Here is a 70,983-nt window from a genome sequence, read left to right as displayed (position 1 = left end):
TATGTTGAAAAGACATACATACATACAAAGATTATAAACGGGTTGATTTTTGGCTCTGAGCGAAAGATGAAACAATGTCGTTTCTGGATGTGGAAAATACACATTTACTGTACCTAATTATTACTCTGCTATGCTCTACTGTACTGTGCTGTCCAAACTTGTGAAACAAAGACATCTATTATTGTCAGAACCAAATCATAAATGTCTATGATCGGTACAAATCGAGGCCGGTCTGGGCCGGACGTCTGTGGACATTGAAATCAAAGCCAGGGTGGACGGAACACATTTTTACAACTTTTCAATGTCCATGTACATCAGGTGTCGGACGTGCTCACTGGGAGGCCCTACGCTAGTTAAGGCTAAAGTGTAAAATGCCCAAAGGATGTAACTTGTTGGTCCTTCATTTGATGTTGATAAGCAGATAGCCTATCATTGCAATAGAATTGCATTTTCATGGTAGGTTAATTTTAGGCACCGATTTTTTTGGGGGGGGGTATTGATATTCCCATGGATAACCCATGGGTTGCAGCGTCGTTTGCAGTTGAACCGGTCGACCACCTTAAAATGATAATATACTGTTTTATGGTCCGTAGGCTTAATTATGTTGTTTATCAGGGCTAAACGCGTGTCTAGCCTAATCTGTTCAATATTCCTGAAAAGGATCACACACCCTTGAAAAATACAAAATGCGGGGTGTATTCATTAGTCAAATTCCGTTGCAAAAACATTTAGCAAAGGAAATTGTTTACTCCAAACGGAAAACGTTTTGCAACGGAAGCTATATTTTCTATTGGACAAAATCTGTTATGTCCCTCCCCGTTTTTTTTGCTCTGTTTGCTTCCTAGAGTAACTGGTAAATTGTTTCCGTTGCATAACGTTTTGTAACAGACGAAACGTTTTGCAGCGGACTCCAACTAATTCATACACGCCAGCATACGTTTACCACCATTGAAACAACGCAATCTCACAATATAGCTAGGCCCTAACATTTTCGCATATAGGCTTAAATGAGTAGTCTGTCAGTAGAGAAACGGACCAATACTTTATTTTATCATTCCAGGTCCCTGTAATCTAGTGCCTAACTGTCAATCCAGTGTCGTTGACAGATTCAACGGTAGGGCAATTATAGGCCGAAAAATAAATGTTGAACGTTTTTGCTTTACGCATTTGGATATTCCACTCCAAAGCTAGTTAAGGCTATGAGGGAGATAAAAACAAGCTATTTTCGACACTACTACGCAGGCTGCAATTAGCAGAAATATGGAGTGGTTGGAACAAGATGAGAAATGTAGCCTAGTAATCGCATTAAAACCTATGGTGTTTAGCGTATAGTGCCTTAAAAACATTGTGGAATTTTGTAATTTAGTAACATTTCTTTCTGCCTCCAAATGCAATCCTGATTCACCGTGGGTCTGAATTCCGTTATTTTCACTCCTCCTGCCTTCAGTTCACCCTCATCCTCCGCTGCTACAGGGACGGGAACTAGCTTATGGAGGTTCGTGCTTTGCCCGATACACGAAGAACGCTGATGACCTGTTCTCCCCTTTTCTTACCTCAGATGCCAGCGTCAAGGTCGCAACCCATAACAGCAGAAATGCCGTTCGCTCGCCCATGCCGTTGACCCTAAATCAGTTTTGTCCAATATCTGGAAAATATTCCGATAAATCCGATGCTCTATCCTGTTCCCGTGCACTCCCGGTTGGCGATGGCGTGTTAAATGATGGAAAGCGAGAACGAGGCTGGCCAGCTTCCCCAAAGCCTGTCACCTGACCCGGCCAATAGTGTGTGATTGCGGCCCGAGAGAATAGGCTAGCCTATGGGAAGAAACTTGAGGGAGTGAGGACTGCAGCCAGCTCCGATTGTGGGATATTGGCGGAAATGAGCAGATGTTTAACACACGTAGTCATACACTTTATATACACTTTTATAGAGAAAGATCTCTTTAGCCCCCTCTGTCCCCTACAAACATGAAGGTTTCCTCTGCTGCTTTAATCTGCTCTCATTCATCTTTGTTTATGAAATGTCCCTATAGGCTAGTTCTGATGACACACACAAACACAAAGACATACATACCACTAAAACCAAATTTCACAATCCTAAAAGAATTAGGCAATCCCAAAATGCAGCAGTTTTAACGCAATAGCAAATCATTATATAGATTTTTTTATTGTTTAATTTAACCTTTATTTAACTAGGCAAGTCATTTAAGAACCAATTATTATTTACAATGACAGCCTATTTAATATTAAGTACCTTACTGTTATTTTTTTTTCAATTACAATGGTCAAAAAAATAACTGATACTTTTGTGTATATAGTGTATGTGGGCACCACTTTAAATTAGTTTATTTGGCCATTTCAGCCATACCCTTTGCTGACAGGTGTATAAAATCGAGCGCACAACCATGCCGTTTCCATAGACAAACATTGGCAGGAGAATGGCCTTACTGAAGAGCTCAGGGACTTTCAACGTGGCACCGTCAGAGGATGACACCTTTCCAACAAGTCAGTTAGTCAAATGTCTGACCTGCTAGAGCTGCCCTGGTCGACTGAAAGTGCTGTTATTGTTAAGTGGAGTCTAGCAGCAACAACGGCTCAGCCACAAAGTGGTAGGCCACACAAGCTCACAGAACGGAACCACTGAGTGCTGAAGCGCGTAGCGCATAAAAAACATCTGTCCTCGGTTGCAACATTCACTACCGAGTTCCAAACTGCCTCTGGAAGCAACGTCAGAACAAGAACTGTTCGTTGTGAGCTTCATGAAAAGGGTTTCCATGGCCGAGCAGGCGCACATGTAAACGGTATAAATTTAGACCGTCCCCTCGCCCATACCCGGGCATGAACCAGGAACCTTCTGCACACATCAACAGTCACCCTCAAAGCATCGTTACCCATTGCGCCACAAAAGCCACCCACGCTAACTAAGCTAGCCGTTTCACATCCGTTACACACACAAGCCTAAGATCACCATGCGCGTGCAATGCCAAGTGTCAGCTGGAGTGGTGTAAAGCACAACACCATTGGACTCTGGAGCAGTGGAAACACATTATCTGGAGTAATTCATCACGCTTCATCATCTGGCAGTCCGAAAGACAAATCTGGGTTTGGCAGATGCAGGAGAACTCTACCTGCCCCAATGCTTATTGCCAACTGTAAAGTTTGGTGGAGGAGGAATAATGGTCTGGGGGTATTTTTCATGGTTCGGGCTAGGCCCCTTATTTACAGTGAAGGGAAATATTAACCCTATAGCATACAATGACATTCTACGATTCTGTGCTTCCAAACTTTGTGGTAACAGTTTGGGGAAGGCCCTTTCCTGTTTCAGCATGACAATGCCCCCGTGCACAAAGCAAGGTCATACAGAAATGGTTTGTCAAAATCAGGATGGAATAACTTGACTGGCCTGCACAGTGCCCTGACCTCAACCCCATCAAACACTTTTGGGATGAATTGGAACGCCGACTGCGAGCCAGGCCTAATCGCCCAACACCAGCATCCGACCTCACTAATGCTCGTGGCTGAATGGAAGCAAGTCCCCTCAGCAATGTTCCAACACTTAGTGGAAAGCCCCCCCTTTTCTGCCATCTGGGAAGGACCAACTCCATATTAATGCCCATGATTTTGGAATGAGATGTTCAACGAGCAGGTGACCAAATACTTTTAGTCATGTAGTGTAGCTTCTGAGCAAAGAGCAATTTCGCAAGCAGGAACTTTGCTAGGACTGTCTATAAGTGGTCTGAGTAAAGGGCCTAATTGGATGAGCTTAATGGGAGAGATATATAACATGAAAACTAGCTGTTATTGGCAGAGAGGTTTGAAACTATTTTTGTTATTGGTCTATTAATTTATATCACCAGGTGATGTCGCCAGGCAGGCCAAAACTCCATCCCACCAAAACAGGCTGAAATTTTACAGTCTATTCAAACAGTTCTTGCACGAAAACAGCATTATCGTCATTTTCACAATTATACAGTATTATTCCAACCTCAGTCTGAAAATATAAAACACAGGAAAATCACGTTTTTGACGTAATGTACTTTATTATTCCATAGAAACGTGTCAATCTGAAAATAACTGATCTGAAACTGTTTGTTTACCTTACTTTTTAGCCTCACAGTGGCCAGATGGACAGAGGAGAGGTTCCTTCTGCCAAAGAAATCAAATAAAATGTTATTAGTCACATGCGCCAAATACCGCGAAATGCTTACTTACAGTAGCTTGCGAAAGTATTCACTCCCCTTTGAATTTTCCTATTTTGTTGCCTTACAACCTGGAACTAAAATAGATTTTTGGGGTTTTGTATCATTTAATTTATACAACATGCCCACCTCTTTGAAGATGCAAAATATTTTTGGGAGTGAAACAAACAATAAATAACACAAAAAACAGAACTTGAGCGTGCATAACTATTCACCCCCCAAAGTCAATACTTTGTAGAGCCACCTTTTGCAGAAATTACAGCTGCAAGTCTCTTGGGGTATGTCTCTATAAGCTTGGCACATCTAGCCATTGGGATTTTTGCCCATTCTTCAAGGCAAAACTGCTCCAGCTCCTTCAAGTTGGATGGATTCCGCTGGTGTACAGCAATCTTTTAAGTCATACCACAGATTCTCAATTGGATTGAGTTCTGGGCTTTGACTAGGCCATTCAAATACATTTAAATGTTTCCCCTTAAACCACTCAAGTGTTGCTTTATCAGTGTGGTTAGGGTCATTGTCCTGCTGGAAGGTGAATCTCTGTCCCAGTCTCAAATCTCTGGAAGACTGAAACAGGTGTCCCTCAAGAATTTCCCTGTATTTAGCGCCATCCATCATTCCTTCAATTCTGACCAGTTTCCCAGTCCCTGCCAATGAAAAACATCAGAGATGTTATTCTCGGGTGATGAGAGGTGTTGGGTTTGCGCCAGACATAGCGTTTTCCTTGATGGCCAAAAAGCTACATTTTAGTCTCATCTGACCAGAGTACCTCCTTCCATATGTTTGGGTAGTCTCCCACATGCCTTTTGGCTTATTTCTTTGTTTAAACAAGGGCTTTTTTCTGGCCACTCTTCCGTAAACTCCAGCTCTGTGGAGTGTACGGCTTAAAGTGGTCCTATGGACAGATACTCCAATCTCTGTTGTGGAGCTTTGCAGCTCCTTCAGGGTTATCTTTGGTCTCTTTGTTGCCGGTCTGATTAATGCCCTCCTTGCCTGGTCAGTGTGTTTTGGTGGGCATCCCTCTCTTGGCAGGTTTGTTGTGGTGCCATATTCTTTCAATTTTTTCATAATGGATTTAATGGTGCTCCATGGGATGTTCAAAGTTTCTGATATTTTTTATAACCCAACCCTGATATGTACTTCTCCACAACTTTGTCCCAGACCTGTTTGGAGAGCTCCTTGGTCTTCATGGTGCCCCTTGGTCTTCATGGTGCCCCTTGCTTAGTGGTGTTGCAGACTCTGGGGCCTTTCAGAACGGGTGTATATATACTGAGATCATGTGACACTTAGATTGCACACAGGTGGAATTTATTTAACTAATTATGTGACTTCTGAAGGCAATTGGTAGCACCAGATCTTATTTAGGGGCTTCATAGCAAAGGGGATGAATACATATGCATGCACCACTTTTCCATTTTAAATACTTTTGCAAGGCACTGTACAAGTCCTTAACCAGCAATGTAGTGAAGAAGAAAAAGAGTTAAGAAAATATTGACTAAATAAACTAAAGTTTAAAAAAAAGTTACAATTAAATACAAATAACAAGGCAATATACAGGGGGTACCGGTACCGAGTCAATGTGTGGGCGTACAGGTTAGTCGAGGTAATTGAGGTAATATGTACATGTAGGTAGGGGTAAAGTGACTATGCATAGATAATAAACAGCAAGTAGCAGCAGTGTACAAAAAAGGGGGGGGGGGGGGGGGGGGGGGGGGGTCAAGGCAAATAGTCTGGGTGGCCATTTGATTAATTGTTCAGCAGTCTTATAGCTTGGGGGTAGAAGCTGTTAAGGAGCCTTTTGGACCTAGACTTGGCACTCCGGTACCGCTTGCCTTGTAGTAGCAGAGAGACATACTATGACTAGGGTGGCAAGGGTCTTTGACAATTTTTTGGGCCTTCCTCTAACACCGCCTGGTATTGAGGTCCTAGATGGCAGTGAAGTGATGTACTTTGTACTTTGATCCACTTGACAGGAGGAATATAATGGTCAATATCAACTTAATTAGGTATGATACAACTTTATTTGTCATTTAATTTAAATGTGTTGTTCGTATTTCAAGGAAAATATAGTGTTTTGTTTTTACTGTCCCAAGCAATGGTTCTATAATCCTGAGATTTGGTTCTGGGTTGAGGCAATGTTGACCTCTCTGATGTAGATGTACTGCCCTCTGGTGGCATGTGCTTTAATGCTCATTTCTGCCCGTGCAAGTATTACTGTACCCAATTTATTAGGCTCATGAGAAAAAGACAAAGATGTCTGGGTGGCCGATGAAGTTGATGTAGGCTATTCCATCAGATTCCAGTTATACTGCCAGATACATTTGATTGAAAACGAAGAGATTAACACCCGCAGCATCTCTAGCTATAGCCAACGAAAACGATATGAGGGGAAAACGTCGGTCACTCACTCACTCCTCCATTGACATTACATCCTCCCAGCAGCTAGCTAGCTAGCTAATGGTTATACTATGTGTCTTTAGCTTGCTAAATAAATAGCTAGTTACATAAATTGATAGGCTAGCCCAGGGTGTCAAACTCGGGCCAGAAATACCTATTTGTTTTGGCAATAAACCGTCCAACTACGACCCAAACTGGACATATTTTTTCAAATAAAACAATGTCCCTTTATAATGTTCACTTACACTGAACAAACATATAAACGCAACATGTAGTGTTGGTCCATTTTTTTCATGAGCTGAAATAAAAGATCCCAGAAATATTTAATATGGACTAAAAGTTTATTTCTCTCAAATGTTGTGCACAAATTTGTTCATATTCCTGTTAGTGAGCATGTCTCCTTTGCCAAGAAATTAAATCCACCTGACAGGTGTGGCATATCAAGAAGCTGATTAAACACCATGATCATTACACAGACTCAAATCACTGGCCACTTTAAAAATGTATTTAATAATGGTATCTATCACTAGTCACTTTAAATAATGCCACTTCAATAATGTTTACATATCCTACATTACTCATCTCATATGTACATACTGTTTTCTATACCATCTACTGCATCTTGCCTATGCCGCACGGCCATCGCTCATCCATATATTTATATGTACATATTCTTATTCCATCCACTTACATTGTGTGTATGAGGTAGTCGTTGTGAATTTGTTAGATTACTTGTTAGATATTACTGCACGGTCGCAACTAGAAGCACAAGCATTTCGCTACACTCACATTAACATCTGCTAACCATGTGTATGTGACCAATAAAATTTGATTTGATTTGACAGATGCACCTTGTGCTGGGGACAACAAAATTGTGCCGTTTTGTCATACAACACAATGCCACAGATGTCTCAAGTTTTGAGGGAGTGTGTAATTGGCATGCTGACTGTAGGAATGTCCAGCAGAGCTGTTGCCAGAAAATGTAATGTTAATTTCTCTACCATAAAAACGTAGTTTTAGAGAATTTGGCAGTACTTCCAACAGCCTCACAACCGCAGACCACGTGTAACTACGACAGCCAAGGACCTCCACATCCGGCTTTTTCACCTGCAGGATCATCTGAGACCAGCCAACTACACAGCTGATGAAACTGTGGTTTTGCCCAACTTAATCAATTCTGTACAAAATGTCAGAAGCCGTTTTAGGGAAGCTCATCTGCGTGCTCGTCGTCCTCACCAGGGTCTTGACCTGACTTCAGGTGTCAAAAGATCACTTTTGCCAGTTTCAACTGTACCTGGCAGACAGCGTGTATGGCAACGTCAATGTCAATGTTGTGAACAGAACCGAGGTAAAGACAGTTTCAGGTTGGATATTCAAAGGATATTCGCACTTTCAAACATCAATAGCTTTCGAACTACTTGAGCCACAGACTCCAAATAAGTGTCATGATGTTGGAAAATTGTGCACAACATTGCACAGGTCTTAATTTCACGATTTGGACATTAATTCATTTTGTAAAACTAATAAACGTGGAAATGTGAGCAGCATTGTGTATTCCTAGTTGAATAAGTTAGGGAGCGTAAACAAAGTACAAACTTTTTTTACATTTGAATTTCAATAGCCAAGGGGTCATGTGACCTACTGACTTCAAACAAGGTTTAGAATGTACACTCCTACACATTGCACACCCTTTAGTTTGTCCATTAAAAAAAAAAGTTAACAAGAATATGTGATCCACTTGACAGGAGGAATATAATGGTCAATATCAACTTAATTAGATATAATACAACTTTATTTGTCATTTCATTTAAATTTGTTGTTCAGTTTTCAAGGAAAATATAGTGTTTTGTTTTATAATTCATCTCACAATTTACATTAATTTGTTTTTCAATGTCTCTAATTTCAATAGCTTCTTGGTCATGTGACCTACTGGACTCAAACAAGGTTCAGAATGTCCACTGACTACCCTTCTGTATTGCACACCCTTTAGTTTGTCCCTTTTCATCTCACACGATTTTACATTAATGTTTTATTTTTTTACATTTCAATAGCTCCTTGGTCATGTGACCTACTGACTTCAAACAAGGTTCAGAATGTACACTCAAGGGGCCTACACTTTGCACACCCTTTAGTTTGTCCATTTATCTCACACAATTTTACATACATTTTCAATGTTTTTCAATGTTTCTAATTTTAATAGCTCCTTGGTCATGTGACCTACTGGACTCAAGGTTCAGATTGTCCACTGACTACTATTCTATATTGCACAACCTTTTGATGTGTCACTATGTTGATGGTCCCTAACTGCTGTTGGTGGGCGTAAGGAAAACTACAGGCGAATATCCGTGGAATATCCAACTTGCATCTGTTTTGACCTCAGTGTGAACAGAGTGGTGGCAGTGGGGTTTTGGTATGGGCAGGTATATGCTACGGACAACAACACAATTGCATTTTATCGATGGCAATTTGAATGCTCAGAGATACCGTGACGAGATCCTGAGGCCCGTTGGGGCGGCAGGTTAGCCTAGTGGTCTAGTAACTGAAAGGTTGCAAGTTTGAATCCCCCAGCTGACAAGGTACAAATCTGTTGTTCTGTTCCTAGGCCATCGTTGAAAATAAGTATTTGTTCTTAACTGACTTGCCTAGTTAAATAAATCAAATTGTCTTGCCATTCGTTCACCTCACGTTTCAGCATGATAATGCACAGCCCCATCGCTGTACACAATTCCTGGAAGCTGAAAATGTCCCAGTTCTTCCATGGCCTACCAGACATATCACCCATTGAGCATGTTTGGGATGCTCTTGATCGACGTGTACGACAGCGTGTTCCAGTTCCCGCTAGCATCTTCGCACAGCTTCAACTCTATGAGAAGGAGTTGTGTCACGCTGCATTGAGCAAATGGTGGGCCCTCCAGATACTGACATTTGTTTTTAAGGTAACTGTGACTATATCTGAATTCCTAGTCATGTGATACTCAAATTGTGGCCTAATTACTTTCTTTTAATTGACTGATTTCCTGAACTAACTCAGTAAAATATGTTAAATTGTTCCGTTTATATTGTTCAGTGTATGTACGTGGGATGCTGTATATAGCATTTTCATATATTAAAACAAAAGCGACAAATAATATTTGTCCATCCTTTGCTATGTATTGTAGTTGAGTAGCCAAGGCTACTTGTAACGATGTGCGCTGAGAGTCAGGAAGCAAGTTCGGGGAGTGAGTGTTTTAATAAATGAAACGTAATACAAAATAAGAAACACGAACAACGCAGACAGGAAACTGAAACAATGACGCCTGGGGAAAGAACCAAAGGGAGTGACATATAGGGCAGGTCATCAAGGAGGTGATGGAGTCCAAGTGAGTGTCATTATGCGCATCACGATGGTGACAGGTGTGCGCCATAACGAGCAGCCTGGTGACCTAGAGGCCAGAGAGGGAGCCGCCACGACGTGTAGCTTCTGCTGCAGGACACCAACCAAAACGATGATCCTGGTGATTAGGAGCGAACCGGTCACCTCTGCTAAGGTGCAGGAACTTGTTGATCCGGCTGAGGCGCGGGAGCATAACGAACGAGAGCGCCGGAGAGAGAGCATACGTGACAGTACACAGGGACGAGCCAGGGGATCAGGAACGGACGGCTGAGGCGTGAGAGCCTGATGAGCTGGCTAAGACCTCCCCGGTTGCCTCGGTTGAGGCATGGGAGCCTGTCGAGGCCGCTGGGGCAGAGCATGACTGACTTGTGATCTTTGCCCTTGCTTGTTTGTTTGTATTGACATTCCCCAGCCTTAGTTACCATCTCAGCTTTTGTTCAAAATATTGAGTCATTACTGAAACAGTGCATCCCGAATGGGTGGGGGGGGCAGCAAATGTAACAGTATAGCTTCCGTCCCTCTCCTCGCCTCGAACCAGGGACCCTCTGCACACATCGACAACATCCACTCTCGAAGCATCGTTTCCCATCACGCCACAAAAGCCATGGGCTTTGCAGAGCAAGGGGAACAAATATTTCAAGGTCGCAGAGCTAGTAACGTCATAGATTGAAACGTTAGCCATTTCACATTGGTTACATAAACAATGTACCAGGCAGCGGTGATTTACAACCTGATAGCAATATTTTTTGGGAATACCAAGAAATGTATTAGTGAATTATATGAATCGTGGATTGAACTGCATCCATCTATTCTGCCAACAATGCCTTACTGTATGTAATGGAAATATGTGTAAAATATAACCTATTTTTAAAACATCGTGTAAAGGTGTGTTCTTAAGAGCAATCGCTCTGGGCGTTCCTTAATTCAGAGCGTTGTCAGATTGTCCGGTCATAAATTCTGAGCGTTTCGCTCTTCGATCATTCAGTGAGCGCACACTGGACACTAGCCGAGGAGTAGGGTTGATCGGAGCGTTCTGATCTCACAACGGCAGTCAAATACACAAGTTTATTGCCCAATTTCTGGAACCGTGACGTCAAAATAAAAAAAATCGACAGTTGACACTGCTGACTTTCACTCTTTCCAAGTTTGCCGTCCAACCCGGATTCACGACAAAACGTTGATCTCCTGCTTACATTGATTATAATTTCTGCAGAAAATGGAAACCTATAGGTAAGGTCATGATAATATGTTCATGCAATATACTTCGACTAGAACGGTTGCCAGAAATGGAAGTGAATTTAATGTATTGTGTGTGTGCGGAGGGAATTAAGCTATGATTCATATTTCACCAAACATTATTCACTTCTTTTTAAGGGGTCTTTATTACAGTGTGAATACACGTCTTGTAGTTAATTGTCATTACCACTTGTGACTAACTGGTGGTAATTGCAGTGTGTAATTACAGGGGCTTTAATAACAAATGATTGTTACCGTGCTAGTCACAAATTCACCGATTTAGTGTTTAGTTTCATAACTGCATCCGATTAATTAATAACTGTCACAAGCTTTTAATATCATGTGGACAGATACACTGGGTGTCCAATATTGCAAGGGTTGGAGGCTCAATAGGCTCTAATTACCTACCAGTGAATGCGCACTCTTCAAAATCTCTTCAAAGTCGTTGCTAGCACATGCCCCCAAAAAGTGTACCATGTGGGTTAACTTGGTTATGTTACAGCCTTATTATAAATGGGATAAAATTGCTCCCCCCCCCCTCCTCATCAATCAACACACAATACCCCATAATGACAAAACAAAAACAGGTTTTTAGACATTTATGAAGAAAAAAAGCAAAACTATGAAATATCACATTTACATAAGTATTCAGACCATTTACTCAGTACTTTGAAGCACCTTTGACAGTGATTACAGCCTTGAGTCTTCTTGGGTGTGCAGCTTTTTTCAAGTCTCTCCAGAGATGTTCAATCGGGTTCATGTCCGGGCTCTGACTGGGCCACTCAAGGAGAGACTTGTCTCGAAGCCACTCATGAGTTGTCCTAGATGTGTGCTTAGGGGTGTTGTCCTGCTGGAAGGTGAACCTTCGCACCAGTCTGTGGTCCTCAAAGCAGGTTTTCATCAAGGATCTCTCAGTACTTTGCTCTGTTCATCTTTCCTTCAATCCTGACTTGTCTCCCAGTCCCTGCCACCGAAAAACATCTTCACAGCATGATGCCGTGAAACATCTTCACCATAGGGATGGTGCCAGGTTTCCTCCAGATGTGACGCTTGGCATTCAGGCCAAAGAGTTCAATCTTGGTTTCATCAGACCATAGAATCTGGTTTCTCATGGTCTGAGTCCTTTAGGTGCCTTTTAGGAAACCAAGCGGGCTGTCATGTGCCTTTTACTGAGGAGTGGCTTCCGTCTGGCTACTCTACCATAATGGCTTGATTGGTGGAGTGCTGCACAGATGGTTGTCCTTCTGGAAGGTTCTTCCATCTTCACAGAGGAACTCAGGAGCTCTGTCAGAGTGGCCATCTGGTTTTTGGTCACTTCCCTGACCAAGGCCCTTCTCCCCAGATTGCTCAGTTTGGCCGGGCGACCAGCCAGTTCTAGGAAGACTCTTGGTGGTTCCAAACTTCTTCTTTTCAAGAAGTATGGAGATCACTGTGTTCTTGAGGACCTTCAATGCTTCGGACATTTTTTGGTAACCTTCCCCAGATCTGTGCCTCGACACAGTCCTGTCTCATAACTCTATGGACAATTCATTCGACCTCATGGCTTGGTTTTTGCTCTGACATGCACTGTCAACTGTGGGACCTCTATATAGACTAGTGTGTGCGCCTTTCCAAATCATGTCCAATCAATTGAATTTACCCCAGGTGGACTCCAAGCAAGTTGTAGAAACATTTCAAGGATGATCGATGGAACAGGATGCACCTGAGCTCATTTTTGAGTCTCATAGCAAAGTTTCTGAATATTTATGTAAATAATGTATATAATTTTTTTTAAATTTCTAACATTTCTAAAAACCTGTTTTCGCTTTGTCATTATGGGATATTGTGTAGCTTGATGAGGAAAACAATTCATTTAAGAATTTAAAATAAGGCTGTAACGTAACAAAAAGGGGAAGGGGTCTGTAGACATTCCGATTGCAATGTAGATGCCCTCACCCGCTAATGACATGCTGACTTTACTTTGGTCTGACCCCGCTACAGGCTTTCCAGCAAGAACCAGGCAGATGTGTCCATATTCAGAGTTTTATTCTCTAGTTCACCACCACACATCCGCACACACACACATAGAAGTGATTCTTGTGTGGTTCTAAGGAAAGGCAGAATAAACTATCATTAGGATCCATATACAAGAGGCTAATGAAATATACATACAATAGTAAAGAGATGACGTGATATACTGTATATGGCATGCTGTTCTAACAGTGGATCTTATAGTATAACATGCAAACACTTGGATATTCACACAGCAGGAATATAGAAGTACCCAGAGAAAGAAATAGAAGGCCTAGGCACTTAAGATTTATGTCCCTCTCTCAGGCCTGTCTACAGATCTTATCTGATCTTAGAAGGCACTGTTACTAGGCTCCTAGGTTGTTAATCAAAGTGCACATGCAAATGGTATTTGTCCCTTCTGGAACCTCTAGAAACTCTGCCATGTTGCCCTCTGATACAGCAGTATCATCTCTAGGCTATACAGTACATTGCAGCGGTAACATTCAAACAATATAAACCTTGCTGATAAACATACTGAGTATTCGGCAATGATAATGACCACAACACTTATTCTAAATGTAGTAATGATAACCACACTAAACCGAGGTAGCATGCACGGGATACACAAAAACAATGCTATCATTAGCTGGTAGCTATCAAAATAACATTACTTATCTACAAATATCTAGCACAGGGCAGCTATAAACAACATCATCACACCAAATATCCCCATATTTACATGCCAATGGACGCACACAACACTCTAGTAAGGAAACAGCATGATAAAGGTCCGTCAGCATCAAACACTTGATTATTTCTCAAGGCGGCAGGTGACAACGCTCTAACTTGGGCGGAGCCCTGGAGTGCGTCCAATGCCCTGATTGATTGGATGAACAGAGGCATGAAGGGTCTGAAGGCCATTCAGGTTGAGCTTTTTTCTTTTTACAGCTGCCCCTGGATTTCTGGTGGATAAAAGGCCTCAATGCGGGACTTAGTCCTGAAAGGGCCTAGTTCTATTCAGCAGGACGGGTAGGGCAGAGGGGCAGAACAGCGAAAGGACCAGACAAGGCCGGGTCCAGTCCTAGTGTGCATCTGGCCGAACTAGAAGGGCAGCTGATCACTTTAGAGGGCCATGCGGGCCAGTAGGGTACTGGCTCCGGTGTGCATAAGGGTCTTAGGGGCCGCCCCATGAAGAAGGTGCACGGAGACGCAAGGACAGTCCTGTGCCACCCGCTGGCAATGGCATGCCACTGGTATGGCGGAGGATCTTCTGACTCAGCTGGTGCAGGGCAGCAGGGGCCCATCCGTGAGCACTGAGTACAATGCTGGAGGCTGGCTACAGCTGGAGGAGGTAGCTCGCCTACTGCCGTGACGAAATTTGGCATTTCGGCCACAGCTGTCGTTTGCAGCTCACTGGTTGGTGACTCTTTCCCCACTGCTGAAGATGATGGCTTCCATGGTGGAGCAGGTGGTTACACCTGGGCAAGGCTTATGAGGGATCTGGAGGCAGGTAACGTTTGGGCCCCAAAGACGAGGTCAGGTGGTCTCTCGTGTGGCAAGGGCTGAGGGTCGTCCAAGTCAGGGGGCTGTGGGCAAAGCAGGTTAGGGAAATCAGGGCCTGATAGGGCAGGGGACTTGGAACCAACTAATGAGACTGAGGACTGCAACCCAGGGATGGAGGGAAGCTGCGAGCCTAGCTGGGCAGGGAACTTTTAGCCTAGCGCTAGTGTAAGTGAATGGGCACCGGCTGAGGTTGGGGGCTACGAACTGGCTAGGAACAGATTGCATATCTAGAGAAGCAGATAACTCTGAACCCAGCGGATCAGGAAACCCATGGCCTAGAACAAGGGCAGATGGTTTGGCGTGTAGCACTGAGGGAGCTGACTGCTTGCTGAGTGAGGCTGCAGACCAACTGAGGTCAGAGAACCTATTGCCATGGGGAGCAGTGGACTGAAGGCCGACTAGAGCTGGAGACAGCAAAACTAGAACGGCTGAAGGCTGGGAGCCTAGTGCTGATAGCGCTGGGCCTGACAGGGAAACTGACTCTGGACCTGACAGGGTCAACGACTGAGGGCTAGTAGAGCTGGAGAAACTGGTACCTTTGAACCTAGCGGGTCAGGAGCCTGATAACCAACCTGGGCTAGGGACTGAGGTCTGACTAATGCTAGAGATAGCTGACCTAATGCAGCTGGAGACTGAGGACCTAGTGCTAGGGACTGAGGACTGAGAACCCAACACAGGTAACTTGTGGTTCAGCAGGGCATAAGGCTGTAAGCCTCATGGTCTAGGTGTCTGTGGACTGACTGTTTCTGGAGATAGCGAGGCTAGTGCAGTGAACTTGGGGCCTAGTAAGGAAGGAGGCTTTAAACCTGGTAGGATAGGCAACAGCCTGCCCACTAATGCAGGGGGCTGCAATCTGAGCAGGGCAGGAGACTGCAGACCTGAAGATGGGGCAGATAACTTAGGGCCTAGCAGGGGGCTTTAAGCCTGGTGGACTAGGATGCTGCATACCCTATAAGGAGGGGTCTGCAGTCCATGCAGGGTAGGATACTTAGGGCCTGGCAGAGCAACAAACGTAGGGGCTACTAGTGCAGGGAACTGTAAACCTAGAAACGGCAGAGGACTTGGGTCTAGCACTATGGCATGAGCCCGGGAACCTAAGTCAGAACAATGTGAACCTGCAACTAGGGCCAGAAACTGAAGGCCGGGTACTGGCAGAAACTGAGAACTTACCAAGGGGGCAGGATAGACTGGACCTACCGGGAAGGTATGGAGCTCTAGACTTACTTGAGAGGCAGGAAACTTAAACCCTACGAGAGAAGTAGGGAACTCTAAACCTGACTCTCCCAGGAGGGGAACTCTGATACTACCAGGAAGGAAGGGAACTCTGACCCCACCGGGGGAGGCAGGGAACTGGACAAGTAGCTCAGGGGGACATCAGGGGTGACTTCTGATGGGTCACCTGCAGTGATGTCTGGCGCGTCCCCTGAGGCAAGGTCTGGAGGTAGAAGGACCCTTGGTGCTGGAACTAGCATGGTGTTGGCAGGCGGGGCTGGAGAGGCCCCAGCTTCCTGGCTGCACTTGACATCTGCAGTAGCTGCAGGCTGTGGCACTATTCTAGGAGCGGGCGAAGAATCCACTGCGGGCTTGGGCCTGGAGCAGGGAGGGGCTCCTGAGGGAGAGCAGGTGGAATCTTTGTGGCTGAAGGTTCCAGGGTAGCAGACAGTCAAACCTCGAGCACCAGAGTGTCTGTCTCGGTGAGCAGGGGGCCCCCACTGGGAGGAGAGCACAATTCTGCAACTGCAGCAAGAACATGCCCCAATGCAGCGGCTGGCTGTGGCTCCACGACTGGAGCAGGCGTCTACTCAACTGTGGCTAGTCGAGAAGCTGGCTCAGGGGGGGTGCAGACATAGGTGTCGTGGACTGTGCACTCTGTAGTTGCCTTTATCTGATGGGGAGCTGGGCCGCCCTGGACAGCAGAGGCGGACCTGGTGATCTGTTGGGTTGGTCGAAATAACCTTTTTGTGCAGCTCATGAAACATAGGACCAACACTTTATATGTGGTGTTTATATTTTTCTTCGGTATATGGCATGCTGTTCTAACAATAGATGCTATAGTATAACATGCAAACACTTGGATATTCACACAGCAGGAATATATACAGTATGTAGCCAGAGAGAGAAATAGAAGGCCTAGGCACTTAAGATGTATGGCCTTCAAGCCTCCCGAGTGGCGCAGCGGTCAAAGGCACTGTATCACTACACACCCTGGTTCAATCCCAGGCTGTGTTGCAGCCGGCCGCGACCGGGAGACCCATGAGGCGGTGCACAATTGGCCCAGTGTCGTCCGGGTTAGGGGAGGGTTTCGCCGGACGGATTGTCCTTGTCCCATCACGATATAGCGACTCCTGTGGCGGGCCGGGCGCAATGCACGCTGACACCGTCGCCAGGTATACGGTGCTTCCTCCGACACATTGGTGCGGCTGGCTTCCGGGTTAAGCGAGCATCGTGTCAAGAAGCAGTGCGGTTTGGCGGCGTTGTGTTTCGGATTTCAGAGGACGCACGGCTCTGTTTTGGAGGACGCATGGGACAAGAATATAACTACAAATTGGGGGGGAAAAGGGTACAAATAAAATAAATAATATTAATACTAAAATATTTAAAAAATACTCAAATAAAAAATAACAAAAAATTAATATTTATGTCCCTCTCTTAGGCCTGACTACAGATCTTATCCGATCTAAAAAGGCACTGTTACTAGGCTGCTACACCGTAATTTTTATGTGCATTTTACCAGTAACAAGGCAATTTGATGGAAAATGCGCAAGGATATTTGCATATGGTTTTTAATGCAGATTTTAGAATATTTGTGTGAAAATCTGTCGCCAATTGAATGGAAACCTAGCTAGTGTCTCCTTTTTACATTTATGTTCTAAACAATATCCTAAATCTAAAGCAATCCACCAATCATACAATATCAACCCACCACCTATCCTGCAATGCAATTTGTGATTCTATTATGGTTCTTCATGTTGATCAGCAAGCCTCTGACATATGTATCCATTTTCACCTTCAGAACACACATTGTCATGTGGACTGTCCTGTGGTTAGTAGAAGTCTTCCTGTGTGCCTCAGGTAAGTTATTCTCATTGCCTCAATAGAGACATGGTGTAAATGCTAAGTTTAGGAGGGGTGGTAATGGTCAGCAATACATCTCAATTGCTTATAGTGTTATGTTGTCTTAAACTCATGTCTCTTGTTGTAACACATCCTCAACCTCTGTGGATATTCAGTATATCTTCAACTGAGACATGGTTCTGAGGTGAAGGTTGTTGTTTCTGGTTTCCTCAATGAAGACTGTTTATCAAGCAGAATCTTAATAATTGCAGTTGTCTTTCCTCAAACCTTTTTGTCACACCCACACATTCTCCCACACATCCTCAGTTCTCCTTTCTAATCCCCCTCGTGTGTGTGTGTGTGTGTGTGTGTGTGTGTGTGTGTGCACGCGCGTGTGTTTAAAGTAACATCCCATCCATCTACAGTGAGGGGAAAAAAGTATTGATCCCCTACTGATTTTGTACATTTGCCCACTGACAAAGAAATGATCAGTCTATAATTTTAATGGTAGGTTTATTTGAACAGTGAGAGACAGAATAACAAAAAAATCCAGAAAAACTCATGTCAAAAATGTTATAAACTGATTTGCATTTTAATGAGGGAAATAAGTATTTGACCCCTCTGCAAAACATGACTTAGTACTTGGCAATCACAGAGGTCAGACATTTCTTGTAGTTGGCCAGCAGGTTTGCACACATCTTAGGAGGGATTTTGTCCCACTCCTCTTTGCAGATCTTCTCCAAGTCATTAAGGTTTCGAGGCTGACGTTTGGCAACTCGAACCTTCAGCTCCCTCCACAGATTTTCTATGGGATTAAGGTCTGGAGACTGGCTAGGCCACTTGATCATTTGCCAGTGGGCAAACGTACAAAATCAGCAGGGGATCAAATACTTTTTTCCCTCACTGTATGTGTGTCAAATCCAATCTAATTTTATTTGTCACATGCTCCAAATATCCTCCCACATGTCACACATCCTCAGTTCTCCTTTCTACTCCCCCTCCTGTGTGTTTTTACAGTAACATCCCATTCATCCATCTGAGTATGTCAAATCCAATCTAATGTTATTTGTCACATGCGCCGAATACAACAGGTATAGATAGACCTTACCGTGAAATGCTTACTTACCAGCCCTTAACCAACAATTCAGTTTAAAAAAAGAGTTAACAAAATATTTAGTAAATAAACTAAAGTAAAAATAAAATAAAAGTAACACAATAAAATAACAATAATGAGGCTATATACACAAGGGGTACCAGTATCGAGTCAATGTGCGGGGGTACAGGTTAGTCGAGGAGTTTGTGTGCGTTTACAGTAACATCTCAGTCATCCATCTACGAGATTGTGTTTACAGTAACATCCCAGTCATCCATCTACGAGTTTGTGTTTACAGTAAAATCCCAGTCATCCATCTATGAGTTTGTGTTTACAGTAACATCCCAGTCATCCATCTACGAGTTTGTGTTTACAGTAAAATCCCAGTCATCCATCTACGAGTTTGTCCCAGTCATCCATCTACAATACTATTATTATTTTCACATGCACGTATACACTTCTCTTTGTATATCAAGCAGGCTCACACACACACCCTCTGTTGTCCTTTGAGAGAGAAAGATATCACTTTTGCTATTGCTGCTTGGCAGCTTCAGGACAAGAGACTTGATCAGCAAAAAGTTGTTTACTCAGAATGGGAAACATTTAGTAGAAGAAAAAAAAATGTTTATATTGGACAAATTCAGCCTGGGTCTTGCCAGGACACACAGCGAGCCCTGCCACAGGCATCCTGTGTAACACAGCTGAAGTCAAGCCTGGGTGGGGGGGCTTGACTTACTACAAGTTTAGAAAGCTGTCCACTAGACTAATTTACCAATCTAAAAACATTTAGCTGACGGGCTAATTGAGTAACTGTTGATGCACAACCAAATTCCGAAATTGCACCTTGTATATTCTATTATTCTAACTCTCAACAGTAAGTTGAGACCCAGACTTCCTGTGTGTGAAACTGGTCCGTGGGCCTACAGAAGGGGGGCGGCATGTCAGTTGCTCTAGGCCATTGTCATAGTCCTGGAGGGCCGATGCCGCTCGTTTTATAGTCAATAAATCCATGAATTCCCTTAACCAAATGTCCATGCTAATGTAACAGTATAACTTTAGTCCGTCCCCTCGCCCATACCCGGGCTCAAACCAGGGACCCTCTGCACACATCAACAACTGACACCCACGAAGCATCATTACCCATCGCGCCACAAAAGCCGCAGCCCTTGCAGAGCAAGGGGAACCACTACTTCAAGGTCTCAGAGCAAGTGACGCCATCGATTGAAACGTGGCGCACCACCGCTAACTAGCTAGCCATTTCACATCGGTTACACTAAGCACTGAGGTTTACACTCTTTCCAATTCATAAGTATTGTCCATTTGACTGTTATGAAGGCCAATGCAATGATACATTGCGTGGTTCTAGGTTGGATATTGTCCACCCTACTTCCTAACAGGCACACCACAAGACAAAGTGGGATACATACACTCAAAATTCCAGTCAACATACAATCTACATCAGTCAAATCTTTTAACGACTGGACATTTCCAAAACGGATTCATTGGTGTACCAACCTCACCGCAGCCATGCCAACACAAATCTGAAAGTCTTTGATCCATGTTTTTCAACATGTGAAGTGTGATATAATCCCGGTGAAGTCCTTCATTGTAATAATTGTATACCTTTGACAGTTGGATATGGATGTTGTGTTTTTGTGTTTTTCCATATTGCATCCCACTGTGCTGCTGTGAGAGATATACCCAAGTCCTGTTCCTTGTGTATCAGAGTAGGGATGTTGCTGTTAAGGGAGGAGAGGGGGGGGGGGGGCAATGCAAATAGTCCGGGTAGCCATTTGATTAGCTGTTCAGCAGTCTTTTGGCTTGGGGTAGAAGCTGTTAAGAAGCCTTTTGGACCTAGACTTGGCGCTTTGGTACCGCTTGCCGTGCGGTAGCAGAGAGAACAGTCTATGACTAGGGTGGCTGGAGTCTTTGACATTTTTTAGAGCCTTCCTCTGACACCACCTGGTATAGAGTTTTTTTTTTTGAAGATGGGCAGGGACTCTGCTGTCCTAGCTTCAGGGGGAAGCTGGTTCCACCCTTGAGGTGCTTGGACTAAGCTGAGCGGGAGCTGGATGACATGAGAGAACTTGGGAAGGTTGAAAACCAGGCAGGCTGCAGCATTTTGGATAAGTTGCTGGGGGTTTGATGGCATAAGAGGAGAGCCCAGCCAACAGCGAGTTGCAGTAGTCCAGACGGGAGAGGACAACTGCCTGGATAAGAACCTATCGCCACTTCCTGTGTGAGGTAGGGTCGTACTCTACGGATGTTGTAGAGCATGAACCTAGAGGAGCGGGTCACTGCTTTGATGTTTACAGAGAACGACGGGGTGTTGTCCAGGGTCACGCCAAGGTTCTTTGCACTCTGGGAGGGTCGACACTGTGGAGTTGTCAACCGTGATGGAGAGGTCTTTGAGTGGACTGGCCCTCCCCGGGAGGAAGAGCACTTCAAGGTTGCGCTTAAGGTGATGGGCCGACATCCAAGTTAAGATATCTGCCAGGCCTTCAGAGATGTGTTTTGCCACCTGGGTGTCAGAAAGGGGGAAGGGGGAAAATAGTTGCGTGTTATCCGCATAGCAATGATAGGAGAGACCATGTGAGGATATGACGGATCCGTGTGACGTATAGAGAAAAGAGGAGAGGGCCTAGAACTGAGCCCTGGGGGACAACAGTAGTGAGAGAGAGAAAAGGAAACAAAGTAGTGTTCAGAGACCTGGAGGGGGGTTGCAGTGAGATTAGTAGGTGAGCAGCCTCTAGTAAAGATGAGGTCAAGCGTATTGCCTGCCTTGTGAGTGGGAGGAGATTAGGAAAAGGTGAGGTAATGTGTATTGCCTGCCTTGTGAGTTGGAGGGGATTAGGAAAAGGTGAGGTAAAGTGTATTGCCTGCCTTGTGAGTTGGAGGGGATTAGGAAAAGGTGAGGTAAAGTGTATTGCCTGCCTTGTGAGTGGGAGGGGATTAGGAAAAGGTGAGGTAAAGTGTATTGCCTGCCTTGTGAGTGGGAGGGGACTATGAAAAGGTGAGGTAAAGTGTATTGCCGGCCTTGTGAGTTGGAGGGGATTAGGAAAATGTGAGGTCAAGAGGCAAGGAGGGGAAAGAGTTGGAAATAAATTAATCGAAGGCCGACGTCATGATGTTATGTGTTTAAAGTAATAACCTGTCCTAATTTCTAATCTCTCAAAACATGAGATGTCAAATATGATCTCAAACACCACCTGCACCGCCAGCTAACTGACTGAACAAAAATAGAAACGCAACATGTAACAAAATATTTTACTGAGTTACAGTTCATACAAATGGAATAAATTAATTAGGCCCTAATCTATAGATTTTACATGACTGGGAATACAGCTATGCATCTGTTGGTCACAAATACCTTAAGGTAGGGGCGTGGATCAGAAAACCAGTCAGTATCTGGTGTGACCACCATTTGCCTCATGCAGCGTGACACATCTTCTTTGCATAGAGTTGATCAGGCTGTTGAGTGTGGCCTGATGTCCAGCTCCTCTTTAATGGCTGTGCGAAGTTTCTGGATATTGGTGGGAGCTGGATAAGCTGCCGTACAGTGCCTTGCAAAAGTCTTCATTCCCTTGGCTTTTTCCCTATTTTGTTGCATTACAACCTGTAATTTAAATAGATTTTTATTTGGATTTCATGTAATGAACATACACAAAATAGTCCAACTTGGTGAAGTGAAATGGAAAAAATAACTGTTTCAAAAAATAAATAAAAAAATCTAACTGAAAAGTGGTGTGTATTCACCCCCTTTGCTATGAAGCCCCTAAATAAGATCTGGTGCAACCAATAGCCTTCAGAAGTCACATAATTAGTTAAATAAATTCCACCTGTGTGCAATCTGTCACATGATCTCAGTATATTCTGTTCTGAAAGGCCCCAGAGTCTGCAACACCACTAAGCAAGGGGCACCATGAAGACCAAGGAGCTCTCCAAACAGGTCAGGGACAAAGTTGTGGAGAAGTACAGATCAGGGTTGGGTTATAAAAAAATATCAGAAACTTTGATATTAAAAAATGGAAAGACTATGGCACCACAACAAACCTGCCAAGAGAGGGCCACCCACCAAAACTGACAGACCAGGCAAGGAGGGCATTAATCAGACAGGCAACAAAGTGACCAAAGATAACCCTGAAGGAGCTGCAAAGCTCCACTGCAGAGATTGGAGTATCTGTCCATAGGACCACTTTAAGCTATACACTCCACAGAGCTCGGGTTTATGGAAGAGTGTCCAGAAAAAAAGCCATTGCTTAAAAAAAGAAAACACGTTTGGTGTTTGCCAAAAGGCATGTGGGAGACTCCCCAAACATATGGAAGGAGGTACTTTGGTCAGATGAGACAAAAATTGAGCTTACTGGCTACCAAGGAAAACGCTATGTCTGGCACAAACCCAACACCTCTCATCACCCTGAGAATACCATCCAGATGAGCAGATGAGCTTCCCTGAGACGATTTCTGACAGTTTGTTAAAATATTATTTGGTTGTGTTAACCCACAGTTTCATCAGGTGTCTGGGTGGATGGTCTTAGATGATATAGCAGGTGAAGAAGCCGGGTGTGGAGGTCCTGGGCTGGAGTGGTTACACATGGTCTGCGGTTGTGAGACCGATTGGACGTACTGTCAAATTCTCTAAAACGACTTTGGAGGTGGCTTATGGTAGAGAAATTAATGCTCAATTATCTGGTAACAGCTCTGGTGGACATTCCTGCAGTCAGCATGCCAATTGCACACTCCCCCAACTTGAGTTAACTTTGGCATTGTGACAAAACTGCACATTTTAGATTGGCCTTCTATTGTCCCCAGCACAAGGTGCACTTGTGTATTATTTTGTTTAATCAGTTTCAAGATATGCCACACCTGTCAGGTAGATGGATTATCTTGGCAAAGGAGAAGTGCTCACTCACAGGGATGTAAACACATTTTTGCACAAAATTTGAGAGAAATAAGATTTTTGTGCATCTGGAACATTTCTGGGATCTTTCATTTCAGCTCATTTTCGCATTTATATTTTTGTTTCGGTATATGTCCCAAATGAATTGAAAAGATCGGCACCACATGCCCCCATGATGACTTCTAATCATTATTGATCCAAGGAGCCCAATGCTAGCTAAACGCTGCTAAATATCACAAATGGGCACTTACAAACTGTCTGGGTCAATGAAAGACTGCCAAGGCTGGTTGTGTTAATCCACTGATGCAAAATTCCTCACTTTGTTTACCTAGCTAACCTAAGTACTACATAAAGCTGTTGCGGTGACTGTATTTCTGCCACACCAGTACTCTGGAGTCATGACGGCAGTAACATTTCACGTGATCGCTGAGTCATGGTAATCTCTTCTTGTGCACTCTGAACATGCATTGATCGTACCCAACTCACTAACGACCATCAGGTCGCTAATGGCCTGGTACTCAGCACTATTGCCCCTCTAGCCACTCTGACATTAATGAAAATACAATCGAAAATCACATAAATAGTATCATGCTTTTAAAACTCAAATCACTGTGATGATCAATTTGAAGAAAGAAGTTCAACAACAGGTTGAGCCTGAATGGAAAACATGGTCGTTGTGGATGTGTTTCAAAGCCAAACAATGAAATGGACAGCACTTTCTAAGCTGATGATTACAGTTATAGGGCAGTATTTTATATTTTCATAATTAATAGGCTGACATTACCTTTAGCTATACAAAATATTTCACCACCGTGCATTTCCATCTCCTCATCAATCATTCATTCCTTTCTCGAGTGCGAAGAGAGAGGGGATGTCAACAAACATGTTAAGTTGTGAAAACATTTTACTATCGATGTTCCCAACCAGATTTCACTTGGTTTCCCAAATTAAGCAATGGGTATCTCCAGGAACAGTCTTGGAGAGCCCATGGCATACAGAGTACTGGGTATCTCCAGGAACAGTCTTGGAGAGCCCATGGCATACAGAGTACTGGGTATCTCCAGGAACAGTCTTGGAGAGCCCATGGCATACAGAGTACTGGGTATCTCCAGGAACAGTCTTGGAGAGCCCATGGCATACAGAGTACTGGGTATCTCCAGGAACAGTCTTGGAGAGCCCATGGCATACAGAGTACTGGGTATCTCCAGGAACAGTCTTGGAGAGCCCATGGCATACAGAGTACTGGGTATCTCCAGGAACAGTCTTGGAGAGCCCATGGCATACAGAGTACTGGGTATCTCCAGGAACAGTCTTGGAGAGCCCATGGCATACAGAGTACTGGGGATCTCCAGGAACAGTCTTGGAGAGCCCATGGCATACAGAGTACTGGGTATCTCCAGGAACAGTCTTGGAGAGCCCATGGCATACAGAGTACTGGGTATCTCCAGGAACAGTCTTGGAGAGCCCATGGCATACAGAGTTTGGGTGGAATATCACCTGTTACGCAGCAAGAGGCTGCATGCTCCTCAAAGAGTGGTTGATGCATGGAGTGAAATAAATTGTTTTATAAGCCCAGACATTTCTATGTAATCCTGTGTGAAAGCCGAGTTTTGATGGTTGCCACTAAAAAGACGAGTATCCCAGCTGCTACTATATTTTATTATTTATTTCTCAACTGCTCTTGCTCTGAGAAAGAGCAATTCGCTATTTGAGTGCATACGGCTGGCATGTACTGTATATTTGCCCCTGCCCCTGTTCCTGACCATTTTATGGATTATTTTAGCAAAAGAGAAATGCTCATTAACAGGGATGAAAAACAAATTTGTGCACAAAATCCTGAGAGAAGTCATCTTTTTGTGCGTATAGAATTTCTGGGATTTCTGGGCTATTTTATTTAAGCTCATGAAACATGGGACCAACACTCTACATGTTGCGTTTATATTGTTGTTCAGTGTAGTTTTTCACGACTTAACAAGGGAGGTTCTAGTGAGGTGAGAGAGGCTGTGTTTGCTAACATGGGAGTGTTGGTTTCTTTAGGAGAAAGGGGCAGAAATAGTCTCATAAATAGAAATAAAATAAAATGTTATTGGTCATATACACATGGTTAGCAGATGTTAAGGTGAGTGTAGCGAAATGCATGTGCTTCTAGTCCCGACAGTGCAGTAATATCTAACAAGTAATCTAACAAATTCACAACAACTACCTTATACACACAAATGTAAAGGGATGAATAAGAATATGTACATATAAATATATGGATGAGAGATGGCCGTGTGGCATAGGTAAGATGCAGTAGATGGTATAGAATACAGTATGTACATATGAGATGAGTAATGTAGGAAATGTGGACATGATTAAAGTGGTGTTATTTACAGTGACTAGTGATACCTTTATTAAATCTATTTATGACATTTATTAAAGTGGCCAGAGATTTGAGTCTGTATGTTGGCAGCAGCCCCTCAATGTTAGTGATGGCTGTTTAACAGTCTGATGACCTTGAGACAGAAGCTGTTTTGTTATTGGGATGTTACTGGAAACACACACACACTCGCCGTCTTGTTTAACTTACCTTGTGGGGACACACAATGTACACTGCATTCGGAAAGTATTCAGACCCCTTGACCAAACTGAGCAATCGGGGGAGAAGGGCCTTGGTCAGGGAGGTTACCAAGAACCTATCTCTGCAACACTCCACCAGTCAGGTGTTTATGGTAGAGTGGCCAGACGGAAGCCACTCCTCAGTAAAAAGCACATGACAGCTCGCTTGGAGTTTTCCAAAAGGTACCTAAAGACTCCCAGACCATGAGAAACCAGAGTCTCTGGTGGATGAAACCAAGATTGAAATCTTTGGCCTGAATGCCAAGTGTCATGTCTTGCACCATCCTTATGGTGAAGCATGGTGGTGGCAGCATCATGCTTTGGGGGTGTTTTTCAATGGCAGGGACTGGGACACAGTCAGGATCGAGGCAAAGCTGAATGGAGAAAAGTACAGAGAGATCCTGATGAAAACCTGCTCCAAAGCGCTCAGAACCTCAAACTGGGGCGAAGGTTCACCCGTCAACAGGACAACGACCCTAAGCACACAGCCAAGACAACGCAGTAGTGGCTTCGGGACAAGTCTTTGAATGTCCCTGAGTGGCCCAGTCAGAGCCCGGATCAAACATCTCTGGTGAGACCTGAAAATGGCTGTGCAGTAACTCTCCCCATCCAACCTGACAGAGCTTGAGAAGATCTGCAGAGAAGAATGGGAGAAACTCCCCAAATACAGGTGTGCCAAGCTTGTTGGGTCATACCCAAGAAGAATCGAGGATGTAATCGCTGCCAAAGGTGCTTCAACAAAGTACTGAGTAAAGGGTCTGAATATTTATATATATGTAATATTATGTATTTTTTTAAACCTGTTTTTGCTTTGTCATTATGGGGTATTGTGTGTAGATTGATGAGGGGGAAAAACTATTTAATACATTTTAGAATAAAAATACCTAACAAAGTGTGGGAAAAGTAATGTGGTCTGAATACTTTCCGAAGTCACGGTAAACATTCAAAATCCTATTTTCCCTAAACCTGACCGTAACGCTAACCCCAAAATCTAACCTTAACCCTAACTCCTAAACCTAATTACATCCCTAACACTAATTCTACCTTCACCCCCTAGAAATAGCATTTGAGCTTGTAGGGACTAACAAAAATGTGTTTGTGTTAGTTTACTATTCGTGTGTGACATATACCCACAAGTATAGTTAAACACATCCATAGATGGATGACTGGGATTTCACTGTAAACACACACACACACACACGCACAGGAGGAGGAATAGAAAGGAGAACTGAGGAAGTGTGGAAATTTGTGTGGGTGTGATAAAAATGTATAGATACAATTGACTAAGTCAGATTTTAAGATTATGCTTGATAAACAGTCTTCATTGAGATATAAAAAGTGTGTGCTCTTGTGTGTGTGTGTGTGTGTGTGTGTGTGTGTGTGTGTGTGTGTGTGTGTGTGTGTGTGTGTGTGTGTGTGTGTGGTTCCAATAATGTGCGGTATCATGTTTATTGGCAAACAATGTGTTGTGATATTGCACAATAACCGTTTTGAGAGAAACCACATACCTCCTTTTTAAAGTCTGGTTCTTCTTGTTTACTGTACTCCTCTGTACAAATGGGAGATTTTGTTGTTGTTGCCATTTCAATGTTTTTTCTTATCTTGTTAAAGACCAATGCAACTTCCCTAAAACATTATTGAAATTAACCTTGAACCTGCTCAACTGAGCTTTAAAAAAATATTCTAGCCCATTTGGAGCCGCTCCAAGCTATTGTGGGACAAAACGTCCTCCTGCAATGCCCCTGCAAGAAGAGAAACGAGAGAATGGACATGAAATGGCAGTTAGAAGACCATACCACCGTGCTTCACCACAGTGGAAGTCATAACACCACAAACATCGGGGAGGGATATCAAAACAGGGTCAATCTCTTTCAGAATGAAGATAAGGACAACTGTTCCCTGCTCCTCTCAGGCATCACTGTCGCAGACAATGGGATGTACAAATGCTTCTTTCAAACCGAGACTTTGGTCTACATTCACATCACTCTGCATGTGATTGGTAAGACATTGTTTTGCTTGTTTTTTGTTGTTGTTGTTGTTGTTCATTGTCATTCTGCTATTGGTTGATTTATTTGTTTTCTCCTGCCCCCTTTTCTACTTCATAAATGACTCCATTTCAGGCTTGCTGCAGTTGATTTATCTCCTCTCTTCTCTCCAGCCAGCTACAGTGTCTGTATGTACCAGGTACTAGACCAGGCTCCGATGGGTTCCGGATGGGAAGAGAGGTTCGGGGTGTACCAGTGTAAAGCCAACGGGGGATACCCAAAGGGCCAGATTCACTGGAAGATGGGTGGACATCCTCTGGTGAACACCTCCAGGAGGGATGAGACCCACCTGGATAACTCTACAGGACTATACAGTCTGACCAGCATCCTGACCATGGATCGGAGTCAGGGTGAAAAACTGCAGTGTATGGTGGAGAACACAGACCAGGCATCTAAACTCAACTCCACCTGCAAGGAAAAGCCTGGTGAGTACACAAGACTAGTGACACCAGTAGCCATAACACAGCAGCAGTAAATCACGGTACTGTAGTCAGGGTCAGGAGTTTTAGCCCCATAGTGATTTCATTGAAGAATGTTGGTTAGAGTCTCAGCTTGTACCCAAAAATCCCAAAACATCTGCATAGGAATGCATGAGAATGAAAAGCTAGGAGTGGGTGCATGCGTATGTGTGTGAAAGTGCATGAGGGTGGGGGAATCTAGGGGCAAGCACAGGCATAAACACAGAAAAGGAAAAAAACTCTAAGCTAGAGTGAAACTACAGAGAAACAACAGCGTTATCTTTGGGACTAAACTATTGGCATTACCGATGATGTAGTCTTTCCTCTGACTGAACACAAATGTTTGGATAAAAATGAAGAAGCTGGAATACACAGTGATGTGTTGAAGAGTAGTAGACAAAGAAAGTTACACTGCTGTGACAAATCGGGAGGAAGTTAGAGTTTCATTTGGAAAGTCTTCTCACCACTTGGTCAAGTTACACTAAGAGGTCTGCCTTTTCAAATTCCTCAGCTTTTTGGCTTCTCCGTCTCTCATCTAAAACACGTTTTTAGAGCATTTCATAGTTTGTATTAACTATTTCTATGTTTTCTGTTTCCTCTCTGCTTTCCAGTATACATTAGAGAGAGTCCATTGGGGAGTCCTGATAAAGTAGCAGTAGCAGCAGGTGTGTCTGTCAGCGTGGTTGTGATGCTTGTTGCGGGAGTCCTGCTGGTGATCTTCTTACTGACTAGATGTCACCGCCGTGAAACGTCAACGGTGAGCCCTTGTCCTTATTATACCACTGTGATATCAGTCCGAGTGTTAATGCTGCTTGGATCTAGAAAAAATGCCAGCATCTGGGCACAAATCAGAGCGCAAACTGCAAAGGTGTTAGAATTACAAATAAAAAAGACTAATAAGACTAACAAACCTCATACCGAACTTGCACATTCAATCTGATATTGATGCATCTAAATAGCGATTGAATAGAGCAGTTTCAGTCCGTGTGTGTGATTGATTCATGTTTTATTTTCCCTGGAAGAAGCAGAGCGACACAGAGGATAGAAGCGTGACCCAGCAGTTGAACATGTATGAACACTGAGTGTGTGGAGCATCTTCTCCCTCTGATACAACAATCTCTCCTCAAATGACGGACGACAAAATGGAGGGATGGTGACTTGCAACAAGACAAACTTAAACTTAAAATAATGCCTGTGTTCAAAGTAGCATTGTGGAGCAGCATTGAGCAATGTATTGTAATGTCATGTCTGAACCATATTCTGTGGCAGGAAGTGAAAGAAGTGGAGAACAGCATGATGGGAGAAATGACTGGTCAATGGACTGAACATGAGCCGAACTCAGTAAATGAAATCCCAATAAATAAAGTAGACCTAAGGCAGCCTGTATATTATAGAGTTGACTAACTACAGGTGCATTCACATTTCTAAGAAGAGAAGCAGATGATACAGGACTACTATAGTTAACAGCCATCATGGAAACTCTTGTTACATACATCTACCGCATGTTCCTGGTGTTACCCATTTGAATCATGTTGATAATTCAGGTTGATAATTCATGTTGATAATTCGCTTTCATGTACAGCAGTCATTTCACCATTTAAATATGAATTTAATTATCTGAATAATGTGAAGAATTTGACATGATCAATGTTTTCATTGCTGCTTATTATTATTATGTAGCTTGCTGTGAAACAAGCATGTCATGGAATGACTAAATCAAAAGATTAGTAACACTTTGGTCCAGGGTCCGTTTTGTTGTATTATTAACCATATTGGTTAAGCTTACAACACAGGAAGAGCTGATCGGAAATCAGGGAAATAAAATGACTTTTTATAGGTCTTGTCCCGAGGGACTAATACAAGTTTCACATCTGTGTTCATATTTATTTTGTGAGAGAAAAAAACTACAGACATTATACAAATACATTATCCGCCCACCTCTCCCCTTTCCACCCACATGACCTGCTTATTTGAGTACAAATATCAAAGTAGTGATTTTAAACTGTTAATTGTTGGAGTCCATATGTTGATACTTGGTTGCCTGGGTGTTAGGTGCAGTGAAGTTAGTCATCATTAAGCAGTAAGAGATTGGCAAGACAAGGGATTGGTTTAGATAAAATGCTTGATAATGATGAAGACAGATTGCCAAAAGGAGAACAATCTGTTTTAGTACTTTTATACCACTCATATTTTATGCTGTAAGTGACAATACTGGCTGTTTTTCTGTGTGGGAAAGTATTGTTCAGTTGTTTTTATGTGTTTGTACTGTTGGAAAGTAGCTGAAATTCTCTGTCCTCTTCCTTCTTGGTGTTTCTTTTTCAAATAAACTATGTACTGTGAATATGAAATGAGATAAACCCTATATTAAATGCCATAATAAACCCTATATTAAATGCCATAATAAACCCTATATTAAACGCCATAATAAACCCTATATTAAATGCCATAATAAACGCTATATTAAATGCCATAATAAACGCTATATTAAATGCCATAATAAACCCTATATTAAATGCCATAATAAACGCTATATTAAATGCCATAATAAACGCTATATTAAATGCCATAATAAACCCTATATTAAATGCCATAATAAACGCTATATTAAATGCCATAATAAACCCTATAATAAATGCCATAATAAACGCTATATTAAATGCCATAATAAACGCTATATTAAATGCCATAATAAACCCTATATTAAATGCCATAATAAACGCTATATTAAATGCCATAATAAACGCTATATTAAATGCCATAATAAACGCTATATTAAATGGCATAATAAACCCTATATTAAATGCCATAATAAACGCTATATTAAATACCATAATAAACCCTATATTAAATGCCATAATAAACCCTATATTAAATGCCATAATAAACCCTATATTAAAGCACAGCATTGATTGTCACTGCTACGCAGATGATACACAGCCTCACATTTCTGCGTCACCAGAGAATTCTAGCTCCACGGATACATTATTAGACTGTTTTAGTGAGTTAAATAACTTCCTCCAGCTAAATCGAGACAAAAACCTAGGTACTTATTGTTGGAGCCAAAGCACAGCGAGAGAATCTAGCAGCATATTTTAATTCACAGGCAATAAAGATAAAACAAAAGGTAAAAAAAACCTAAGTGTTATTTTTATATTCTGAAGTCAATTTCGAATCACACATTAGGAATGCGACCAAAATTGCTTTTTACCAGGAACATTTTGAGGTGTGGATGTTTCTCTCTCAGGCTGATACAGAGAGACTCGTCCATGCTTTTATTACATTCAGGTTTGACTACTGTATTGCTCTCCTGTCTGGTCTACCCAAGAAAGCCATTGGTCAACTGCAGAACATACAGAATGCTGCAGCATGGGTACTGACCAAGATCAGACGGAGAGCACACATTTCATAGGTTTTAAGGTCTCTGTACTGGCTGCCTGTGAGTTCTGTAATGCACATTGCATTGCAGTCCATGTCTGAAATGTTCTGTATAAAAAAGCTTGATTTGATTAAATGTCAAAATAAACGCAATATTAAATGCTATATTCTAATCGTCCCTCTGTCTGAGATGTCCTCTGCCACATTGACTTTAAGGATTTGCTCTTTGCAAGAGTCAATTCAGTTTCAACGCTATATTTCCGAGACCAATTAAAACCTCATTAAATTGTTGACATAACTATGGCATGCCATCAGGTAAGGTAAGTCAAGTAATTCAACAATTGAATGCGATATCTCAGCTTACTCATCATCATAAATCAGCCTTGGCCTGATTTCAACTAGAGAGGACGGGTATATTGTAGTCTTGTTCATGTAAACGGTAAACATTTCAAGTTAAGCTATACTAGTCCTCAACATCTGCAAAATAAGGAGTTATCTTACTATAACCTTAATCAGAAGTTTTAGTTTTAGATAGTTTTATCTATAGTTTTATAATAGATATTAAACGATGTAGCTATATATAGTTTACACAGGGCACACCCATTCTCATAATAGTTTATACGGTGTTACAGTAATCACAGGAGTATGTTAACCTCCACCTTCACTGGTTTCTCTTCTAATACGACTAACAGATGGTATTACCTACTATCCACCTACTATGTACTTTGAATGTCAATATTCGACTAATAATAAGTTAAAATATATACATCCTTGACAGATGTCTTTGTACGTGTCCTGGAAGTTTCATGATCAAGACAATGTTCTCTCGAGATACAATGATCTTTGTTCAAGATAATATCAAAGAATAAAATCTGAAAGGTCAAGAGCACAGGAGGTTGGTGGCACCTTAATTGGGGAGAGCAGGCTAGTGGTAATGGCTGGAGCAGAAGAGTATCAAATACATCCCACCCATGATGCCATTCCATTTGCTCTGTTCCGGGCATTATTATGAGCCGTTCTCCCCTAGTTCCTGTGGTGAAGAGTGGATATGAGAGTGTTAGCTACTTCCTGGTTTGCCTAGTTTGATCATAGTCTGTTGTAGCAGTGACGTGTCCAGTTTCGTTGAGATAACTGTTGTTAGAACATGAAACTCCCTCTGCCTCTGTCTCGACAAGCCTGTTTGTGAAATGTGAGGACAACTTTGGCTTAACATTTAGCAATCAAGGGTAATCACTGCTTCCCACAGTTGTGTCAAGTTGGCTGGTAAACCATTCTTGATACGCACAGGAAACTGTTGAGCATGAAAAACCCTGTAGCGTTGCACTTCTCTACACAAACCGGTACGCCTGGCACCTACTAACATACCTCGTTCAAAAGCACTTAAATCTTTTGTCTTGCCCATTCACCCTCTGAATAGCACACATTCACAATCCGTGTCTCAATTATCACAAGACTTAAAAATCTTTCTTTAACCTGTCTCCTCCTGTTCATCTACACTGATTGAAGTGGTGTTAACGAGTGACATCAATAAGGGATTATAGCTTTCATCTGGTCAGTCTATGTCATGGAAAGAGCAGGTGTCCTTAAATGTTGTGTACAATCAGTGTATATACAGTATACAGTTGAAGTCGGAAGTTTACATACACTTAGGTTGGAGTCATTAAAACCCGTTTTTCAACCACTCCACAAATTTCTTGTTAACAAACTATAGTTTTGGCAAGTCGGTTAGGACATCTACTTTGTGCATGACACAAGTAACTTTTCCAACAATTGTTTACAGACAAATTGTTTAACTTATAATTCACTGTATCACACAGTTAACATACACTAAGTTGACTGTGCCTTTAAACAGCTTGGAAAATTCCATAGAATTATGGCTTTAGAAGCTTCTGATAGGCTGGTTGACAATATTTGAGTCAATTGGAGGTGTTCCTGTGGATGTATTTCAAGGTCTACCTTCAAACTCAGTGCCTCTTTTCTTGACATCATGGGAAAATCAAAAGAAATCAGCCAAGACCTCAGAAAAATAACTGTAGACCTCCACATGTCTGGTTCATCCTTGGGAGCAATTTCCAAATGGCTGAAGGTACCACCTTCATCTGGTCAGTTAGGATCACCACTTTATTTTAAGAATGTGAAATGTCAGAATAATATTAGAGAGAATGATTTATTTCAGATTTTATTTCTTTCAACACATTCCCAGTTGGTCAGAAGTTTACAAACACTCAATTAGTATTTGGTAGCATTGCCTTTAAATTGTTTAACTTGGGTCAAATGTTTTCGGGTAGCCTTCCACAAACTTCCCACAATAAGTTGGGTAAATTTTGGCCCACTCCTCCTGACAGAGCTGGTGTAACTGAGTCAGGATTGTAGGCCTCCTTGCTCGCACGCGCTTTTTCATTTCTGCCCATAAATGTTCTATAGGATTGAGGTCAGGGCTTTGTGATGGCCACTCCAATACCTTAAGGACTTAATTGTCCTTAACCCATTTTGCCACAATTTAGGAAATATGCTTGGGATCATTGTCCATTTGAAAGACCCATTTGCGACCAAGCTTTAACTTCCTGACTGATGTCTTGAGATGTTGCTTCAACATATCCACTTAATTTTCCTTTCACATGATGCCATCTATTTTGTGAAGTGCACCAGTCCCTCCTGCAGCAAAGCACCCCCACAACATGATGCTATCACCCCCGTGCTTCATGGTTGGGATGGTGTTCTTCGGCTTGCAAGCCTCCCCCTTTTTCCTCCAAACATAACGATGGTCATTATGGCCAAACAGTTCTATTTTTGTTTCATCAGACCAGAGGACATTTCTCCAAAAAAGTACGATCTTTGTCCCCATGTGCAGTTGCAAACCGTAGTCTAGCTTTTTTATGGCGGTTTTTGAGCAGTGGCTTGTTCCTTGATGAGCGGCCTTTCAGGTTATGTTATGTCGATATCGGACTCGTTTTTTTGTTATTTTTAGTCCAAACGTTCAGCTCCACCCAACCCCTCCCATCTATCCCTAAACACCATCCAGTTTTGATTTTATATATATCACTCAACTGTTCTGTGATGTTTCACAAAAGTTCTGAATGTTTTTATTCTGATAGTTTCTACAGATTGTAAATTAAAGACATTTTTTTGTGAAGAGTATTATTATATTATTGATCGATTGACTATGGCTTTTCAAACCACCCAGCGGTGCTCTTTGCAGAGTTAGCTCCAGGTAAATGTTGCAATTCTTCAGCCATTCCTTAACCCTCGACCAAAAACAAGCTACATATGGACAGTCCCAAAACAAGTGATCTAATGATTCTGTATCTTTGCAGCAAAGTCTTCAGGGCTAGGATGGTTGTATCCCCCATACAGTGCATTCGGGAAGTATTCAGACCTCTTGACTTTTTCCACATTTTGCTACGTTAGTCTTATTAAACTTGATAACATAATTTTTTCCCCCTCATCAATCTACACACCATACTTCATAATGACAAAGCAAAAATGTTATTTTTTTCTTTTAAATTTTGCAAATATATTAAAAGTAAAACACTGAAATATGACATTTACATAAGTATTCAGACCCTTTACTCAGTACTTTGCTGAAGCACCTTTGGCAGCGATTACAGCCTCGAGTCTTCTTGGGTATGATGCTACAAGCTTGGCACACCTGTATTTGGGAAGTTTATCTCATTCTTCTCTGCAGATCCTCTTAGGCTCTGTCAGATTGGATGGGGAGCATCGCTGCACAGCTATTTTCAGGTCTCTCCGAAGATGCTTGATTTGGTTGAAGTCCGGGCTCTGGCTGGGCCACTCAAAGACATTCAGAAACTTGTTCTGCTCTGGAGAAGGTTTTCATCAAGGATCTCTCTGTACTTTGCACCGTTCATCTTTCCATCAATCCTGACTAGTGTCCCAGTCCCTGCCGCTGAAAAACATCCCCACAGTATGATGCTGCCACCACCGTGCTTCACCGTAGGGATGGTGCCAGGTTTCCTCCAGATGTGACACTTAGCATTCAGGCCAAAGAGTTCAATCTTGGTTTCATCAGACCAGATCATTTTGTTTATCATGGTCTGAGAGTCCTTTAGGTGCCTTTTGACAAACTCCAAGCAGGCTGTCATGTGCCTTTTACTGAGGAGTGGCTTCCGTCTGGGCACTTCCATAAATGCCTGATCGGTAGAGAGCTGCAGAGATGGTTGTCCTTCTGGAAGGTTCTCCCATCTCCACAGAGTAACTCTGGAGCTCTGTCAGAGTGACCATCGGGTTCTTAGTCACCTCCCTGACCAAGGCACTTCTCTCCTGATTGCTCAGTTTGGCCAGGCGGCCAGCTCTAGGAAGAGTCTTGGTGCTTCCAAACTTCTTCCATTTTAGAATGATGGAGGCCACTGTGTTCTTGGGGTCCTTCAATGCTGCAGAAATGTTTTGGTACCCTTCCCCTGATCTGTTTCTCAACACAATCCTGTCTCAAAGCTCTACAGACAATTCCTTTGACCTCATGGCTCTGTTTTTGCTCTGACATGCCCTGCCCACTATGGGACCTTATATAGACAGGTGTGTGCCTTTCCAATCAGTTGAATTTACCACAGGTGGACTCCAATCAAGTTTTTTTAAAAGATATTTTATTTTACCCCCTTTTTCTCCCCAATTTCGTGGTATGCAATTGTTAGTAGCTACTATCTTGTCTCATCTGTCTTTATTCCAGTGAGATTGCTAAGGCGAATATCGCCATGCTTAGTTTTGCCCAACCTAGGTCGAGGCACAGAAATGGTCTCAATGGGGATAGCTGAGCTGATTACACTGACCGTGCTAGTGGCAGACTCCACTAAGCTGTCAGGCTGGCTACCAGCCCGCTGCCTGGCCTGCACCCTATCTCATTGTAGAACTAGGGGAGTTAGAGCCCTGTCTATGTTTGTAGATAAGATGAGAGCACCCCTCAAGCTAGGATGGAGTCCATCACTCCTCAACAGGCCAGGCTTGGTCCTGTTTATGGGCAAGTCCCAGAAAGAGGGCCAATTATCTACAAATGATATCTTTTGGGAGGGGCAGAAAACATTTTTCAACCAGCGATTGAGTTGTGAGACTCTGCTGAAGAGCTCATCACTCTCCCTAACTGGGAGGGGGCCAGAGACAATTACTCGATGCTGACATCTTTCTAGCTGATTTACACGCTGAAGCTATGTTGCGCTTGGTGACCTCTGACTGTTTCATCCTAACATCGTTGGTGCCGACGTGGATAACAATATCCCTATACTCTCTACACTCGCCAGTCTTAGCTTAAGCCAGCACCATCTTCAGATTAGCCTTAACGTTGGTAGCCCTGCGCCCTGGTAAACAGTGTATGGATGGATTCGTTTTAAGTCTAATACTGCGGGTAATGGATTCGCCAATGACTAGGGTTTTCAATTTGTCAGAACTAATGGTGGGAGGCTTCGGCGTCTCAGACCCCGTAATGGGAGGAGTAGAGACCAGAGAAGGCTTGGACTCTGACTCCGACTTGGCTGAATGAGCGACACCGGTTGAGCATTCCTACAGTGTTTCCTTCCAGAAGCCATGAGAAAGTTGTCTAACGATTGCGTCTGAAGCTGGGCTTGGAGCACAGCTATCCTCGACGTAAGGCGATTGTTCTCCTGTATATTATGAGTACAGCGACTGCAATTAGAAGGCATCATGTTAATGTTACTACTTATCTTCGGCTGGTGGAGGTCCTGTAGAACCATGTCCAGATAATGCGTCCGGAGTGAAAAAGTTGAATGAAAAAAAGTTGAGCGAGGGAAACACTAAATATATAAACAGTAATTAAAATGTAAAAACCGTAAAGTTGGCAGGTAGCAAAGTAAGGTTAGCAACAAAACGCACAGCAGCACGTAAACAAGTCTACAAGTTGTGTCACTACAAGAATGTCAAAGTGTATTTTCTTAGTCCAAGTAAAGTGACAAAGGATGGTCATAATGCTTCTTGACAGTGTCATAAACTATATTTTCAACAAGTTATTTAAAATATGATGGAAAAAAACATGACTGCAAATAATGAATTACAACAAAGGATATAAGAAACAAACGAAAGGAAACTTCTTGGCAGAGAAAAAACACATTTGAATAAATGTGGGTTTTGACACTTATGTAGGTGTCATAACCAGCCATAAAAAAAACTGAATATATGTCACAACAGGTGTAAATGTGTTTGACAGTGTACTGACCATATTATGACAGGTTATGTCAGCTGTTATGACATATTATGACATGGTTATGACCGTGTCATAATGTGTTATGACGCTAGGTGTCAAGTGAAGTGTTACCAAACATGCTGATAACGGTCCTCTGAGTACATCAGGAAAAAGGTTTGATATACCTCAACTGGTATGCTCATCCAGCCCAGGGATTTTCATGGACTTAAAGGCTTTAATTGCATCAAGAAGTTCCTCCTCTGTAATTTGGCCTTCATATGAGTGAGTGCAGCTGTTAGTTTTACTTTATTAATAGGAAAAAAAATCCTTACAATTAACTTTGGTTAGTGGAAACTTAAATTAAAACATATTCTTAAAGTACTTTACTTCCTCTTTCAAAATATTGTTTGCTGAATCATGGGTGACAAGTTGCAGTAAAATATTTTTGGTAGCATTTATATGTTGAAGAATAACAAAGAATTTGGTGCATTTTTCTGCATATTCCACCCAGTTGCTGCAAACTTAGCTATACTTGAGTGTCTGAATAGGGGAGGAACTGAAGTGGAAACAGGAAGAGCAGATGAGAGGTAGCAAAGATGAGCAGTGAAGCTTAACAAGACACAAACTTTTGTGTAAAATATGTGTAAGATATGAAACATATCCATGACGGTCCTCTTAATCCTGTTTTTGCACTGGAGAGGTAAAGTGCACTGTAGCCTACACATCACACATACCATTGTCTCGTTCATCTTCCAGGGCTGAGTATTTCAGTGAATCCTATTTATATGGACTTATGATAACCCTTTCCTCATTGTCATTTAATGTCATTTATCCTGATTTAGCCCAAGCCATGTGTATAAGGAGGCTAAATGGTTCAGGTTGGTAAAGCCACAGATTATCCATTATATTGACCAGATCAGTTGCATAGCCAGAAATGTGTTGGTGGGTGGAACAACAGGCACAACTGAGATATACCGGGATGTCACCTGTCCTATATATATCAGTACCCTCGTAAGAACCTAAGCATTGCGGAAGTTCTGTTCGATCAAATAAGCCACACCTAGAAAATAAACCATTCAATTTGACCCTCTCTCATTGACCTCCATACAAAACTCCTCTCTTGGTGAGTGAAAAAAACTAAAAGATGCCACCTGCTGGAGAAGACAGATTGTGGGCCCAGTTATCCCTCTCCCTTGGGAAAGACTATGGACATGCCTGGTACCCACATTTACAGCCTGGACAGCTTCTCATAGACTAGACGTAACATAGTAAAGGTAAATCCGGGACACTGAAATGATTCTGATAATTATTTAGTTACATAAGACAAAAATGAAATGAGGGTGGATGGATGGGTATACAAAGCAAACATCTAGCAACCCAGATGTTGCGTGTTAAATCTCATCGCGGACAATTTTACCTACTTTGCAACTACTACCTTTTGGCTACTTTGCACTTATTTAGCATGTTAGCTAACCCTTCCCCTAACCTTAATCCTTTTAACGAAGCCTTCCCTAACCCTTTAGCCTAACTCCTAACCTTAACCCTAACCCCTAGGGCTAGCTAACATTAGCGTTAGCCACCTTGCTAATGTGAGCCACAACAAATTGGAATTTATAACATACACTATAAATATGTGGACACCCCTTCAAATGAGTAGTTTGGGCTATTTCAGCGACACCCATTGCTGACCGGCATATAAAATAGAGCACACAACCATGCAATCTCCATAGACAAACACTGGCAGTGAAATGGCATTACAGAAGAGCTCAGTGACTTTCAATGTGGCACTGTCATAGGATGCCACCTTTCCAAGAAGTCAATTTGTCAAATTTCTGCCTTGCTAGAGCTGCCCCGGTCAACTTTAGGAGCAACAACGGCTCAGCCGCAAAGCTCACAGAATGGGACCACAGAGTGCTGAAGCATGTAGCGCAATGCCAAGCGCTGACTGGAGTGGTGTAAAGCTCGCTGTCATTAGACTCTGGAGCAGTGGAAACGCTTTCTCTGGAGTGATGAATCACGCTTCACCATCTGGCAGTCCAATGGACGAATATGTAGGCAGTACAAGCCATCTGCTGCTGAAGTGGCTCACATATTCAGAAAGAAGATGGGCCTGTGATAGGGAGATGTGGAGGGAGACTTTGACCTCAACGTCCAATGGGACGCAGGAGGAGCCTACCAGACCCAGTGGACAAGCCTTAGGGATAGGCAGAAATTGTTATATCCTGCCAGGACTGACTGGCCAGCAAAAAACAATTGCACTCAGAAGAAATATCACTGCCTGGGGGACTATCGAAAATGCCTGGAGATGTGCTTCAGACTGAACAGTGGCATGGTCTCTGGCACAGATGCATACAGACATTTGATGAAAGACTTCTTAGTCCGAGGACTGAAGGAAGAGATCCAGAAAATGGTCAGAACCACCTGCATCAGTTGGGAGACGGAGCCAATCGACAATGGTCCAGCACTGCAAGCATGCAGAACGCCAGGTGGGTGAGAGGCAGGAGGAGAAAAAGAAGGAGAGGGATGTGAAAGGCCAGAAGTTACAGGCTGCCCAGCTGACATTCTATCAAGGGCAGGCTGAGAAGGGACGTGGTGGTCAACAGAGGTGCCCCTAGAGGAAGAGAGGGTGCCAATAATGACAGAATCTGCTTCACATGCGGAAAACTGGGACATTATGCAAACAACTGTGATCAGGGCACTGCTCAACAAGGCACGGGCTAACCATGGAGAGGCAGGGGAGGACAGAGGGTTAGAGGAACCCCAAGGGGGGCCCTGGGTGTAGGAGGAGAAGGAACGCCCTGGATGACAAGACCACCTCCACAGACGACACTGTACAATCGAGACTATCAAGACGGATGTGAGGTAGAGACAGGGGCAGACAAAGGGGAAGTTGACACAATTGGAAAGAGGAAGTAGCTGAGGGACCAGAGTCAATTGTTCTTAAAAACAGTAAACTACAGTAAAAAAGGAACCTACTGTGGAGTCAATCATTTTTATTTTTGATACTGGGGCTGCAATGTCTGTAATTAGCTGTAAGGCTATGGAAAAACTTCCCATGTCTAGTGAATCAGTAAATACGGTGGGGGAATCAGGTATTCGCATGAGAGAATATCTCTCCATGCCCCTACCAGTAAAATTGTGTGACAAAGATTACCAGCATCAGTTCCTCTTTTCTGATCACTGTCCTATAAATCACTAAGATAACATGTGAAGCAGATGGGTTGACAATGACTCATGAGGAGGAAGAGGGGGAGCAGCTAATGTATGAATTTTGTGACTGGTAATATTCATGAACGTTGATTCTTTAGAACTTACACGACACAAGTTAGTCAGTTAAGAACAAATTCTTATTTACAATGACGGCCTACCAAAAGGCCTCCTACGGGGATGGGGGCTGGGATTAAAAATAAGAATATATGACAAAACAAACATCACCACATGACAACCACATGGTAGCAACACAACATGACAGCAGCAGAAAACATGGAACAAACATTATTGGAAACAGACAAATCAAATGTTATTTGTCACATACACATGGTTAGCAGATGTTAATGCAAGTGTAGCGAAACGCTTGTGCTTCTAGTTCCGACAGTGCAGTAATATCTAAAAAGTAATCTAACAATTCCCCAACAACTACCTAATACACACAAATCTAAAGGGGTGAATGAGAATATGCACATGTAAGTATATAGATGAGCGATGGCCGAGCAGCATAGGCAAGGTGTAATAGATGATATAAAATACAGCAGCAGCCTCTCTGAGTTAGTGATTGCTGTTTAGCAGTCTGATGGCCTTGAGATAGAAGTTGTTTTTCAATCTCTCGTCCCAGCTTTGATGCACCTGTATTGACCTCGCCTTCTAGATGGTAGCGGTATGAACAGTCCTTGATTATATTTTTGGCCTTCCTGTGACATCGGGTGCTGTAGGTGTCATGGAGGGCAGGTAGTTTGCCCCCGGTGATGCGTTGTGTAGACCGCACCACCCTCTGGAGAGCCCTGCGTTTGAGGGCGGTGCAGTTGCCATACCAGGCTGTGATACAGCCCAACAGGATGCTCTCGATTGTGCATCTGTAAACGTTTGTCAGGGTTTTGGGTGACAAGTCAAATTTATTCAGCCTCCTGAGGTTGAAGAGGCACTGTTGGGCCTTCTTCACAACACCATTTGTGTGGGTGGACCATTTCAGTTTGTCAGTGATGTGTACATCACCTACAAGATTGATCTTCGGGTCCAATGGTCATCTCGCCCCAAACTGCCCATGTCTAGGCCATCAAATCAAAGACAATGATTTTGTTTTCAGCCACTGGTAGCTTGTGGGTGCTTTATATGCGCTACAGTCAATTATGAGTGCATGTCTACTTATATTAAAAATATAATTATTAAAATACGCCTATATATAATACGCCTGTATGATAGTTAGCAAATGAATTAGCTAACTAACATTAGCCTGCCTAGCTGGAACTTCTGAAGAAGGAAAATGTTTTATTTATACACTTTCCAAAAGATAACCAAACAAAAGCATATTTACTTTTTATGTAGTAGCAAAATGTCTACCTTATTTGCTTGTATGTTGACTTCTCCATTGATGTTGTTTTAAAATTTTACGGACTTTTCTTAGCAGGATGTACAATCTTGAATTGAATTATGGGGAGTTTCAGGCCATAGTGAACATAATTGTACACTCGCAAAGCCGACTAAAAACTAGGGCTGAGGGGCTTACATTGCAAACTTCCCTTGCTTGGCTGATCATTTGAACCACCCTCCAAGATGGCGACGGGGATTCCCCCAAGCGCATAAGGCGAAGGTAAGCGGACGAGGATGTGTCTTTTAAGTGTTTGGACCGCATCCCAGGTGTTGAACGCACCAGACGCAGTGAGGCTATTCCTGACTACTACAGCAGGAGGCAGCAATAACACCAGATTCTAGAAGAAGAAGAAAATGAAGAAGAAGAAGACAATCTGAAGCAGACCAGGAAGCGACGAGGTTGTTTTTATTGACAGAAATTTGAATGAAGATGGGACTGAGACAAAATGTAGGTTTATATCAAACAAAAAACTATTTCGCTTTGTTTTGAAGGTAAGGTCGTAGTCTCTCAAGTCCCAATCATCTAAATGTTCTCGGAAGCATTACAGCAAACATACTAGCTGGTTTACCTAGCCTCATTTCTAACTTGCTAGCTACGTTAGCATGCTACCTCCAAGCCACAAATTAATCGGTTATCTATGGGAATCGTTGTCCAAGCCACTACAAAGGTAATTCCTCGACTTGCTAGCAACTGCTTATTCATAGATACACTTTGGTAATGACGCTTATGGAAAGGTTATGTTGTAGTTAGATCAAGTCATAGGTTAATCTGAGCAGATTGTGTAGTTGTAGCTATCCATTGACATGTTTATTTCATTGTTTACTCAGGTGCATGGCTCCTCTAAATGTAAGACGCCTGTATGAGTGACGCACACCACCATGGGCCAGCGAAGGAGGGGGGCAGCTTTCCACGCTCCCCCAGCCAACAGACATCCTGATGGGCTCACAGTGGCTCCCCAGGCCCCTGCCAGGAAGCACAACATCTGCATGGTGTCAGACTTTTTTTACCCCAACATGGGAGGGGTGGAGAGCCACATCTACCAGCTGTCTCAGTGTCTGATAGAGAAGGGTCACAAGGTGGTGATCGCCACCCACGCCTATGGCTGCAGGAAGGGGGTCCGATACCTGACCAATGGGCTCAAGGTCTACTACCTGCCCCTGCAGGTGATGTACAACCAGTCCACAGCTACCACCTGCTTCCACAGCCTGCCGCTGCTGCGCTGCGTGTTTGTCAGGGAGTGTATCACCGTGGTGCACGCCCACAGCTCCTTCTCCGCCATGGGCCACGATGCATTGTTCCACGCCAAGACCATGGGCCTCAACACGGTGGGTAGCAGTCTAACAGAGTTGTGGGTAGCAGTCTAACAGAGTTGTGGGTAGCAGTCTAACAGAGTTGTGGGTAGCAGTCTAACAGAGTTGTGGGTAGCAGTCTAACAGAGTTGTGGGTAGCAGTCTAACAGAGTTGTGGGTAGCAGTCTAACAGAGTTGTGGGTAGCAGTCTAACAGAGTTGTGGGTAGCAGTCTAACAGAGTTGTGTGTAGCAGTCTAACAGAGTTGTGGGTAGCAGTCTAACAGAGTTGTGGGTAGCAGTCTAACAGAGTTGTGTGTAGCAGTCTAACAGAGTTGTGTGTAGCAGTCTAACAGAGTTGTGGGTAGCAGTCTATCAGAGCTGTGGGTAGCAGTCTATCAGAGCTGTGTGTAGCAGTCTATCAGAGCTGTGTGTAGCAGTCTAACAGAGTTGTGGGTAGCAGTCTAACAGAGTTGTGGGTAGCAGTCTAACAGAGTTGTGGGTAGCAGTCTAACAGAGTTGTGTGTAGCAGTCTAACAGAGTTGTGGGTAGCAGTCTAACAGAGTTGTGTGTAGCAGTCTAACAGAGTTGTGTGTAGCAGTCTAACAGAGTTGTGTGTAGCAGTCTAACAGAGTTGTGTGTAGCAGTCTAACAGAGTTGTGTGTAGCAGTCTAACAGAGTTGTGGGTAGCAGTCTAACAGAGTTGTGGGTAGCAGTCTAACAGAGTTGTGGGTAGCAGTCTAACAGAGTTGTGGGTAGCAGTCTAACAGAGTTGTGGGTAGCAGTCTAACAGAGTTGTGGGTAGCAGTCTAACAGAGTTGTGTGCGGTGAAACTAAGCCAATTTTGACCGAAAGTGGTGCACTTTAGGGAAGATGATGCCATTGCAGGCGCATCCTAGAGCAAGATGGGAGCATATAAAGTTCTTAAAATAGTTTGTGTGTCCATTTAGTATAAATATCTAAAAGTTGTTGTCTGTTTACAGGTGTTTACTGACCACTCCCTCTTTGGTTTTGCTGATGTTAGCTCGGTACTGACCAATAAGCTGCTGACGGTGTCTTTGTGCGACACCAATCACATTGTGTGCGTGTCGTACACCAGTAAGGAGAACACCGTGCTTAGGGCAGCACTTGACCCCGAGATTGTTTCTGTCATCCCCAACGCTGTCGACCCCACAGACTTCACCCCCGACCCTTCCCAGCGCTGTGACGACAAGATCACCATCGTAGTGGTCAGCCGCCTCGTCTATCGTAAAGGTAAGGAGCGGTGAGACTATATAATGATAAATGTAGACCCCCACGTAGCAAGAAGATGAACTATGTGTGCTTGTCGTTTATCAATAAATAAAGCCTGTAGATATGATTGTAGGAATGTGAAGTCTCAACTGCTGCTTACACACTTTTTTTAGGAATAGATCTTCTGGGTGGGATCATCCCAGAGCTGTGCCTCAAACATCCCGATCTACATTTCCTGATTGGTGGAGAGGGACCAAAGAGAATCGTGTTGGAGGAAGTGAGAGAGAAATACCAGCTACACGACAGGTAGAATTAAACAGTGATGTGTGTGGGTTGGTATATATTTGTAGGTGTGTGTCTGATTTCCTTCTCTCTCTCCCCAGGGTGCGTCTCCTGGGGGCCCTTGAGCATAAGGATGTGCGGGGGGTCTTGGTCCAGGGACATATCTTCCTCAACACCTCCCTGACCGAGGCCTTCTGCATGGCTATAGTGGAGGGGGCCAGCTGTGGACTACAGGTCTGTTTGCCTACTGAATATACAGATACAGAGTCTGAGTGGAAAATCTGTCAGACAGCGCAAGAGCTACTGCTAAAATATCTCAATCAGCAAATGCATATGCAATGGAAGGCAGGCTACATCAATATGACACACACCACTTTGCAATGAGCTGGAGGCAGTATCCTTTTTGAAAACATGTACTTTATTGTTTGAAATCTGAAAGTTTGACTACATATAATGAGGCATGTCTAACCATGCTTCAAAGTAGCCTAGCCTAAATCAGACCATATCCATAGAGGCAATTATTTAAAATCCACTTTCTTTCATTGTCCATTAGTCAAAAGCACAATCCTTATTAGCAACCCATGTTAGTTGTTGCGTATTACATCTCCCCTCTTTCTACATTTCTAATGGATATGTTCATCTCTGTCACTCATGTGCGGTGCGCTTTGGACAATGCTGTTTTCCCGCTAATTGCATTACAGAATGAAATGTTTATACTATAGTAGATTGACAGGCTAGTGATTTTGCTGTTAGTTACTGGTCTTGTTGTCTGAGGAAAAGTTCATGTGGACAGTTATTCTAACATCTTCAAAGTGCACATCATAATTCAATAAAAAGGACCGCACATCGTTGCACCTTCAACTTTTAATATGAATTACCATATTACCACAAGCTCCATGAGTGGACACCCTAATCAGGTTATGCACCCAATGCATATGGGTCTGGGAATTTTCTCAAATGTCCAGTAAATTTAAGTTCTGCCTGTCAAATATCCGGCACCACATTTTCCTAACGGAAACCCTGGTTGGTATCTGCATGTGGCTGGTTGGTATCTGCATGTGGCTGGTTGGATGGGTGTCTGCTTGTTATTCTTAACATCGGTGGATTGAGTATGTGTGTGTGGTTAATGAGGTTCATGGAAGTGTGCGTGTGTGTAGGTGGTAAGTACGCGTGTTGGAGGGATCCCTGAGGTTCTACCTGAGGATCTGATCACCCTGTGTGAGCCCACCGTGCGTTCTCTTTGTGCCGGCCTGGACAGTGTCATTGCTAGACAACGATCGGGCAGCGTCGCCTCCCCAGCTTCCATCCACGCCCACGTCTGCACCCTCTACACCTGGAGGAATGTCGCAGAGAGGACAGAGAAGGTAGGCTCATACATGCGTAATACATTTTGTATGTTTCCTAAATCTAGACTGTGATACCTTTAATTGACACAGACTGAGATCTTGATGAGGTGTAATTCATTGATACTAACACTATGTGTGTATCTGCTCTCTGTTCTGTCAGGTGTATGACCGTGTGGCTGGGGAGAAGGTTCTTCCTCTGGACAGACGGCTGCTCAGACTGAGAACCCACTGTGGCCCTGTGGCAGGCTCTATCTTTTCCTTCTTCGCTGTCCTCAACTTCCTCTTCCTGCTCTTTCTCCGCTGGCTCCTCCCAGACTGCCTCATAGATGTTGCCATGGATGCCACGGGGCCCCAGGGGTTGTGGAGGCAGGGCTTGGGCGATAGGAAAGGAACTCACTCTAAAAGTGCCATGTTGACAAAGGAGGAGCCAGGTGGTCAAAAGACCAAGCTATGATGATAACTCCAAGCAAACACAACTCCTTATCCTCAACCTTAATATAACTGCTTAAAAAAATCTTAACTTGACCTATGACCCAACTACCTAATCACCTGTGGATACTGACCACAGAATTGCAGAATGTTTTAAGGGGAACCCTGATGTTTACAATAGGATGAGTGTTCTTGCTCAGGTTAAGACGGTTATAGATATACGTTTTATTCTTTGTAACCCCGGAATGAACCCTAAAACTGAAGTACTCCTGTATTAATGTTCCACTCATAGTTTTTGTATTTTATAAAGAAGGATATAGGTTCATAGAGAATTATTTGATTAAGGAAGGAGGTTGGGGGGTACACCGTTATTACAAAAATGCCACATTGAATGCCACTGGTTGCCATAGACAGCACTATAAACGTTAAGGGGAGTCTGTAATAGCATAGTTTTGTATTCCAACCCCACCCACTAACCAAGTTCCCTTCCTTGTCCTTTTATGGTTGAATTTCATTTTTTGTAGTTCTCTGCTGTTTAACTTTTTTACTTATATCATGTCTTTGTTGGGTGGTTCCTCTGCTATGGAAATTGTTTTTTTTTGTGTGTTTTTTTTTTACAAATGTTTGTGAGCTCATGCTTAAGGCTGTGTGTACTCTGATGCACTGATTTCTGAACCTTGACCTATGATGGAAATAAGGAAAGTAAAGTCTGTTTCAGGATGACCTATTTTATCACCCTTTTTTCTGATCAAGGATTTTCAATAGCTAGGGCCTCAAACTTGTTGTACGTCCTGGAATAAAAACATCACTGTTTTCCCTGTAAACATCTTGCCAGACGAAACGCATAGCAATGAAAGGGGAGGAGGTAGGATTGGCATTCCTATCTTTTCAAGGCTGAGGGTAGTGCACCATTCACACATCGTTAGGGTTGGAGTCAGGGTAAATAGCATCATTGTTCTCACTATAGGAACATTTTCTGCCTAAAGTGGTTAAGGGTATTGATGAGGGTGAAATGTTTCAAAGATGTAGGAGAGAGTGTACTGTATTGCAGGGGAGGTTCCAGAGGTGCTGGACACACCCATCCCCCTATACATGTAACATACTAATCTAGCTCAATAGTTTTAGAACAAGTCTGAAAAGTCAATATTGTATGTATGTAGCCCTCATTCAGACTGTTTGTGAAGAGTGAACCACAGTTTGGTAAAAACAAGTTTTTACTTTCAAAATACCCAACTATTCACATTCCAATGTCGATGTACTACAGGCACCATGTTTTGACTGGCTGTTTTGAAGTGATGTCCCTGAAGGAAATAGTGAACCGGACTTGAATGATGTAACAACACAGATATGCAGATAGCTTTACAACTCCCCTCTTAAAATGGGCTTTTAGAAAGCCCTAAACAGATTTCTTAAATTCCATCGCACCTTATCCAATTTTGTTTTTCTTACGCCATAAGGTTGACCTTTGCACATGTTGAAATACCACACCTTATCACCTAGATATCAGAATAGACACAGATGTTCCATTTGTGTGTCTGTGTCTATCCGTCCTATGCTTACCTCTATTCTCATGCAACGGTTCCCCAATTCCACGGAAAGGGGGGTTGTAGGGGTGGTACTCCTTTCCTCAGGGTTGGGGGAGGAGGTAGCTTGGGGCCTGATAAGAGGTCTGGGAAAGCCAGCAGTGGACAGACAGGTTTGTGGATCCCACCCATAGCTGCTTCATTCACTGTGGAGGAGGCTGCTGTTGTTTGACCATGGCTGGTGTGCAGACGGAGATTGCCCTGTGCAGTCGGCCTTGGAGGGGACCCTTCCATATCTATGGTGGACTGGCATGCAACTCACTCATGGCTGGTATGGTTTTCTCTTTTTCTTCTGCTGCTTTGTCAAAGTAAATACTGTTTAGCAAGTTTGTGTTCTGTGAGAGCAAGAAAGTTACACTTACAATTTGAGAGAGGCCAAGAGATCTTCAGTGTGTTCTGTGCTTTTGTCTGTGGTATTGGTGTTGTTCAACAGATAAGGTTGGTGTCCTGAATAAACACATTATACAGTATGTTTTCCTAAGAGTTGAGAACAAGAGTTGGTTCAGATATTTCAGAAAGTTGGTAGAGGCGATGAGAGAGAAAATGGAAAGAGAGCAGTTAGGTCAAGATATATTGGTGTGTGTTTTTAGAAGAAGAATACTGTCTACCTACTGGTTGATTCAATGTTGTTTCCATGTAATTTCAACCAAAAAAATAAATATGATGACGTTGAATCAATGTGGAAAACTGATTGGATTTGAAGAACAAAAGAAACAACTTAAATCCAATGACATGGTCAAATATTTTTGTTGATAAATCCAACCAAATGTAAATCAAAACTAAACGTTGAACTGATATCTGCACAGTGGGTAGCCAGCCGACTGATGTATGGCCTGAATAAATATACTGCATATAATTTTTTTTGTGAAAGTAAGGGAACCAAAGTCTAGTTTAGTAATTAATACCCAGTGATGGATAAAGTAACCAGTTGCCATACTTGAGTAAAAGTAAAGATACAGTGCATTTGGAAAGTATCAGACCCCTTCAATTTTTTCACATTTTGTTACATTAGTCTTATTCGAAAATGTATTAAATTACAAATGTTCCTTGTCAATCTGCACACAATACCACGTAATGACAAAGCAAAAACAGGTTTTTAGACATTTTTGAAACTTGTTTTTCTGATGTAATTCCATCATCGCGGGGGGGGGGGGGGGGGGGGGGGGTTATAGTTAATCACGTCCACAGACGCACACACACACTTCTGAAAGCATTAATGTGCACCACACAGTGCACATTTTTATTTCAGTCCATTTCCCATCTTCAGTTTAACCATTCCCCCCACAGAGAGACAAACAGATTTGCATGAGGGGGTGTAGAAATTGATAAGATATATTTGTGATGTTAGCCTGTAGCCTATTGCTTCTCCATGGGACATAGATGTGAGAGACTGTTCCATTTAGGGTGACACACATTAGCATTGCCGGAGTAGTCATTGGAAATCAGATTACCCGCTGCTGATGCGTTACATGGATCTCTGAATCTGTGTGAGAACGGCAAGCAGGAGAGGTGTTGTTCAGCATATCATAGTAGTAAACGAATGGGTATGAGAGCTACCCCCGAGCGACCTCTGGGATCACTTAACATAAATTGGAGCATTGGGGTAGAGATGCCTGGGGGCTTTAACACGGAACCCAAACCGGCTGCGCGCGTGCGCCATCGTGCATTACTGTATTTTGTCCCCCCACACCAAATGCGATCACAACAGTTTTGATCGCGTTTGGTTTAGGGGGACAAAATACAGTAATGCACGATGGGGTTTGGGTTCCGTGTTACAACCTTTGATTGGCTTGTGCCATTATTACCGTGCCTTAGCGATGGCCGGAAACATTCACTTAATCTCAGACCAAACACGTTGAGCACTCGATATATGTGAGTTCGCGACAGAATCAAGTCAATCTCAAAAACTAGTTGTCGAGTCATCGAGGGCGCCTGCGCCATTCGGAAGCCTCTTTATTGACAACAGTCGCTACTACATTCTTCTCTATTTTCCCCCCAACTTTTCCCACATTTTGTTATGCTACAGCGGTATTCTAAAATGGGTTAAATAAACATATTTCCTCAGCAATCTTACACACAACACCCCATAATGACAAAGCAAATTTTTGCAAATGTACTAAATATAAAAAAACATACCTTATTTACAGAAGTATTCAGACCCTTTGCTATGAGACACGAAACTGAGCTCAGGTTCATCCTTTTTCCATTGATCATCCTTGAGATGTTTCTACAACCTGATTGGAGGCCACCTGTGGTAAATTCAATTGATTGGATGTGATTTGGAAAGGCAAACACCTGTCTATATAACGTCCCACAGTTGACTGTGCATGTCAGAAAGAACCAAGCCATGAGGTTGAAGGAATTGTCTGTAGAGCGCTGAGACAGGATTGTGTTCAGGCACAGATCTGGGGAAGGGTACTAAAAATGTTGGCAGCATTGAAGATCCCAACGAACACAGTGGCCTCCATCGTAGTTAAATGAAAGAAGTTTGGAACCATCAAGACAAACTGAGCAATCTGGGGAGAAGGGACTTGGTTAAGGAGGTGACCAAGAACCCAGATGGTCACTCAGAGTTCTCTGTGGAGATGGGAGAACCTTCCAGAAGGACAATCATCTCTGCCGCACTCCACCAATCGGTCCTTAATGGTGAAGCAGGGGGATGGCAGCATCAGGCTGTTGCAATGTTTTTCAACTGCAGGGACTGGGAGACTAGTCAGGATCGAGGCAAAGATGAACGGAGCAAAGTACAGTGAGATCCTTGATGAAACCTCCGGAGTGCTCAGGGCCTCAGACTGGGGCAAAGGTTAACCTTCCAACAGGACAACAACCCTATGCACACAGCCAAGACAACGCAGGAGGGGCGTCGGGACACGTCTCTGAGTGGCCAGATCCCGGACTTGAACCCGATCGATCAAACATTTCTGGAGAGACCTGAAAATAGCTGTGCAGCGACGCTTCCCATTCAACCTGACAGAGCTTGAGAGGATCTGCAAAGAAGAATGGGAGAAACTCTCCAAACAAAGGTGTGCCAAGCTTGTAGCGTCATACCCAAGAAGACTCAACACTTTAATCGCTGCCAAAGGTGCTTCAACAAAGTACTGAGTAAAGAGTCTGAACTCAACAAAAAAAACTGAAGTACTTAAGTATTTACACCACTGGTAGTACTTGAGTATGTGAGACTACATTTCCCTTACAGTGCCTCTCATTTCCCTTACAGTGCCTCTCATTTCCCTTACAGTGCCTCTCATTTCCCTTACGGTGCCTCTCATTTCCCTTACGGTGCCTCTCATTTCCCTTACAGTGCCTCTCATTTCCCTTACAGTGCCTCTCATTTCCCTTACAGTGCCTCTCATTTCCCTTACAGTGCCTCTCATTTCCCTTACAGTGCCTCTCATTTGCACATGACCTCTCCTGGCTGTTCCAACAGCTTTGTCTGATGCATATTCATTTACTTCTGTTGATGAGATGAGCCTGTTAGTACAACCAGTTTGGGGGAGAGAGGGAGGAAGTCAGTGTGGTTGTTTAGTTCTCCCAGGAAGTGTTTTCTGTGATACCGGGGCAGGAACTGGGCTTCAGTGTCTCGGAGGTCCAGGAGGTTGATTGGCTGTGTTTGTACAGGCTACAGTATGAATGGTTTTGTGTGTGTGTTTCCACAGACTTGTGGTCAGACAGGACTCCTCTTCACGATGCCGCCTACCAGGGTAGACTCCTGATCCTGAAGACTCTGGTCTCACAGGTAGACAGTCAAAACCATGTCTTACAGTAATAAAGCTGCCATAAAAATGACATACTGACACTAAACAAAACACACACATCACATAGACATGAAGTCCTCCATCTTCTCCGCTCTCAGGGGTTTCCTGTGGACATGCTGACAATGGACAGGGTCTCTCCCCTCCACGAGGCCTGCCTCGGAGGACATTACGCCTGCACCACGTTCCTACTTGAGAACGGGGCCAATGTAAGGACACCATTTTTTCTCTCGCTCAAACTATGAATAATCACAGGTGATAAATGATTATTTTTACCAATATAGGTAGCGTCTAACCTAAAGCCGCTTCATGTGATTGCTCTCTGTGTGTCTGCAGGTGGAGATGGTATCGACTGATGGAGCCACACCCCTCTTCAATGCCTGCAGCAGTGGGAGTGTCGCCTGTGTCAGACTGATTCTACAGTACAGCCCCAACACCCATGCTGTCCATCACCTGGCATCACCCATCCACCAGGCTGCAAAGAGAGGTAAGTGTGCATGTGGATTTATTTTATGTGCAGTGACTCAGAATGACCATTTCATGCAGCATAATGGTAAACATTTTACTCAGTAAAAGTTGTTTCCCTCCCCAGGTCACAGGGAGTGTCTAGAGGTGTTGCTGTCCCATGGATTCCACATAGACCTGGAGCTGCCTGGTGTGGGAACCCCTTTGTACACAGCCTGTCTGGCCCAGGCCACCGACTGTGTGGAGAGACTGCTGCAATCAGGTGTTGATGTCCAGGGTGGGTGTGGTCATGACACACCATTACATGCTGCAGTGCTAGGGGGAGAAGTCAGGGTGGTGGAGCTTCTGATGGACTACGGGGCTGATGGGAGTTGTAGGAATTCAGACGGGAAGACTCCTCTGGAGCTGGCAGCTTGCGACAGTACAGTCAGAACTACAATACAGAAAAGAGGTGAAAATACTTGTTTTATTAATGCATTCAAACGCACATCCACGCATACATGACTCTACCCAAACGTCCCACTGGGAGCACAATGTTTTAATCAATGTTGTTCCCACTTCATTTCAATGAAGTTAACTTGAACCAACATGGAATAGATGTGGAATTTACATCTGTGCCCAGTGGGCTATTAGTGCATGTCTACTGATGGAAGGCTATCAACATATCTCCTTCCCCTTTGTTCTACCTCCTTACTGCCTCACCTCTTTCTCCCCAGGTCCCTGCACTCTTTCTCAGCTGTGTCGGTTCTGCATTCGGAGGAGTTTGGGACAGACTCGTCTGGACAGAACATCAGCCCTCTTCCTCCCTTACAGACTCCAGGCTTTCCTGCTTTACCAGTAACACTGAAACGGCAACTTTTTTACAAATGTTTGGTAATTTGTATTTATTGCTATTTTAATCAACTTCTACTTGTTCAGGGGTTTTAGAAGTGAGTTGGTGACTGAACAAATGAATGGTTTTGTTTTTCTTGGTTTAATAGAAACTGGGTTGACTGATTTGTAGCGTTTCTCAGGATGCTATATTTTCTAATAAATGGTCATATTCAACATATCCAAAATAGCATTTCTTTTGTCATAAACCCCTTATGTTGACGTGGACATGTTACCCAATTACATAAACAGTAGGGGAAGCCCCATCAAATACTGTATCAACCCCTGAAACCTGGCCTAGCCATCTACTAGACAAAGTGTCTGGGCATTGTGAGTGCATCTCAACAGTCACCATCTTCTCCCTGATGCCTTTCCTTTGTCTGTGAGAAGAGGGGGATTAAGGCGCTGACTGTCAAGAGAAGAGGCATAGCAGATGGTGAGGTGTGGCTCCAGAGTGTTTCCTGTCCTTGTATGCCAGTTTAGATTGAGATTGAAAAGGTCATATCATCAAATGCCTGATGGCCAATCAGGTGTCCTGAAACAGAGATCACCTATGGCTCATTAATGACATCATGGGATGCTGGAGTACCCATAATGATTGTTGTGATAATAATCAGAACCAAAATATCACTTAGGATCTAGACCAAACTATTAATTACCTTGAGGGAGTCTGAGCATCCCACTGTGTGGGATACTGAGTATGTTAAAATTCAGTGGGAGGGCCTAGGTCGCAGCTGTAAATGAGAACTTGTTCTCAACTGGCCTACCTGGTTAAATAAAGGTGAAATAAAAAGCAGAATAAAGCAAGTGGTTAGAATGTTGAGTACTGCATGTTCCCTGGAGGGACATGCTATCAAATCAAACTTTATTGATCGCATACGTAGTTAAGCAGATGTTATAGCGGGTGAAGCAAAATGTTTGTTACTAGTTACTAACAATGCAGTAAAATGTCAAATGGGTACACAAATATTTAAAATAATAACAATGAACATCTTAAAATGTCTGAACGAATCCAATTAACCCAAATAGCAATGTAACAGTAATCTAAATGCAATCTATATTTATCTACACCAGTACAGCAGTGCTATATTAGAGTGAGCTATGTCAAGACTCCAGTATATAAATTAACATGTGGTGTGTATATACAGTGTAACTACGAGGCAGTGTACAATTGTAGAAATGATAGAATGAGCTATGTCAAGAACAGAGTATTTAAATACACAGTGCAAAACCTCATGACAAAATATACTGGTCAGCAGTTCCTGCAAGAGGAAGGCATTGATGCTATGGACTGGCCCGCCCGTTCCCCAGACCTGAATCCAATTGAGCACATCTGGGACATCATGTCTCGCTCCATCCACGTGGCGTTGCACCACAGACTGTCCAGGAGTTGGCGGATGCTTTAGTCCAGGTCTGGGAGGAGATCCCTCAGGAGACCATCCGACACCTCATCAGGAGCATGCCCAGGCGTTGTAGGGAGGTCATACAGGCACGTGGAGGCCACACACACTACTGAGCCTCATTTTGACTTGTTTTAAGGACATTACATCAAAGTTGGATCAGCCTGTAGTGTGGTTTTCCACTTTAATTTTGAGTGTGACTCCAAATCCAGACCTCCATGGGTTGATAAATTTGATTTCCATTGATAATTTTTGTGTGATTTTGATGTCAGCACATTCAACTATGTATAGAGAAAAGTATTTAATAAGAATATTTCATTCATTCAGATCTAGGATGTGTTATTTTAGTGTTCCCTTTATTTTTTTGAGCAGTGTATATACTGCATGTATGAGAATGGTGCGTATAGACATTATGTTAATTGAAAATGTGTGTAGAATACAGTATATACATGTGAAGTAGGTAAAACAGTATGTAAACATTAAGTGACCAGTGTTCAATTACTATGTACTGTACATAGGGCTGCAGTCTCTAAGGTACAGGGTTGTGTGCCGGATGGTAGCCGTTTAGTGACCGTGTCTAAGGTTCAGGGCAGAGTACTGGGCAGAGGCCGGCTAAGCTGTTTTTCAGTCAATCTGTCCCAGCTTTGATGCACCTGTACTGTCTCTGCCTTTTAGATGTTAGCAGGGTGAACAGCCCGGATGTTGGGGGATGTGTTGAGGAAAAGTACAGGACAGCAACATTGAAACACCACACACCATAATTGTTCAACCATTTAATCAACACTAAACATCATAATGTCGCCTGCATAAAAAACAGTTAAAAATGTAATGCAAAAAATATATTGCCATTTATTTTTAACACAATAACAACTTTGGCACTGTAAACAAGACAACACAAGCTTGTTCTACAAATAAATGTAGATCAAATAACATGATGGCGTGCTAAACTGTGCTTTTGCAGAGACACCAGAAAATGCTCAAACAACAACAAAATATTAAATTCACCCAGAGAGAATTACTTTTTATATTTATCAAACACTGAGAAACACAAGTATCACTTTGGACAACATCGAACTACTCTTGGTGTCACGCCCTGACCTTGACAAGGGGTGGTTTGTTTAGTTTTTTGTATTGTCTAGGGGGTTTTGTATGTCCTAGGGGTTTTTCTAGTCTAGGTGTTTATATGTCTATGGTTGCCTGGATTGGTTCTCAATCAGAGGCAGCTGTTTATCATTGTCTCTGATTGGGAACCATATTTAGGTAGCCATATTCCTTGGTTTATCTGTGGGTTATTGCCTATATATAGTTAGTTGCCTGTGTCAGCACTAGTGTTTATAGCTTCACGTTCGTTTTATTTGTTTGTTTAAGTATTCTTAGTTTAATAAATAGGAATGTATTCTCATCATGCTGCACCTTGGTCTCCTCGTTATGACGAACATGACACTTGGACATAACTGTCAATTTTCATCTGAACCAAACAATCAGATATTCAGAGTATTCAGAAAGTATTCAGAACCCTTGACCTTTTCCAAATTGTGTTACGTTACAGACTTACTCTAAAATTGATTTAAAAAATAATAATTCTCATCAATCTGCACAAAATACCCCATAATGACAAAGCAAAAACAGGTTTTTAGAAATAGCTGCAAATGTATTACAAATTTAAAACTGAAATATCATCTTCACATAAGTATTCAGACCCTTTACTCAGTACTTTGTTGAAGCTCCTTTGGCAGAGATTACAGGCTCGATTCTTCTTGAGTATGACGCTACAAGCTTGGCACACCTGTATTTGGGAAGTTTCTCCCATTCTTCTCTGCAGATCCTCAGGTTGGAGGGGGAGCGTCACTGCACAGCTATTTTCAGGTCTTTCCAGAGAAGTACAGGCTCTGGCTGGGCCACTAAAGGACATTCAGAGACTTGTCCCAATGCCACTCCTGCTTTATCTTGGCTGTGTGCTTAGGGTCGTTGTCCTGGTCGTTGTCCCCAATCAGGCCACTCTACCATAAAGGCCTGATTGGTGGTGTGAGGCAGAGACGGTTGTCCTTCAGGAAGGTTCTCCCATCTCCACAGAGGAACTCGGGACCATCACATCCCTGACCAAGGCCCTTCTCCCCCAATTGCTCAGTTTGGCCGGGCGGCCAGCTCTAAGAAGAGTCTTGATGGTTCCAAACTTCTTCCATTTAAGAATGATGGAGGCTACTGTGGTCTTGGGGACCTTCAATGCTGCAGACATTTTTTCGTACCCTTCTCCAGATCTGTGCCTCGACACAATCCTGTCTCACAGCTCTTGGGACAATTCCTTCAACCTCATGGCTTGGTTTTTGCTCTGACATGCACTGTCAACTGTGGGACCTTATATAAACAGGTGTGTGTCTCTCCAAATCATGTGCAATCAATGGAATTTACCACAGGTGGCCTCCAATCAAGTTGTAGAAACATCTCAAGGATGATCAATGGAAACAGGATGCATCTGAGATCTATTTTGAGTCTCATAGCAAAGGGTCTGAATACTTATGGAAATAAGGTTTTTTTTTTTTTTTTAAATACATTTGCAAAAAATTCCTAAAACCTGTTTTTGCTTTGTCATTGTGGGGTATTGTGTGTAGATTGATGATATAAAAATTGAATTAATCAATTTTAGAATAAGGATATAAAGTAACAAAATGTGGAAAAAGTCAAGGGGTCTGAATACTTTCCGAATGCACTGTACTGTAGTCTGATCCATATAATGAACTGTTTACCAATGCTGAGATGTTTATGGGTTTGTAGATAGAACGTTTCCAAGCCTTTGATGCAGGACTGACTACTCCTGGGCAGCTGTTGTTAAAGGAAGTTGATATTTCAGTGTAGGCTACAGAATTCAAACACTCATATGAACAACAATCTAATATGTATCTTTCAAAGCACTGAGGTTGTTGGTGTTTTAGTCAGCTGGAGATATCCCTACAGAACTGTCCTTTAGGCTTGTGTACACAATGGCAGCTTCAGTACCTCTTCATTACCTGGTCATCGACATCTTATTCACATCTGGTTGGGTTGTCAACTTCTCTAATGGATCAATACAGTTCTAATGAGAAACCAGAACATAACTGCATCTCTGGAGGACTGAGACACATTGGTTTGCATACGTAGCAGTAGCTGTTAAGATGATACATTTGAAACTTAAAATCAGAGGTGTCAAGTAACTAATTACAACTACTCCTGTTACTGTAATTGAGTAGCTTTTTCGAGTACTTGTATGAGTACTTTAACTACTTGTAATATTTTTTTTTATCTCAACTACTTTTTCTGAGTACTTTTTAAATGAGCTACTTTTCATTTTTACTTGAGGAGTTTTTTTACACCAGTAAATGTACTTCTTCTTGAGTAAAATGTAGTTAAAGTAACTTCTACTTGAGTAGGATGTTTCAGTAGTCTTTCCACCCCTGCTTAAAATAAAACACTTTGTATCAATCATGGATCATGGGATGCATATACTGAAGCCCTGCATAAAAACCATAGACTTAGAATGAATTAATGGTGCTACAATATCAACACTTGGAGTTAGAACACAGGCCCACTACAGTATATGGGTTACAGCCATAAATTATTCTGTGATTTGATTGGTTGGCAGTATGTCAGTCTTGGAATGTCACTTTTACAAGTCTAAAGCATCATCTTCAGCACAGTCACTACACACAGTCTTCCTGACTAACATGAGCTCCGTTGACGAGGCTGAAGTTAGCCAGAGACTGATTGTTGCTCTTGACCGAGGTCAGTCGCGTGTTGCTCCGCCCCATGCTTTGAGCGTTACAGTTGATTGGTGGACGACGGCGGCAGTGGAGCTGTTTGTTGAACTGCTCCTGGAAACTATTACTGAGCAGGTAGAGGGCAAAAGGGTTGACACAGGAGTTGGTAAAGGCCAGGATGCGGGCACCCACGCTGGCGATGAAGTGTCCCAGGGACGTGTCCACCTGGCCGTAGTGGTAGGAGCGGTACAGGTAGATCACATGACTGGGGAGCCAGCATACAGCGAACAAACCCACAAAAACCAGGACTGTCTTAGCCAGACGCTTCCTTGACTCAATCTGTGGGGATGGTAAAGGAAGCATCATTCAATTGGAGTATTCAGAAGGACACACACACAAACTCATACACACATTACTCATTTTCCCATTTGACTATTTACTATGTCTCACTTTACTATGATAAACACCTAAATGTCCTGTTTCCAAACACACATTGACACACCTGTTTTTTGATGTGTAAGTGTGCCTCCACGGGCATGTCTGAGGCGCTCTGGATCAGGCTGCGTGCGATGAAGCAGTAGTACACAGAAATTATGAGAAGGGGGATGATGTAGAAGATGAGAAAGAAGGCCATAGAGTGGATCTTAGGGTGCAGATCCCCAGCATGGGGGTAGGGAGCGCATGTCACAAAGGTGTCGTTGGTCTGGCCGATGTTGAAGGTGTGAAGGTCGGAGAAGACCACCTCAGGAACAGCTAGGGTCATGGAGAAGAGCCATATGGCTGCTGCTCGGAAGCAGATCTTAGCTGTGGACGTATGGATGTCCATGGGTTTGACAATGGCCTTGTACCTGGGACAAGCAGAAAACTCATTTCATTACATTTACCAGTCATTTAGCACAGGGGTTCCCAACTATTTTTCCCCAAGGCCCCTTTTTCACATTTGAAAATAGATAGGCTATTTAATAATTATAATTATCATAATGGATAAGGAAAATAAAGTCTAGACCCGATTTCCCCAAATGCTACTCCGTTAGCAAATATGTTTTACTATGATAATTATACTTTCTCTTTTACAGAAAGTGAAGAGATCAATTGATAGTGACAGAGCCACACATTGTATAAGATTACTTCCCAAGCAAAGTCCAATTTTGTTGACTTCTCGACTTTAGAAGATCGTAGCTTAGCTTCTGAATATCATAGAGACAAAGCAAAGATATTCATTCCCATGTGCATCAGAGTCGCGTCAACATCTTGTTTCTAGCTTAAAGCCCACCCTCCCCCAGATCCTTTATCATTAAAGAAAAATTGTCTCACATTGCTCTGATTGGCTAATTGAGTTTGATCATATCTATAATGAGAGAATATGGATGCAACATACATACATAAGAGTACTTCAGGACTATCAAAGAGTGCTAGAATGGCATTTGGTAATTAATGTATGGTAAAGAACAACTCTCATGATAAAACATGGATTTCCTGAATCAAAATCCATTGATTATATGGCATCAAAGTTCTGCAAATAATTACAAAAACCTTTGTTAATAAAACAAAAATATATATACAGTACGAGTCAAAAGTTTGGACATACCTTCTCATTTTCTTTATTTTAATTGTTTTATACATTGTAGAATAGTAGAGAACACATCAAATCTATGAAAAAACACATATGGAATCATATAGTAACCAAAAAAGTGTTAAACAAATCAAAATATATTTTAGATTCTTCAAAGTAGTCACCCTTTGCCTTCACATTGATGACAGCTTGGCACACTCTTGACATTTTCTCAACCAGCTTCACCTGGAAGGCTTTTCCAACAGTCTTGAAGGAGTTCCCACATATGCTGAGCACTTGTTGGCTGCTTTTCCTTCACTCTGCGGTCCAACTCATCCCAAACCATCTCAATTGAGTTGAGGTCGGGTGATTGTGGAGGCCAGGTCATCTGATGCAGCACACCTAAGGACAGATTTCCCCTGGTCTAATGTATATTGCTCGTGTTTCTTGGCCCAAGCAAGTCTCTTCTTCTTATTGGTGTCCTTTAGTAGAGGTTTCTTTGCAGAAATTTAAGGCCTGATTCACACAGTCTCCTCTGAACAGTTGATGTTGAGATGTGTCTGTTACTTGAACTCTGTGAAGCATTTATTTGGGCTGCAATTTCTGAGGCTGGTAACTCTAATGAACTTATCCTCTGCAGCAGAGGTAACTCTGGTTCTTCCTTTCCTGTGGCGTTCCTCATGAGAGCCAGTTTCATCATAGCACTTGACGGTTTTTGTGACTGCACTTGAAGAAACTTTAAAAGTTCAAATTGACAGATTGACTGACCATCAGGTCTTATTAAAGTAATGATGGACTGTTATTTCTCTTTGCTTATATGAGCTGTTCTTGCCATAATATGGACTTCTTCTATATACCACCCCTACCTTGTCACAACACAACTGATTGGCTCAAATTAATTAAGAAGGAAAGTAATTCCACAAATTAACTTTTATAAAGGCCACACCTGTTCATTGCAATGCATTCCAGGTGACTACCTCATGAAGCTGGTTGAGTGAATGCCAAGAATGTGGAAAGCTGTCATCAAGGCAAAGGGTGGCTATTTTGAAGAATCTGAAATATAAAATATATTTAGCTTTGTTTAACACTTTTTAGGTTACTACATGATGTGTTATTTCATAGTTTTGATGTCTTCACTATTATTCTACAATGTAGAACATAATAAAAATAAAGAAAAACCTTTGAATGAGGAGATGTGTCCAAACTTTGACTGGTTCTGTATATTTTCAACTGTAATAATGGGTGACATGTAAGGAATGTAAAAGTCATCCCTATTTATTTGCCTAGATTGGTTACATTATTGATGTTTTCCTGAAATTCTGCTGTTTCTAAAAGTATGGGTAGGGCAGAGAACTGCAGTGACAGGTAGGGTGTTAATGCATCAGTTTTAATGTATACGGTTGTCGTGTCTTTGGCTATGCCGGATTAAGTGATATGACATGCTATTCTATAAAAAAAAATCTCCGTAATTAATATTACCTGATTGGGCTAATCATGTAAATGTAATTAACTAGAGAGTCGGGGCACCACGAAAGAATATTTATAGAGCTGTTATCTTCCGAATAAACTCTTAAAGACCTAGTAATATTTGACATCAATAGCAGTCAATATTAATCCTCACCTTAATTCAGTCTCATCTGAAAGTTGTAAATTCTTGGTTATCTGCACAAACCCTGGCTAACAAGTTGAATCAGCAATACAGCAATTTAGCAATTATTTATTTGCTAAATACCTAACTAATTACACATACACATAATTAATCATAACTTGATTACAAATTACGTCATAAAGGAAAACGTCCCTAGCGGGCGGAACAGATATGACAGCTGGTTACACAAAAGAAAAGGGGCTGGGTTTGAGTGAAAGAGCGGGAAGACTGAGAAACAAAGGGCGAAGCTGTGCCGTCGTAAATACAGTATCTTATGCATTCTAAATTACCGCCCATTTGGAAAAGGAAAATGCAATAAATATTTACTCTGAGCTGCGCTTCGGTAGGTAGTGGTGGTAGATGGAAGGCCGTGTTGCCCAACCGAGTCCGTTGTCCTTTGAAGAATGTCTCTGCTGGTAAATTGAATACATTGTAGTAACGTCGTTGTGTGGGTGACGGGATACTCTGTCTGTTCCTTCCTAACCTGCGTTTGCAGCTGCTGTTACTAACTCAACGGCTAGGAGGTAGTGAATAAGAGTTCAAAGTTCATACCATTCGCAACCAAAGCTCACGCGGATGTTGGCTTCGTTCTGTAGTTATTATCTGAACCATTCTGACATCGGACCGTTGTCCTCACATCCTCGGAACAGGAGGTTATATTGTCGTCAAAGCTTTATATAGGAAAGGAGAGGGGGGCGTGTTTGAAATCTTTTATATCCCATGTCCCTTCACAGGGGCGGGCCACTGATTGAGCAGAGCCCTACCGTATGAAAACCCAAATCTCACATTTTAGAAGCTAAAATCACATTTCATCCCATCACAAATAATTTTATATTCAAACATTTAAATTGAACAACAATTCCATGTGAATCCGATAACTCTGATGTGTAGACTTTACACTGTAGAGTTTATGTCATCTTATCATTGATGAGAATGTCTCAGATGACAACCGAACTGACATCATATTCATTAAGTACCACTGCATATGTTCAATTGGTCTGATTACCAGAATATAGTTCATTTCCCCCCACCTTCTGATGTTCCCAGAATCTCTATGTTAACCAAGGGGTTTTCAAATGTCACATCAGTAGGGTAGAGAGAGGAAAAAGGGGGGAAGAGGTATTTAGGACTGTCATAAACCTACCCCCAGGCCAACATCATGACACTGTTTGAGTGTGTCATGTGTGCCTGTAAGAAATGAAGACAGTGGACAGCTGCCTGGTTGCTAATTAACTGAGATAGGCCAGTCTGCCTGTCTTCACCTCACTAAAGGAACATTCACTCTCTCTTTCAGCTCTGACTAATAGCCTTCTAAGAACTTTTTGAACTCCAGGTTCCAATGATGAAAGAACTTTGATGAACAAATAACTCTGCAGAGCAAGAACAGAAGAGCTGAGAACATAGTGGGATAGAATAATAGAACAGAATAGAGCACAGCTCATGAGCCTGCTGAGCATTCACGCCTTTCCTGCTCACTTTTCAATAATTGGTATTCAGTCGTGTAAAGCGCTCTGCGGATGACTACCTTCAAATGCTGAAAACCCTCCCACTTGCTGGCCAACAAATTTTCTCCTGGACTTTTCATTCAATATAGTTGTTAGTACATTTACAGTATCTTAAGCCACCACTTTAAATACGGTGTACTTTTCGGGTTAGAATTTTGTCGACAGACTACAATATATAGAGAGAATGGTTCAGAATATTAAGGATCAATGAAAGAACAACATCTAAATATATGCCTATTGTCTCTGTTTCAGCACTAATTGGTAGATTTAAAAAATACTCTGACTTGTAGATTATTTAGGTTTAGGAAAGTATTTATAATTGCCTGCACTAATCATAGAATTGTTTGATTACACAGCCAAGTTTTGCTCCATATGTGGTCAGGTTCAAACTGTTACGGCTTGGTCTGCGCTAACAATTGAATTAGCCTACATGTCTTTTCTTTATATTATCAACTGTTACTAATGATCCTCAGTAACAACCACACAGGCTTGACGGCGTGTACAGTGAGAAAATGAAGGTAAATTAGACAATGAAATTAAATGGAATGATAAGTATACCAATTGAAGGGAACTAACAGTAAATTGGCAGTTGAATATTTGTGGTTATTAAGCCTACTGACGGTTGATACTGATATTGGCTAATATTTGACATTATATAAATAGGAAACAGAGAAGGTCGGGGCAGCATATAATTTAGACATTCGATAGTGCCCATCCCTGGAAATGTATGCACGCCTAAAAACTCGGGTCAGAATCGGTCCCTTGATGTACTGTCAAATGCAACAGTTTTCTTTGCATCATGAGGGCAATTCTAAAGCCATTAATTATCAACATGTTGAAAATGGCTTTTATGTTGTCTCTGTGTGTCCTGACAAGTGATTTAATGTCCATGGGACTTCAGCACTGTGCCAGTTATACACTCTCACTAAAAGCCAAAAGCGGCCATTTAACGTCAATTTCTGCCATTATTTCTAAAAAGTGGCGCCACAAATGCCACAAGGGTTGCCATATCTCTTTATTTCTGTTGATTGAAAATGTTAGGATAACAGAATTTTGAGGAGTGAATTGATGAATAGAACAAAATAAAAGATTGGACTTGAATTACATTAGGCCTACACAGAATGAACATGTCATGCATAAACAAGATCCCTCTTTATAGTATGTGAGCTAAACTCCACCGGTTCACTCTCTCTTCTGTGAATTTGTCTGCAGTGAACAACATCTGCAACCAGGCTGAAAGTGTAGGCTGGTGTAATAATGTGTCACCTAATTACACGACCTGTCTGTTCATGCTACCATACCTGCCTGTTCATATTACAATGCCAAAGAATGGTTGGAAAACTTCAATGAAGGCTGTTCTTTTGTTTTTACGTTTACTTGAAAAAGTTCATGGAACTTCCCGTCGGAGGGATTGAGAAAACAACACTTCTGATTATAAAAGCCTCACCTATCTGCAGAGAGAGTTCATGGAACTTCCCGTCGGAGGGATTGAGAAAACAACACTTCTGATTATAAAAGCCTCACCTATCTGCAGAGAGCGCAGTGAGTGTGAAAACGGAGACGCCGACGGAGGTGAGTTGGATGAACGGGATGAGTTTGCATCCCACCCGGCCGAAGAGCCATTTGTCCGCGAGGTACCGGCTGGCGTCCACCGGAGCGCACGTTACTAGAAGCAGCAGGTCCCCGAGCGCGAGGCTGGACATGAACAGGTTGGGCACAGTCCGCATGGATTTAACTGTGATAAACGTCCTCATTAGCGTGACGTTACCAATAAGTCCAATAATTATTAGTAATCCGTAGACGGTGGCGATAGCAATACCCGGCAGCCAAATGTAGTGCGTCTGGACCTCTGTGTTGATACTAGACACTTGCGATACGTTAAAAATCATGTTCTCAGGGTTTAAAATGAACGAGTCCTCCAAAGACATAGTTGGTGTCTTCTTTCTTGAAAGTTTGTAAAAATATATATTCATAAAGTTACCTTTGGTATGGCTTGCTGTTAAAAGAAATGTTGTGACTCATAACTTATCGTGTTCCCAATACCAATTAAGAATAGCCTAATAGCATCATAAAAAGCTGCCAATCTGAAACTAAACCTTTAAATATCAGGGCTCATCTGTAAAAGAGACGTTGGTCTCAGTAAAAAATTACATTAACATATAATAATTTGAATGATGCAAAGAATGTCCAACTATCAGATATATATGTAGGGTTCTCTCATCAACCTTCAATGTATCGGCATCTGTGTGGGGGTTATAAACTCACTGACGGCGTGCGTCACTTGCGCCCTGCCCTATTCGGTGGAAGAGTAGAGACAAGTGCATGGATGGACTTAGGAGTTCCAGTCCACCACGCAACCAATGTACACTACTGGGATGTTTGTTTGGTGCATAGACGTAGGTTTGGTGCGCCTTATTCACCTTCATATCCCCTTTGCATTAACTCAGTCCCAACCCAGACCTTAGCCTGTGCTCTGTCTATCTGACCATTAGAAACACCGTTGTCATCTATAACTGTAATTTGCTTGGGTAAAAAAATACCCCAAATAACGGTGGTTAAAAAAAACATAACATTCTATCCACTGTCTCAAAAATTCGACTACATCACACTGTCCTCGTTCATTTTGAGACTGTGGTATGTTCATTCTCTGATAATAACCCAGCCCACTGAAAGTTGTCAAGATCCTCACCAGGAGGCCAATAATTGAGCTGGGAAAATGGTGGAATTGACTGAATATTCATCACACATGGAATGACTAAGACGTTTTCGTGATGGACACACACGAATTTCCCATTTTACGTTTCTCATTAAATGATAAACACTAAACGTCCAGTGTCCTGTATGTTATGTGCATACATAACGGTGAAATTAGTTATTTTCTGTGATTCACTGACTGATATTACAGCCCAAAAAATGGGTTATATTGTCACATACACCAGATAGGTGCAGTGAAATGAGTTGTTTTACAGGTTCAGTCATAGTAGTATGGCACCCCTATTGAAAATGTGGGTTAAGTGCCTTGCTCAACGTCACAACGACAGATGTTTAACCCCTTCGGCTCGGATATTCAAACCAGCGACCTTTTGATTACTGACCCAAGGCGCTAACTGCTAGGCTACCTGCTGTGACTGTTCTTTTGTTGAAATACACTGCACTCTATGCCACAAAGACAAGGGGACCGTTTAATTATAGACACACCGGATCTGAATAATAATTAACCTATGGAAATCAAATCAAATCAAATGAGCAGTAGACAACAATGTGCAAATCAAATATGCTGATTTCTCAAGAGGTCTGCTGAGAAAATGAAGCTTTTAATGGGCAGCTACTTATTTCAAACCTTACATCATCATTCCCTAATGAATCTTTGTGTTCTTCTCAATTAGATGATTCATGTTATTCCCTGATTAGAAAGTTATTGTTATTCCCTGATTAGAAAGTTATAGTTGTTAAACCAGCTCTGTTCAATGCTCAGGCTGTGCTGACAAAATGAAGCTTTTAATGGGCAGCTACTTACTTCAACCCTTACATCATCATCCCCTAATAAGTATATTATATCTATGTGTGGCTGCATACCTGAAGGATGCACTAACCCATATCAGTGGAGATACTGCATGCCAACCTCAGTAGTCCCCAGTGATCCTCCCAAGGATTGGAATATCTCTATTGCTTCTGTCTGGTTGTTTGATATTTATTGAGCACCACAATCAACTCATAGCCAAAGGAGGGTCTGTAATAATTAATTACATCATCAATTATCCAACACCCTCAAGAGTCCACCTGCAACTTTGCATGAATATTTGTCCAAAATTCACAGCATTCAAGGATAAAGTTGACATCAGCAGTTGATGTTAGCATTCCAAGGGTACAACTTTGCTCTCAGGAAATGAAGTTGTTAGTTTATATATGTTTATATATGTACATGTAAAATGGAATATATCTACATAGTTTCATATTTCTACCTCATCACTAGTAGCAGCAGTAGTAGTATGATTATTACAGTGTCTCGTATTATTAGTGTCGTGTATGAGAAACAGACGCCTCACAAGTCCTCAACTGGCAGCTTCATTAAATAGTACCCGCAAAACGCCAGTCTCAACGTCAACAGTGAAGAGGCAACTCTGGGATGCTGGCCTTGTAGGCAGAGTTCCTCTGTCCAGTGTCTGTGTTCTTTTGCCCATGTTAATCATTTATTTTTATTGGCCAGTCTGAGATATGGCTTTTTCTTTGCAACTCTGCCTAGAAGGCCAGCATCCCGGGGGCCTCTTCACTGTTGCCATTGAGACTGGTGTTTTGCGTGTACCATTTAATGAAGCTGCCAGTTGAGGACTTTTGAGGCGCTTGTTTCTCAAACTAGACACTCTAATGTACTTGTCCTCTTGTTCAGTTGTGCACCGGGGCCTCCCACTCCTCTTTCTATTCTAGTTAAAGCCAGTTTGCGCTGTTCTGTGAAGGGAGTAGTACACAGCGTTGTACGAGATCTTCAATTTCATGGCAATTTCTCACATGGAATATCCTTCATTTCTCAGGACAAGAATAGACTGATGAGTTTCAGAAGAAAGTGGTTTGTTTCTGGACGTTTTGAGCCTGTAATCAAAACCTCAAATGCTGATGCTCCAGATACTCAACTAGTCTAAAGAAGGTACATTATTGCTTCTTTGATCAGAACAACAGTTTTCAGCTATGCTAACATAATTGCTAGAGGGCTTTCTAATGATCAATTAGCCTTTCAAAATGTAAACTTGGATTAGCTAACACAACGTGCCATTGGAACACAGGATTGATGGATGCTGATAATGTAGATATTCCATTTAAAAAATCATCAGTTTCCAGCTCCAATAGTCATTTACAACATTAAAAATGTCTACACTGTATTTCTGATCAATTTGATGTTATTTTAATGGACAAAAAATGTGCTTTTCTTTTAAAACAAAGACATTTCTAAGTGACCCCAAACGTTTGAACGGTAGTGCATCTCTTGTCCCCCTATTTTAGGTTGGTATAAAATGCTACCATCTGGCTCGTCACATGCATTGCTCCTGACGACTTACCCAGAATTGAATTCCGCTGCTCTATCGACCCGCTACATACGCTCAGTCTAAATTTGCAAGTTGTTTGTGTGACTTCAAAATGAGGGGTGTTGTATAAAACAAATGATTGGATAATGTCTAACAAATCTGACCAATCAGAGTATCAAAGTTGACAAAAGTCATCATGTCGGCTGGCTCTGTCTCAACCCATCGGTTTCTGAGACCAATCAGAACAGTCATAATGTGTTCCTATTCTAGAAATCATAGGAGAGGGAGGCAAATCTAGAGTCATCGTGGAGAAGGAAACTCAGTTTGGCCGTAGCGTTGTGGATGGGTAGCCAGGCTTATACAGCTTATCAGAGAGCCTGATAAAGGGAGTCTACCCAGATGCTTTTAAATGTCACACGGCAGATGATAACCTTTTTTACATGCTGTAATTGTGTACAACTCAAAGGGGAGCAGTGTGACAGTGAGTCCTGTTTTGTTGCTGGTGATTGTGGCTTGACATTTTTGGGGTTGGGGTGAAGAGGTGACCAGTAGGGGGTGACCAGTTTAACCACTTCATTGCTCTCAGTCACGACTCCTTAGAAACTGTAAAATAAAAACACATGAACTGAATGACATTCATCCACTCCATAACAGCACACCAATGGTTCCCCCACGGAGAGTGTTATCCACTGATTGAAGGAGGCACAATAGCCCCTCATACTTTATGAATAGATCTCCAAAGGTCCTCAGCATTGCTCTGTAACTTGGACTAAAAGCAGCAGATGATGTCTCATTCCGTGCACCACTTCAGAGAGAGCACACTGGTATCTCACTAAAATAGGTGCAATTTTCACAACTAGGCTGTGTTGGAAGATCCAGTAGAGTCATGTGTACCAGTCTTTTTTGTGGTATACTTTGGTGTGAAATAGTCTAACATGCTGCTAAGTGCATCTTTTATACCTTAACTGGTTGATTAGAGGAATATTCTAAAAACTTTAGGTCACAGTCTCAAAACATTTAGGATCCAGCATCCCAGAACGTCCGTCTGTGCCCAGCAGGGTATAAACATATTATAGGAGAAGACATGGCACAAAGCATCTGCCCTGACCATGTTTCTACATTGGCTCTCCCGTATGCCACAGAACTGTGTTAGCCAGCTGAAAAAACACCTAGATATTAGAATTTGATTAATCAATCACATGTGTTCTAACTTCTAGTAGTTTGACATTACAGGAGTAAAATCGATTGTCTGTTCTTTCAGAATGCTCTGGGATATCTGATTACCACTGAGATCTTGCGCAAGCATTGCCAGGGCTGGAAGTTATTATTATTCATTTAAGATAAGGAAAGGGCACAGGTTTCAGAGCATTGATGCCATTTTATTTCTCTAACTCAATCACAAATTACATTCAACCTCTCTCCCTGTCTTCACTTCAATGAAAGGGGACAGAATTTACATCATAGTTCAGATTATTATCTGGATTTCCCAGGCAACCGACGCTCCCCTCTATCGCATAGAGAACTGATTATTTGTGTCTAAAATGAACTCATCTCTATTGTTCAGTTCATTTGTCTGAAATAGACTGTGGATATCCCAGAGAGAAATCAGTTATTTCTAAAAGCCATCGTTTGAATGAGTCATTCAAGACGCCTTATACAATTACCACCTCCCATAGAGTTAGAACCGCAGCAGGAAACAATAGGAATACAAGTAATCTAAGAAATATAATTAAAAAAATAATCTATTAAAAGCACTTTCCTGAACGTCGTGAACTCTCTGAACTATATTACAATTATTGATATAATGTTGTCTTTGTGCCGCTCATTGTGCGGCAATGAGTATTAGCACCACGGACAGCAACTGGTCCGACGC

At 42.5% G+C, this 70,983-nt stretch overlaps 6 protein-coding genes across 12 annotated transcripts in view; 4 read left to right on the top strand and 2 right to left on the bottom strand.

Moving 5' to 3' along the window:
* The window catches only part of LOC110520491 (amyloid-beta A4 protein), a 54,490-nt gene extending 52,651 nt beyond the window's left edge, over window positions 1-1,839 (bottom strand). Inside the window, exon 1 of one of the 2 annotated variants that reach the window (XM_036975046.1) lies at window positions 1,554-1,839. In XM_036975046.1, coding sequence (XP_036830941.1) covers window positions 1,554-1,613 — 60 coding nt within the window. In that variant the 5' untranslated portion in view covers window positions 1,614-1,839. The remainder of the gene's footprint in view (window positions 1-1,553) is intronic. The other variant, XM_036975047.1, reaches the window with a different exon arrangement.
* A 9,094-nt stretch (window positions 1,840-10,933) lies between these two features.
* Window positions 10,934-32,442, top strand: LOC110520490 (ICOS ligand). 4 transcript variants are annotated; one of them, XM_021597853.2, is made up of 6 exons: window positions 10,934-11,195; window positions 17,770-17,828; window positions 28,314-28,400; window positions 28,560-28,871; window positions 29,516-29,661; window positions 29,927-32,442. In XM_021597853.2, exons 1-6 carry the CDS (start codon window positions 11,182-11,184, stop codon window positions 29,984-29,986), a joined length of 678 nt encoding a protein of 225 aa, XP_021453528.2. In that variant the 5' UTR covers window positions 10,934-11,181; the 3' UTR covers window positions 29,987-32,442. The 4 variants fall into 4 exon arrangements, with proteins under 4 accessions (XP_021453528.2, XP_021453524.2, XP_021453526.2 ...); XM_021597849.2 differs by having other exon boundaries at window positions 10,935-11,195; window positions 28,089-28,400; XM_021597851.2 differs by having other exon boundaries at window positions 10,936-11,195; window positions 28,089-28,400; window positions 29,933-32,442.
* Window positions 32,443-43,250: 10,808 nt separating this feature from the next.
* On the top strand, window positions 43,251-48,410 carry piga (phosphatidylinositol glycan anchor biosynthesis, class A). Of its 3 annotated transcripts, XM_036975045.1 has the most exons (8): window positions 43,251-43,676; window positions 43,837-44,334; window positions 45,280-45,550; window positions 45,703-45,835; window positions 45,913-46,045; window positions 46,969-47,175; window positions 47,318-47,613; window positions 47,799-48,410. In XM_036975045.1, the coding sequence occupies exons 2-7, from the start codon at window positions 43,888-43,890 to the stop codon at window positions 47,609-47,611; spliced, it is 1,485 nt and encodes a 494-aa protein (XP_036830940.1). In that variant the 5' UTR covers window positions 43,251-43,676; window positions 43,837-43,887; the 3' UTR covers window positions 47,612-47,613; window positions 47,799-48,410. The 3 variants fall into 3 exon arrangements, with proteins under 3 accessions (XP_036830940.1, XP_021453520.2, XP_036830939.1); XM_021597845.2 differs by having other exon boundaries at window positions 43,251-43,456; window positions 47,318-48,410; XM_036975044.1 differs by having other exon boundaries at window positions 43,253-43,676; window positions 47,318-48,410.
* Window positions 48,411-48,746: 336 nt separating this feature from the next.
* On the top strand, window positions 48,747-54,446 carry asb11 (ankyrin repeat and SOCS box containing 11). The gene is made up of 6 exons (XM_021597848.2): window positions 48,747-49,440; window positions 52,826-52,905; window positions 53,023-53,130; window positions 53,258-53,408; window positions 53,514-53,837; window positions 54,103-54,446. The coding sequence occupies exons 1-6, from the start codon at window positions 49,344-49,346 to the stop codon at window positions 54,225-54,227; spliced, it is 885 nt and encodes a 294-aa protein (XP_021453523.1). The 5' UTR covers window positions 48,747-49,343; the 3' UTR covers window positions 54,228-54,446.
* A 3,853-nt stretch (window positions 54,447-58,299) lies between these two features.
* LOC110504602 (gastrin-releasing peptide receptor-like) lies at window positions 58,300-66,297 on the bottom strand. Its single transcript, XM_021583366.2, has 3 exons — window positions 65,617-66,297; window positions 59,890-60,235; window positions 58,300-59,726 (listed from the first exon to the last, which is right to left on the bottom strand). Exons 1-3 carry the CDS (start codon window positions 66,063-66,065, stop codon window positions 59,331-59,333), a joined length of 1,191 nt encoding a protein of 396 aa, XP_021439041.2. The 5' UTR covers window positions 66,066-66,297; the 3' UTR covers window positions 58,300-59,330.
* A 4,648-nt stretch (window positions 66,298-70,945) lies between these two features.
* The window catches only part of LOC110504590 (lanC-like protein 3), a 3,857-nt gene continuing 3,819 nt past the window's right edge, over window positions 70,946-70,983 (top strand). The window contains 1 exon segment of the mRNA XM_021583357.2: window positions 70,946-70,974. Coding sequence (XP_021439032.2) covers window positions 70,946-70,974 — 29 coding nt within the window.

The sequence above is a fragment of the Oncorhynchus mykiss genome, chromosome 3, assembly GCF_013265735.2.
Source record: "Oncorhynchus mykiss isolate Arlee chromosome 3, USDA_OmykA_1.1, whole genome shotgun sequence".
NCBI classification, from domain to species: domain Eukaryota; kingdom Metazoa; phylum Chordata; class Actinopteri; order Salmoniformes; family Salmonidae; genus Oncorhynchus; species Oncorhynchus mykiss.
The sequence above is the reverse complement of the archived record's forward strand: the minus strand, read 5'-3'. Positions and strand labels throughout refer to the sequence as shown.

Coding starts and splice junctions, on each gene's coding strand:
- LOC110520490 (XM_021597849.2), top strand. Junction 17,829..28,088: donor AGTCTTCCTGTGTGCCTCAG/GTAAGTTATTCT, acceptor AAAATATTCTAG/CCCATTTGGAGCCGCTCCAA. Junction 29,662..29,926: donor ACCGCCGTGAAACGTCAACG/GTGAGCCCTTGT, acceptor TTTCCCTGGAAG/AAGCAGAGCGACACAGAGGA.
- piga (XM_021597845.2), top strand. CDS start 43,888: ATGGGCCAGCGAAGGAGGGGGGCAGCTTTCCACGCTCCCCCAGCCAAC. Junction 44,335..45,279: donor AGACCATGGGCCTCAACACG/GTGGGTAGCAGT, acceptor GTCTGTTTACAG/GTGTTTACTGACCACTCCCT. Junction 46,046..46,968: donor GGGCCAGCTGTGGACTACAG/GTCTGTTTGCCT, acceptor GCGTGTGTGTAG/GTGGTAAGTACGCGTGTTGG.
- asb11 (XM_021597848.2), top strand. CDS start 49,344: ATGGCTGGTGTGCAGACGGAGATTGCCCTGTGCAGTCGGCCTTGGAGG. Junction 53,131..53,257: donor TACTTGAGAACGGGGCCAAT/GTAAGGACACCA, acceptor GTGTGTCTGCAG/GTGGAGATGGTATCGACTGA. Junction 53,409..53,513: donor CCACCAGGCTGCAAAGAGAG/GTAAGTGTGCAT, acceptor TTCCCTCCCCAG/GTCACAGGGAGTGTCTAGAG.
- LOC110504602 (XM_021583366.2), bottom strand. CDS start 66,065: ATGAATATATATTTTTACAAACTTTCAAGAAAGAAGACACCAACTATG. Junction 60,236..65,616: donor ACTGCGCTCTCTGCAGATAG/GTGAGGCTTTTA, acceptor TGCTTGTCCCAG/GTACAAGGCCATTGTCAAAC. Junction 59,727..59,889: donor ACTTACACATCAAAAAACAG/GTGTGTCAATGT, acceptor CCATCCCCACAG/ATTGAGTCAAGGAAGCGTCT.